At 34.9% G+C, this 72,089-nt stretch overlaps 6 protein-coding genes and 1 long non-coding RNA gene across 10 annotated transcripts; 3 read left to right on the top strand and 4 right to left on the bottom strand.

The window, feature by feature from the left end:
- Positions 1-2,308: 2,308 nt before the first annotated feature.
- Positions 2,309-6,857, top strand: LOC131603608 (probable DEAD-box ATP-dependent RNA helicase 48). Its single transcript, XM_058875994.1, has 10 exons — positions 2,309-3,229; positions 4,109-4,215; positions 4,476-4,531; positions 4,604-4,828; positions 5,024-5,230; positions 5,358-5,444; positions 5,557-5,652; positions 5,731-5,946; positions 6,133-6,315; positions 6,468-6,857. Exons 1-10 carry the CDS (start codon positions 2,412-2,414, stop codon positions 6,696-6,698), a joined length of 2,226 nt encoding a protein of 741 aa, XP_058731977.1. The 5' UTR covers positions 2,309-2,411; the 3' UTR covers positions 6,699-6,857.
- Positions 6,858-12,057: 5,200 nt separating this feature from the next.
- Positions 12,058-15,208, bottom strand: LOC131603606 (uncharacterized). 3 transcript variants are annotated; one of them, XM_058875991.1, is made up of 9 exons: positions 14,900-15,208; positions 14,687-14,814; positions 14,388-14,527; positions 14,204-14,272; positions 13,954-14,092; positions 13,714-13,776; positions 13,576-13,619; positions 13,337-13,437; positions 12,058-13,262 (listed from the first exon to the last, which is right to left on the bottom strand). In XM_058875991.1, exons 1-8 carry the CDS (start codon positions 15,082-15,084, stop codon positions 13,351-13,353), a joined length of 855 nt encoding a protein of 284 aa, XP_058731974.1. In that variant the 5' UTR covers positions 15,085-15,208; the 3' UTR covers positions 12,058-13,262; positions 13,337-13,350. The 3 variants fall into 3 exon arrangements, with proteins under 3 accessions (XP_058731974.1, XP_058731972.1, XP_058731973.1); XM_058875989.1 differs by having other exon boundaries at positions 12,061-13,262; positions 14,687-14,817; positions 14,900-15,199; XM_058875990.1 differs by lacking the exon at positions 12,058-13,262 and having other exon boundaries at positions 13,336-13,437; positions 14,687-14,817; positions 14,900-15,201.
- Positions 15,209-15,545: 337 nt separating this feature from the next.
- On the bottom strand, positions 15,546-18,970 carry LOC131603607 (uncharacterized). The gene is made up of 5 exons (XM_058875993.1): positions 18,844-18,970; positions 18,337-18,635; positions 17,131-17,262; positions 16,917-17,033; positions 15,546-16,177 (listed from the first exon to the last, which is right to left on the bottom strand). Exons 2-5 carry the CDS (start codon positions 18,592-18,594, stop codon positions 15,836-15,838), a joined length of 849 nt encoding a protein of 282 aa, XP_058731976.1. The 5' UTR covers positions 18,595-18,635; positions 18,844-18,970; the 3' UTR covers positions 15,546-15,835.
- Positions 18,971-22,632: 3,662 nt separating this feature from the next.
- On the bottom strand, positions 22,633-24,109 carry LOC131608022 (uncharacterized). The gene is made up of 3 exons (XR_009285471.1): positions 23,999-24,109; positions 23,430-23,512; positions 22,633-23,042 (listed from the first exon to the last, which is right to left on the bottom strand). It is a non-coding gene; the product is annotated as an uncharacterized LOC131608022 (long non-coding RNA).
- Positions 24,110-24,320: 211 nt separating this feature from the next.
- LOC131603604 (uncharacterized) lies at positions 24,321-36,950 on the top strand. 2 transcript variants are annotated; one of them, XM_058875988.1, is made up of 11 exons: positions 24,321-24,458; positions 25,159-25,229; positions 25,322-25,423; positions 25,686-25,940; positions 26,467-26,568; positions 31,057-31,425; positions 32,003-32,098; positions 32,315-32,449; positions 33,881-33,944; positions 34,075-36,125; positions 36,156-36,950. In XM_058875988.1, the coding sequence occupies exons 2-11, from the start codon at positions 25,179-25,181 to the stop codon at positions 36,744-36,746; spliced, it is 3,816 nt and encodes a 1,271-aa protein (XP_058731971.1). In that variant the 5' UTR covers positions 24,321-24,458; positions 25,159-25,178; the 3' UTR covers positions 36,747-36,950. The 2 variants fall into 2 exon arrangements, with proteins under 2 accessions (XP_058731971.1, XP_058731970.1); XM_058875987.1 differs by having other exon boundaries at positions 34,075-36,950.
- Positions 36,951-51,123: 14,173 nt separating this feature from the next.
- Positions 51,124-51,859, top strand: LOC131608021 (thaumatin-like protein). The gene has a single exon (XM_058879965.1). It carries the CDS (start codon positions 51,172-51,174, stop codon positions 51,700-51,702), a length of 531 nt encoding a protein of 176 aa, XP_058735948.1. The 5' UTR covers positions 51,124-51,171; the 3' UTR covers positions 51,703-51,859.
- A 13,059-nt stretch (positions 51,860-64,918) lies between these two features.
- LOC131608020 (uncharacterized) lies at positions 64,919-67,714 on the bottom strand. The gene is made up of 4 exons (XM_058879964.1): positions 67,546-67,714; positions 67,359-67,460; positions 65,298-65,687; positions 64,919-65,104 (listed from the first exon to the last, which is right to left on the bottom strand). The coding sequence occupies exons 1-4, from the start codon at positions 67,699-67,701 to the stop codon at positions 65,048-65,050; spliced, it is 705 nt and encodes a 234-aa protein (XP_058735947.1). The 5' UTR covers positions 67,702-67,714; the 3' UTR covers positions 64,919-65,047.
- Between the last annotated feature and the right edge of the window lie 4,375 nt (positions 67,715-72,089).

Raw genomic sequence — 72,089 nt, 5'->3', positions numbered from 1 at the left:
AAGGAAAAATAAATTTTCAAGCTAACTTCCAACCAAATAACAAAAAAATGGAGAGAAAACAGTTAGTCTTTCTTCATAATACAAACTTGTAGAGAGAAGCAGTTAGTCTTCCTTTCCAAACAAGCGGATTGAAGCGTTTATTCGTCATTCCAAACAGCGGATTGAAGCGGTTAATCTTCTTTCCAAACAACAACTTGAAGCGGTTAGTCCTCAAGATAAACTAATAGTTTTCTATGGATTTATCGCGGACCAAGGTAAGCTTTTGAACCATGTTCTACTCTTGAAACCGAACCGAGGTTTTGACCATGCTAACCACGAACCCACGAAAGATTTTAAACCAGACTTATCTCAAACAAAAGCAGGCTTTTAACCCGGGCGAGCTTTTGAACCATACTGATGTTTTTACCAGGATAACCATAATCCAAGTTAAGATTTTGAACCTGACTGATCATGAACCAAAGAAAGCTTTTAATCAGGTTTAGCTTACAAAGCAAAACGACGACTTATAATCTAAATCCCCAAATCAAAGCTTTAATGAGTTGAGCTTTGAACCCAAACAAACACTCCCTTATGGATAGATTATTCAACCAAGAGAAAATATACTCCTTGGTAAATTTACAGCAATGCCATTTCCATAATACACAAATTTCTCACTAAACAAAAAGACTTTCTCGAAGCCCTACGACTAAAATCATGTGAGAGAAAGTTGAAAATATTTTAGAGAGAGTGATGACTAAGATAGATTGCTTACATTTCTAGATGTGAAATTGTGAAAGGAAGAACCTATATTTATAAGCTAGAGGTTGACACAAAAAAGAAAATTTTCTTGTCCAAAATTAATGTGTCAATCGATTGACAGCTTGCTCTAATCGATTGAAAGCCCCAAAATTAAGCATTTACAATGTTAAAAAAGGAAGGAAAGGATACATAGTTGTTGTCGATCATTAAGACGTTGTCCCAAATGTTTAAGGATGATTTTTGCACTAACCCAATGGATCGGGTATAAGTGTCAATCTATTGAACAATACAAATTTGTCCAACAACTGTTCAGATAGTGCTTGATTCAACTGAAACGTTTCCAAAATGTTTTTAGGAATATTTTCTTGACAAATAGAGACTTAAAAATTATCTGTGTGATTTAGCCGTATAACTTTACGAAAAAGCCTTTGTGTTTTTACAACACACAATTTACTTAGACGCGAAATAGTGAGTTTTCACACATCTTCTCTTTTACACTTTGGATCTTCAAAGTTTGTCATGTAAACCAATCATTTATACACTTGCTTGATTCTTCTTGGCGATGAGACTTGAGATTTATTCATGTTGCATACCATCATCTGAGAAGGTTTGCAATGATCATCAAACCCTAACTTGTCTACTAACATATTTAACTCTTTCAATCAAACACTTCGTTTTATTGCCATCGTCAAAAACATAGTGTCGCTAAATATCAAAGTGAAAATTTTTATTTAATATACCATTATTTTATTGATTTTTCAATTTTTAATAAAAAAAATTATTTTTTTAATAAATAACATTATTATTATTAAGTGAATAATTATTATGCACGGTTAGGTTATGTACAATGGGGGTGTTGAAAAACAAATTCAATAGTTGAATCCTTGCAATGAGGGTGTTGAATAAAGTGTTTAAAGTGAGGTGTATTAATAGGTGTTGAAAGTTTTCAACATGTTGAATGTGGAAAGAGTGGGGTCCACAAAATACTTTATAAAATTTTATTGGTTGTTTTGAATGTTTAAATTTTTTAGTGTGTTGTGAATGGTAGTGAAATAGGATGTTGAATTTTATTAAACAAAATCATTGTAGTGAGTATAAATTGAATGTGTATTGAATTATTAGGTGAAAGAAAGAAAAAATGATGTGTAGTATAAAAAATGAAAAAGAAGAATGTTGAATAATAAAACCATTGTACATAGCCTTAGTGTAAAATATTTTACATGGTCAGTGTATCACAGCTATTCACAAGTAATACTTTATATGTGATTTTAAAAAAAAAATCAAATTTCTTCTAAAATTAAAATGTTATAATTAACTGTCAGTCAGTGTATTTCAATTAAATTTTATTATTATTATTATCAAAAAAAAATTGAATTTATATTTGATAAACGACAAATCAAAACTATCGATATCATATATTAATATCAAATTATTAAAAAACTAAAATATTAAAAAAATTAAAAAGAATTAAAAACTCAAATTTTAAACTAAAAAGACCAAATCAGATAAAAAAAAAACAACATAAATACAATTCAAATTAAATTGCATTATGACACACATTTTTATTTTCTTGTAAGAAGGAAGAAAAGCTTTAACCCATTTCTCTTAACCATAAACCCTAACCAAACCCCTTGCTGCATTGTCTCCTCAAGCAAAACAGAACAGAAGCAGAAATGTGGGGATGGATGATTAGAGAAAGCCGTAAGGCATCATCATCCGCCTCATGGAACCTGAATCTCATCCGTAACATGGGCGGCGGTCCTCGCACCTTCCCCGGCGGCGTAAGCAAATGGAAATGGAAACGCATGCACGAAAAACGAGCCAAAGAGAAACAACGAAACCTCCTCGAACAAGAGAAACAACTCTACCAAGCTCGCATTCGTTCTCACATTCGCTCCACTCTCTCACCCTCATCACCTTCATCCTCTTCCTCCACCACTCACAACCCTATCTCCCCTCATCAGCACATCAAATCCCTCGCCGATCGCTTCATGAAAGACGGTGCCCAAGATCTCTGGAACGACCTCGACGGTCCGATTACCCCAACCCAAGCTCAGACCCAAATTCAACCCCAAACCTCACAGCAAATTGATTTACGCAATCAGAATTTGACTAATTTGACTAAGTATTCCCAAATTAGGGGTTACCGGTCTGTTCCTGAAGTTAGGGTTTTGGCTGATCGGAAGCGGGTTAGCACCGATAAGCCTGAAAAGCGGAGAATTTGGAGGAAGAATGGTTCTTCTACTGAGAGTGAGAGTGAGGTTGAAGATGAATCTAGGAATCAGGGTTACTATTCGAAAATGGGTAGTATTGCTTCATTGGGTAAATATGATGGGAAGAGGGAGAGGAGAGTTATGCCCAAGACTTTTGATGATAAAACTGATTTTTCGGAGCAGGTTGAGTTGATTAAGTATGAGCTTAATAAGAAAAAGTTGAGTCAAAGTGAGGAAAATCAGGGTCAGGAACGGGAAAATGTTCTTACTCAGACTAGGTATTGTTATTCCTTTGCTGCAATTGAAATGTTTTTTTCTTCCTTTATGTGTGTTGATTTTGTGTTTGAGTTACCTAGTATTAGTATTGATGATTGATTAACATTTGATTATACCAAAAGCATATATACACTGGTGTTCTCAGTAAGTAGGAGCGCAGCATCAGAGCATAATTTGAACCGAACCCTGTTGTTTTGTGATTTTCAATTTAAGCACAATTGGTGTCTCATAGTGGTTATTGTGGTGCTGTAGTGGTATTGCGTAGCAGAATTTGAATATGATAGAGACTAGAGTAGTCAATCCCGGATAGCGGCGTGGAGTAGCCTACCTAAAAATGGGATAGCACGATAGTGTATAGCAGGATGGCCACTATTTGATCATTTTTTGGACAAATTACATGAATAATAATTATAAACATATGAAGAGCATAGGGAAGAACTAAGTGTAGAGAGAGGGAAGAACGAAGTGTAGAGAGAGGCGAGGGAGAAACTTGTGGTTTTTCTTTGGCACTACTGAAGTGCGGAAACGTCGGTGAAGGAAGGTTAGGGTTGAGTCTCAACTCAAATTTGATTTAAAAACGTTTTAAATTACACTTAAAGTTAAAACATTTTAAATTTAAGGGGTAATTTTGGTTTTTCAAAGCGGAAAAGGATAGCGGGCAAGTAACCTCTCAAAACTAGGAACCGCTCCTCCCCCGCTATATTGGTCTGCACCGCTAAGGCTCTTCCCATAGCAGCCGGCCTCCGCTCCGCTATAGCGGGATAGCACCACTGTTGACTACTCTGATAGAGACTGAGATGAGTGTGCATGTTTTGCTTGCATATTTTTTTCTGACAATTTGGTTTTGCAATTAGTGATTTGGATGTTTTGTTTTTTCCTAGATTTGAAGAGTGTGCTATATCACCATTGACAATCAAAGCACTTTCTTCATCTGGTTACATTCATATGACCCGGGTTCAAGAGACTAGCCTCCCCATTTGTCTTGAGGGTATGTTTCCTATATCTTTCAACCTTGCTATATAGTTTCTATTTATCATCACACCATCACTATCAAAATTTGATAGTCTTACAATAGATGCATATTGTAAAAGTTGTTGCATTGCGATTCTTTTTCTCAATCAGATTTTTTTCTTGCATCCACTTCAAGTCTTTTATTTGTTACTTTGCTTGTTATTACATTTCTCCCATTCGTTTAATATGTCTATTAGATTCAATTTTGATGATCCTCGTACTTCTGTTACATTGCAGGTGTGGATGTTATGGTCAAGGCTAAAACTGGCACTGGAAAAACTGCAGCTTTTTTGGTACACCATTGTTATTTTAATGACCTGCATCCTATTTAGTTTCTTTCTATCAATGGTGCTAAATGCAAACAGCTTCCTGCTATTGAAACAGTTTTGAAAGCTATGAGTAGCAATACCTCTCATCGTGCACCGCCAATATCTGTTCTTATTCTATGCCCTACTAGAGAACTTGCTAGTCAAATTGCAGCAGAAGCAAAGGTTTTACTGAAATATCACGATGGCATTGGGGTGCAGACTCTAGTTGGAGGTGTGCGATTTAAAGTTGACCAGAAACGCATTGAATCAGATCCATGCCAGGTATTGTTTTATAACTAAACTTTATATGTTTCCTAGCACGTGGTTTCAGACCATGTGCAAGTCTAATTCTTTTTGAGTGTTGGGGTGGGAGAGAAAAAAGGAGATGTCGCTTATTGTGTATGAAAAAATCATCATGCTAGAAACACATACTGAATTACTGATTTATTTTCGTATTTCTTGTGTTAAATTTTTCAGATACTTGTTGCTACACCTGGTAGGTTGCTGGATCATATTGAGAATAAGTCTGGAATATCTGTACGATTGATGGGTTTGCAGATGCTTATACTTGATGAAGCTGATCATTTACTGGACCTTGGATTTCGAAAAGATATAGAAAAAATTGTTGATTGTTTGCCCCGTCAAAGGCAATCCTTACTGTTTTCTGCAACCATCCCAAAGGAGGTTAGGCTAGGTTAGATTTTTTTAATCTAATATTGATAATCAGTTTTTGACTGAAGGTTCTTACAAGCATGACTGTGTTGCTGCAGTATTCCATCAACAATATAATCGACCCTTCTTAAATATGCAGGTCCGCCGAGTATCTCAGCTCGTTTTGAAAAGGGAACACAAATATGTTGATACAGTTGGAATGGGATGTGTGGAGACTCCCGTTCAGGTAAGTTACACTAATTATTGTCAGACTCTAACTGTTATAAAGTAAAATACATATTTGATTGACTTTTAGATCCTTAGGCATTAATGTTTTTTTTTTTTGTTTCGCATCACAGGTAAAGCAATCATATCTAATTGCTCCACATGAATCACACTTTCAGATAGTACATCATATTCTGAAAGAGCATGTCTCGCAAACACCTGATTATAAGGTTAATGCCTTTTCTGTTTCTCTGTTTCAATTGCTTTGTGATTCAATTTATGATTTTAACTGGTAGATTTGCATTCAGGTTATTGTTTTCTGTATTACTGGGATGGTGACATCACTCACTTATAACCTTCTTCGGGAAATGAGACTGAACGTTAGGGAGATACATTCTCGAAAACCTCAGCTGTATCGGACTCGCGTATCAGAAGAGTTTAAGGAATCCAAACAAATGATTCTTGTCTCCTCTGACGTTTCCTCACGAGGAATGAATTATCCTGATGTTACTTTAGTTATTCAGGTATGTATATACTTCAATGTACATGGGATGTGTCTCTTGTTACCTACTTCTGAAATAGGACAGAACTATTTCTTTGTTAAAACTATCGTAGAATGTGTATTTTTGAGAAACTTGTACCGGTAGTCTATAATTCTTTTTTGAACGACTTATATTGCTCCATATCCTAAACTATATTATGGAATCCAGGTGGGAATTCCTACAGACCGTGAACAATATATTCATCGTCTTGGAAGAACAGGACGGGAAGGCAAAGGAGGGGATGGCATATTGTTGATTGCACCATGGGAAGAGTATTTTTTAAATGAGATCAAGGATCTTCCTCTAGAGAAATTACCCTTACCAGATTTAGATCCACAAGCACAGCTTAAGGTATAATTTGTGCTCTTGTTCTAATGTCTGCATTATTTTGATTTTTTCTCATTTCGCCATGTACATAATAGATATTGATCTTCATATGTCATCGTGTCCCGGCTTATATGATTGTAGATAAAGAAAATAATTGACTACATTAATTCTTGCAGATTGAGCAATCAATGGCAAAGATTGATAATGACATCAAAGACGCAGCTTATCATGCGTGGCTTGGTTATTATAACTCCATTAGAGAAATTGGGAGGGAGAAGAGCACAGTAGCTGAGCTGGCAAACCGGTTTTCTGAATCAATTGGTTTACAGAGGCCACCTTCCCTGTTTCGAAAAACTGCACTAAAAATGGGTTTGAAAGACATTCCTGGCATTAGAATTCGTAGATAGCTCTTTGTGTAAATTAAAAAGAAAAGAAACTGAAAAGATTTGTTGCATTTTGTAATGTGAAAGATTGTTTTTCTAAGCAGTGGGCATAGAGTGTTAACTATTGCTAGAGTACTGTTGAAGAGAACTATTGCTTGCTAGTATTACAATGTTTCTTGGAAATAGAGGTTTGTCAACATCAACATGAGAAAATAAAGGAGATGAATGTGAAAGTGTTTACGTTAGCCATATAGTTATGGGGCCATTGTATTAATTGTGTCGCACGAAAGAACCCTTGACTTATATATACAAGCGTGACCATATTGTGCTTGTACTGGGTCCGCCTTGTTAATCACAAAGTCAAATTGGTATCCTATTATGATATAATGCAATAACCTAGCAGTCATCAAGACTACAAGTATTATGAGCCTAAAATATTCTCTCTTCCTCTTTTACATAAAATTTAAGTGAGTTGAGTTACAAAGATTAGTATTAAAATTGGAAGAGGTTTTTCAATAGGCACAAATAGGAGTGTTTACTGACTGTAGAAGTTTAGACGGGCTTATAAAATTCATCCAAATTTCTTAAGTTTAACAAACACTTACAGAGACTATTCATTAAAGAGATTTTAACATCCATACAAAAATTAGAGTAATGTCATTCATACATCCAATTCTTATACCAATACTTTGTGTTACTACTAAATTATTTTTAACATTTTGACGTTTATTAATTAACTAATTTTTTATACTTTATTAACCAACTTTGTCATTGTTCACGGTTCACGTACATGTCATTATTCATAAAAATATTTTTTATTAAAAAAATATTGTTCACTATATAAATACGGTGAACAGTGTTGAGTGTAAGTATTGGTGTAGGATTTGAGTGTACGAATAGCATTACTCAAAAAATTAATGTATTTAGTCTTATTTTTGAATCACATGTGTTATGGGCCCTCCTCCGTAAGGTCCAAAGTGACATGAGAGCCCAATACGAGTCAAACACAAAATGACAGGAGAAAGGAATAGATGGATTCTATTTTCAAGACTACTAAGGTGAATTTATTCGCAACGTTCACTCATTGTCCAGATCCATTTGATGATCGATCGTATTCCACGCTCACACACACATTTAATTGCTGGCCAAATCTTATATTTAAAGAAATGATCACGCCATTTCTCAGGTATTGAATCTTTCTTCCATTTAAACTTTACTTCTTACTCTCTTACTAACTTGAGCGTTAAAATGCTAGCCCTGCAAGTCAACCCTCCCTCCACTACATCAAAACCTTGAACGAATGCAATATTCCACTAGTTCAATCTCTCCGATCATCACTTAGTTCTGAAGCATAATTTTGACGTCGTCTGTGAGAATTGAAAATGTATTTCTACGATATCCACGATTCACCATTTCTCGAGTCAATTGGATCAGATCTATAACTCCTTTGATCAAATTGCCTTATCTTCGGGTCTATTTCATCAAGTTGGGAGTTGAACTCTTTTCACCGGATACATCTAACATTGGTAACGTAAAAGCCATCCGTTCAACAGCAAGGAGCGGCAGTCGGTGAAGCAGCTAAGAATCCTCTTTCTCCCCCTCAAAGGACAAACGATCAAGTCATGATAAATACTCCATTTATTCCTCCACCGTCGAATTTTACCCAGACCACGGTAGATCAAAGAACTTCTCAACTTCCTTCATTCGTCATACTGCTCCACAATTCCATTGAGGCGAACTTTCCTTACAAGCCACTCTCAAACTTTCCTTACAAACCTACAGTACCGCCTTTTTGTAACTGGATATGAAGCGCTCTATAGATTCCAACTCTTACAAGCCAATCTCGACTTATAGGGAGATAATGAACGGCTGAACAACATGTACTAGATGGTTCAACAGCAAAACTCTCAGGCCTTCGCTGACATATTAACTCGGATCGAAGAAAGCCTATATAACTCCATCCCAAAGAACAATGTGCAAGAGGCAGTCTCGCGTAAATCCACCGAGCCAAGAAAGAATCTAGAAGAGGTCCAAAAATCTCTAAGTTATCAACGACACAAACACCATATGCCTTCCCTTCCCCTAGTTCCGAAGGAGGACATGGTAGCCACACTCCTCTCGAGATCTACCTACCTATGAGGAAAAAAATGAATGAAGAAGAAGCCCAAGTTCAATCATGGAAGAAGAACCGTATGTTAGTCTGTATTTTGGACGGCAATATCCCAAGGTCTTTGGAGAAACCTCTAAATCTATAGAACTACAACGGAAATGTATACCAGACGAACAAGTTGAGCATGTAGATAATCGACCAGACTGCTACCATGCAGATGAACACGTAAAGTGCAAGCCCTTTGCGTTGACCATAACTTTGTCCATCCAAGCCTAGTTTAAGTCCTTCTCTTAAGGAAGCATAAATTCTTAGTCTGACCTATGTGAGGCTTTTACCGCCTACTTCACCACCAAGAAAAGACAACCAACCACCATGGTGTCCTCAATGAGGTTACGTAGGATAAAAAGGAAAGTATATCCACTGTTTCACTAAAGTTGCAATAGTTGTTGAAGGCTCTGATGAGAGTCTAAAATGCTAGATCTTTGAGAAGGGTATTAGGCCAGATTGCGTGTTCTGAGAGAATTTAGGGTGTAAGGAGACCCACAGCCTGAAGGACATACTGAAGTAGAGTGTAACCCTACACTAATTTTGATGAGAAGATGCTAGTAGTTGAAGGTGGTCGGGGTGGGGAAATGTAGGATCTAGTCGAGTGACGAAATAATTTATTGGTCGATCCAGGGAGGACAACAAGTGAAGGCCTTACTCAAAATTTGACTCCTATACTTTATTGACCAACCCGCGAGAGAGGATCCTAGCAGAATGTGCTGGTACAAAATTCAAAGAGGTCGGAATTAAAAACTTTTACCTGGTCATAGAATCTGCTCGGACTGGCAAGTCCAAATACTTTCATTTCCACAAGAATCGCGACCATAACATCATCGATTGTATCTAGTGGGAAGATGTAATTGAGGGATTGATCAAGAAGGGACGATTGTATGAATACGCCAAAGACAGTAAGAAGGGTTGGGGGCTGAGAAGAATCTTCCAAAAAGAAATAATCTCCTAAGAAGACTATGGAAGCGGTGGTCGTGGAAAAGGTAAACAGATGGACAATGAGTAGGAAGAAATACAAAAAGGGGAAACACTGATATATCGATTCCATAATGGAGGGCACCCCTCAAAGGAGTTACCCGTCCAAAAGTATGATGAAGAGAAAAATCATCGACCTTATGGATATCGACAAGGACAAGGGAAATATTTCGACCAAGAACCCGAAAAAGGTTGATCCTCTAGTTCTAAGACAATGAGAAAGTCATGTGAATCCCGAATGAAATGTTCCTCTTGGTAAATACTTAAAACATTACTAACTTTTATGTTTCCAAGATAATGATCGACGACGATAACTCATACGACATAATGTATTCAAATCTCTTTGAAAAAAAGGCTTGAAGAAAGAAAAATCGTGGATCTAGGAAGGATCAAACTTCCAGGCTCTTAATGGCACAATAACTCGTCCATGGGATACATAGAGCTAATGACAACTTTAGGGGAAGAAAGAGATAATAGGACTATTGACTCAAAATTCTTGGTTGTCCCCTACATGAGCATCTATAATTGTATTGTAGGACAACCCTTTGTGGCAAAGCTCGACGTAGTAGCCTCCCTAGTTCAACTTAAGCTAAAATACCATAACGTGCATCATGAGCTAGTTATAGTCAGTATCGACTTGTCTAGAGCAAAAAGGATTTACATAGCCTTTCAACAAGATCAACTTGGGGCCATTTATAATCAGAAGGAATATGGGGCCATAACCATGGAAATCAAACTGGCCTCATTAATCAATCAACTTAAGTGTATGGCTATTCAACCCCCTTCAGGAAAACACACAATCAAACCAACAAAAATGGTTGATCCGAGGAAGATCGAAGACAATTTCCGTTGGTGGTTTAGCCACCTATTTATGTTGTATATATATTTCTTGTAAAGAAAAAAAAGATCATGTGATTTATTACAATCGTTTAAATAAGGGAAGAATTTTTTTACTAAATTGTCTTTCTTTTGTGATCATGAAAGGTAGAAACGAGTCTGGGGTACAACTAGAAGAATCGAAGCCCTATCACAAGGACTCGGGGGTGCTGTCACAAACGCTATTAGTGTATGACCAAAGCAACCAAAACCCCATGACATCAATGCACACACACAACGAAAGCAAGCTTAAAAATGGAAAAAAAAATCGGATCGTCCCCTCTTGGTAGCTAGTCACTCCATAAGTCGTGGTGGGTCCGCAATACGTTAACCTAGAATCAAGTTTCCACTTGGAGAATGAGAAGGGGTAATGACCTTTGATCTAGTACGGTCCCAAAAACGTCCAATAAATTTCAAGCAAAAAACTTGGAGGGAACGCTGAGTCCCAGAGAAACGAACTCAAGACCATAAACAACATCATAATTTAGGTATGATTTGAGTAAGGTGATAACCAATAAGAGAGAACTGGAACTCGTGGAATGGAATGGCACCCATTATATTTGACCACAAATCCTTTGATATTCGTCTGGGTGAAATTCACCTCAATGTTTTGATGGACCAATATCAATGATTGCATGAGCAAAAGTATCTCCATGATTGAACATAAAAGCAACCTGCAATATCTCTGAGTTCACCCAAACTCTTGAAATGTACTTGTCGTCCTTCTTGGTTGAAATTGATGTAAACCATGATTAAATATGTTAAGAATTTATGCATATACGACAAAGATGACAAACAAGCTCAAACACTCACAATTCCAAAACCCTTAAAACGGGTAGTACAAGGGCGAAGGCAGGAGGCCCTTGTATTAAAACTCAGGAGCTAAAAGATAAATCAAAAGCATAAAGATGAAACTGATGGACACAATCTCTTGGACGTAAATCCATGTTAGTACCAGAATATTTCAAAAAAATTTAGTTATTATTGTTGAATGCAATTTATTTTGGCTGTTGTTGTTCTTTGACCTCGCACATCAAATTTCTTAGTGTGATTGAACCGTGAACAATTTAGTTTCTTCTAATTAATTATTCTACCAATTTCACAACAATTCTCATATTAGAACTTTTTTTTTCCTGAAATAATTTTCTTATGCTTCAAAACTATTTTAAAATCTTAATATCAAATTTTATTAACTTTTCTCCAACTATACTCATAATTGAATCGAAAACCATGATGCAATAATTCTCCCAACTATACTCATAGGAATATTACTAGTGTTTCTTTAAACAGAAGGAATATTTTGGTCTTAATACAAATCATTTAATATATTTTTAGTCTATGTGTCACAGACACATATAATTATCATTTTTATCATTAACAGATCAATTCCTCTATAAAAGCTCACCCAAATCACAGCAATTATTATCCCATATCTTTATCAACCATCCAGATATGAATCTTTTAAGCCAGGAGAAAAAAATGTTGATATTTCAACACATTCATCATTTATTATACATACGTGTATCTGAAATCAATTATTAATTAATTTGTGAATGATTTATATTATTACTTAAACTATACTCTAAAGTCAACATTCTCATCTTCTTGCAAGGAGTGTTTTAAGTTGGCACTCAACACCTACTTGGATGACAGTATTATTGAAAAACTCGGTTTAATTCGGCAGTATCTTCCTCTCCAAACTATTTGAATCATTTGACTGAAATTCCGAAACTGATTGATCCTCTATGAATTGTCAACTAGTTTAATCAATGATCTGGCTGCAAATCTACCAATGATCAAAATGGGCATTTTCGCCATTTCGTTCAAATTAGTTTAGTTTTGCTTCTATCATTGCTACAGCTTCTCTGACCTCATATTAAAGTGTGACAGACCAACCTGCATAAGGGAACAAACTAAATTTTCAGCCCCTTGTCTTTCCTACTGTCTTATTTGGAATTTTCAGTCTCTCAAAAACAACATGGCGGTTCGATATTCAAGACTCTTCCTTCTTCTGATCTTAATGATCATTATACTGTTGACTAGCCATCTCACAAGTTGCAGTGATGCGAGCGATGGTACAAGATGGACGAGTAAGGGAATCAAGCAAATGAAAAGGAGAAACTCTTTTCGTCGGTTCTCAGGTTCATTGCAGTTCTATACAAAGACACAACAGATACCCGATACAGAAGAGGTTCATCCGATTTATGGAGTTTCTCTACATGATGTTCCAGGGGGTCCAAACCCGCTTCATAACTGATAAACTGTCTAGCAATCAGCTGCTTATCAAGTTATACATGGTTTTGCAGGTTTTGTGTATGAAGATAGTTTAGTTTCCTAGAAAAGGTGTAGAATAGATATAGTTTGAGAGGATTAAGGAAACTATACTTGATAATACAATTGAAATATATGATGTATTAATATATAAATGTTCTTCTAAATTGCCAAATGTAAATTATATAGAAAAGCTTTCCGCAACCGTGTTACAGAATGTTGGTGTCAACACTAGTCATAGTTCATAGCAAAAGAACATGCGAGTGGAAATAGATTGCAGGAAATAACCTTCACCTTTGTTCCTAGAAAAGAAGAGGAAACCAAGTGTTATTTCATGTATGAGAAATATGGTAGAAAGTTATGAGTAAAAACTTACATAAATTATCCTCACTACATAAGCTCGGTTCCCACCGGATCAACAGAGAAATGAAGAGACAGTGATTTCAGAACAATAGGCTGGAACTTCGATAACCATACCTGTTTACCAAATCCAAGTATAGTTTAGTTTATATTCTTGTTGTGCTTGTTCTCAAGATATAGATAGTCACAGTATGGGTAACAAACCGCAACCTAAGCATAAAATATGTTTAAGAAACAAAAAGTTAGATTCTTTACATCTTTGTATTCTTGACTGCGTAAAAATATCTTGAATGCCTCAACTGCAGAAGATGCCATCATGCACAAAAAACTGGTTAACACGGCCAAAGTGAGCAGAAGAAAAACAGGCATAACAGACCATGAGATTGAGATCACCTGATCGAAATCTTATCACTACTCCATGAGTATACTCCTTAGAGCTTTCATTGAAATTCAAACCTGACAATAAAATAATAACGCATATAGAATTAAACAATTAGTAGAAAGGATTTTATTCATACAATCAATAATTTTGTAAAAAAAAAAATGAATCATTGATGAGCTAACAAACCATGCAACAAAATTGAGTTACGTCAAGCAACATTTGATAAAATGTTGGTGGAACTGAAAACATACCTTGCGTAAATTGTACTATCAAGGAAGGAGATTCTAACATCACTGTTATCAGAGACGCCAATGCATGTTCCACCTTGTTATCTAAGGCATCCTCGTTAAATGATAACAAAAGAACAAACTCCACTCCATGGCTAAACTCCTGGCCACAAAATTCATTTGGTTACATAGAGACTAATATGAATTGAGCAATAATGATAGATGAACCCTTCAATTTATAGATCCAGAAGAGGAAAAGTAAATTATCACCAACCTCTCCTTTGCGAAAAATAGAAAGCATGTCATCATCGACTTCAGATTCATAATCCACATTAATTAATCCCTAAACAAAATCAGTTAAGAGCCAAGTTAGAACATCCATACATAGCAAGGTTGACACAAGAGTAATAGAAAAACAAAGGAACAGAGAGAATCGGTGTTTACATGTTGGTGCATACATGGCAGTAAGTCATTACGTGGTCCTTGAGAACCTTGGAGTAAAAGGAATTCTCATAGAACTTTTCAAGGTTTTCCTTCTTCTGAAACCGCATGTACAGAGCATGAGTATACTGGTCAGGATTCTGAGCAGAAACGCGCCCTGCAGGATCAACAAGGTCATCATCATAAAAAAAAAAAAACACTCCTTATCAAAATAAATAAACTATGTCGAATGTTCGACGCTTCATAGCATATAAACCAATGTAGGTGGTTGATATAATTGTAATTATAATAAATATCAAACCACACAACAATTTACCTAATGAAATTGCAATAATACCACCCATTTGATATTGGGTGGTATACAAATAATCAAGCATGTCATTCTCTTCTTCGTCGGACAAAGCCTCTTTTGCTTTGAGGAGACAAATGTGCTCCACAACTTTTCTTCTACACCAAATTAATACACTAATCATATTCCTAATCACAATAAATACAAGGAATTCGAAGCTAATCATAAATTGAGGAACACCTTTTCCTGTGAGAATCAAAGTTAGAGCTCCGGTCCTCGGCACCACAGAATACAGCAATCTGATTCTTTGGTTGGATCTTGAATCCGTTCCATTTGCAAGCTGGAAAAGATAGGGCGGTTGGGGAGAATCGATGAGGGACACAACAAGAATAGGCATAGCTTGAGCATTGCATTGCAAAACCCATTATTCTCAGTGTCTTCAATTTTCACTACTTTTTTTGCTTCCTCGATAAAGTGAAAGATAGTAAGATTCTTTCTTCTTCACATAAACAAGAAAAATGGGTGGACCATGATTGGAATAAACAACACCTTTCGTTTTTTTTAATTTAAATGCCACGCGTGAATCAATGACTTATCTTATACTTGAATCATTGTGTGCCACACATATCAACATTCATCCTCCAAATTTTCTTTCTTTTTTCTCTAAACTAAAGTTTCTTACATGATCATGTTATAGTATGAACCATCGTTTATCAATAATCAAAACAATTTCCTGGCAAAAATTGCATGGCGAAAATTATTCACCATTTTATTTTAGTTTATTATTCTATTCGATGCGATTATTAGTATATGCCTAACAGTGTTTTTTTAGATATGCATTTATTTATCCTGAAAATATGGAGTTAGGCTAAATAAATTAACTTCTGTATGAGTGAGAGAGATACTTTAATAAGACCTGAAAACAAAATACTAAACAAGGCTTTAATATACACAGAATCACAATTTATTTTTAGAATTGTTCTTATAGATCAAACCAGTCCAGTGACTCCAGTCCATAAGCTACAGCCTTGATGTACAAAAATTTGAAACATATATCAAGAGTAGGGCAGAGAGCAATAAGAATCTCCGGAATATTTTTCAACCTGCTGATCTAACTTAGGCTAATAAATTATCTACTTGACCTAATGCAGCACTTGCAGACTTGCAGTGAGTTGATCAGGGATTGTTTAGGTTCCGAAAAAGCTCCGGAAGATGGGCATTGGTCAGCTTGGTTCTTTTGGTGATTTCACTCTTCTTCTTCTTAGGCTTAGGCTTGGAAGAAATGCCTTCAATTTGTGCTGCACTCCTCCTCTTTGCAGTGTTGGTGGCAGGCTTCATTCCATTCTTTTGAAGATCCCTCTCTATATCAATCATATCACGAGGCAACTCAATGCTCCGGAATAGCTGTTTTAGGTCATCATCCACCTTAATGTTTGCTTTGGGGTCATTCGGGTATGCAACGTCTTCCTGCGAATCGAAGTTGGCAAGCAGCCAAATCTGCCCTGCAGCTTTCAAAGCCTATAAACCAATATATTTATAAGGTTCTAATCCATGAGAAGCCAAATATTTACATGATTTTGACTCTTAACTTCATCAAATAATTTCATCCTTATTTCCATATTTCAAGAAAAACATTTATAAAAAAATCATTCTTTCATAAATGAATCAGTATTATCACTTAAACGTTGATGAGAATAATGGTCATTGAAAAATTAAATGACAAAATAAATGCATGGGGAGTGAATGAAGAAGGTAGCAGGAAAAGTTGAACCACATCTCACCCTGCATCTTAATGAGCAAGATTTTATAATGGCTACTTAAAAGATGCATTCATTTCCTAGGTACACTTACCTTAACCTATATAATGGCAATGGTTTAATGTCAACGGTTACAAGAAAGTTGTAAAATGATTTTATAAAACCCAATAATATGCAACGATATTTGTTATGATAATATCATAACAGTTGATCTTCCTCCAAAGGTATAGTATTTCAGTTCATATTTCTCCCAAAATACATTGTGCATATAGGGATTTAGCTCTCTAAAGTGAGAAACTAGTATAGTGAGAAAATCAAAGGTTGATATTGTATCCACTCATGATTTGTTGTTATACATGTGCACATAATATCAACCACTGATTTTTTAACCAACAAATGATATACTCACTTTACTCTTTAAAGTGACTTGCTCCTGAAAAAACAGTGTCAAGAAATGTCCTTCAAAGAAAAGGAAACAGCCCTAACAGAAGTCATTCTACCTGTAAGTCTTCCATCACAACGGGGTAAGCATCCTTGAGGTCAATAACAGCAATGCCCTCTGGATACTTACGTACCAGTTGAAGAAGCTCAGTTTTATCCTTAAGGCCATACTTTGCCTAAAAACAAAATACAACCAACAGATGAAGAAGTTATTTGCTTAAGGGATGATTAAATATAAAATTGTTTAGGTATATATGCACCTGTAAAAGTTACCTTGTAAGAGAATCGTTGCCCGTCATAGTGTACTTTTGGGTTTTTCCTCAGATTGTCAAAAACATCTTTGTTAGCCCTCATGTCAACATAGCATACTTCATTTATTTGCTCTGGAGTATACGCCTTCCGCGTCTGTCAGAGTATGAAAGCACCAAATCAATATGGTTTTGACAAATCAATTCCTAATCATGGACTTTCATTGGTAAGTTATCTTAAGTAGCTCGGCTATTCATAGTAAAACTTCAACTAAAGTTAAAAAGAACCAACATAACATTCATTAAACCCCAAAAATATTTCGAAGATGGCTGAAAGTAAAGTGACTATGCATTGTGTAGATTGTTATGGCTTACTCAATGTTTCCAGAATACAATTTCCAAAATAAGTACCACACTACCACCCCATTCTACCCAAGTGATATGCAAATGAACTTTTGACAAGATTGGGGTTTTAACAAATTGACCTTATATGGCATTTATTTACAAAATCCCGCCAAACTAACTGCTTTATGGCGCCGTAATAGCAGAGTATGACGGAAAAACCTACAATATCATTCAATATTTACCATTGCAACGAGCCCAAAAACTGCCACTGATATCCACCATGGACGATATTGAATAACATTGGTTTGCATTAAATGTGAATTCAACAGAAATGTGAGGCGTCACAATTTTTACAAAAATTACACTTTGAAGCTTCAACAAAACAATGGTGACACCGTGTCTTCATAAAACTCACCGCCCATCCAAACATAAAGTATTGGTGTTCCAACTGACTTTCAGAGCCGTCTAAATTTTTCCAAGGCCCCGAGTAGATCAGCCACAGTTTAAGTGTGGAAAAATAAACAGGTCCCTATGTGACAAATATTTTATGAGACGGCGTTTAGCCACATTTTAAGTATTTCAAGTAATGGGCCATGTGCGGTAGCCCGCCTTGCACATCCTCAAAGACGGCCCGGCTGACTTTAGGTTTCAATTTGCAAATGGTGACTCAAATCGAGCCAAAAACGGCCCAATTAGCCTCAAACTTAACAGCATGGCTTCTTATACATGATATGTAGAATGGGTGTAGGTATTCTAAATTTCAAATAGAATTCACTTTTCTCCCTTCATCGTATGCATCCCAATCACGACACTAGTACCACCACTAACTAACAACACAAAAAAATATTTTTTGAGCAATCGAACTGAATGAAAAAACAAAAACTACCTCAAGCAATAGATCAATAACACGCTTCATCTGCGCACCAACAGGAGCTTTACGTATACTATTAATCTGCTGAAGCCTCTCCGTATCTTTCGAGAACTTGATACCACTTGTCTGATTTCTCCCATTGCTCGCCGCATTTCCAACTACTGCATTACTAGGCTTTCTCCCACCAACCTGACTCGCCGCAATGCTCGAAAGCGTCGATTGACACTTCTCTTGCTGTTTCTTGAACCTATCCAATTGTCCTTGCAAAGACATCTCTTACCAAACCGTTGAAATCACACAAACAACAACTTCACCTGCATAAGAATCATTTTCAATTCAACCATTCAGTGTTCTGAAAACGCGATTACATCGACGAAATCGTAATAGCATTGGGTAAAGGAAAGCGAAACCCTAAGATTTTAGAGAAAGTAAGATGCCGTTAATTTCAAATATTGCAGTGTTGTGAAAACAAGGTGATGGATTATTCAATGGTGGAGTGAGGGAATGGAAGAGAGAACGAACCGTGAGGGAGAAGGATGGAGTATGGCGGAGCTTTGGTTTTGTACTTTGTGTTTTATCGGAAATTCAATCTAGCATGCACTTATGTTATAAGATATAACACTCCCAACTGTCAACTTCAAGTCATTGAGAGAGAGCGAAGTATCGGGAATACTTAACCTAGTTTATTTTGTTTAATTTAATATTTTTCTTTTATAAATTTAACTCAAATATTATTTTTTTTTTTAATAAATTTAACTCTTAATCTATCTTAATATAATATATCTTATCTGTTGCCACCAAAGGCTTGTCAAGTATGTACTAGGTGAGAAGTCTTTCAAAGTTGTGGACGATACGTAACAATCACGTCCGACCACAGCGAAAAGTAGGAAGGTCGTAAAACAGTTACAAAAGTAACGGGAAATAGGTGCATTAAATGTTCTCTCATTATTGAAATGTCTTGTTGCTTTTTCCAGACGTGTGGCTTTAGGCTCGCGGGTTAGGGTATTAACGCTTTCTCCTAGGGCATTCGAGTGCACTTGAGATCGTTTGTATTTTCTAGGTGAAATATATTCATTTATTTGTAACTTATCTTTTATTGATCTAGTTCGTTGATTACGACTTAATGATTCTATCGAATTAACTTACTGCAAGTGCACATTGTATCGCGTAGTTTTAAAAATTATCGAACAACAAAGACTAATTATCAATTATTGTTATCTATTGCTACTGTATATGGCTAAGGCTAATGATTATAAGGATTAAACAGGAATAAAAACGATTAGAATAAATATTAAGGAATTATTCAAGAAATAGATGTCGGAATATGGATTTCGTCACTCTTCAGGGACTCAATAATGATTTGGCATTAGTTTGACGATAAATCGTTTTCAGTAGAAAATAACAAGTTTAAAGACTCATTTCACCCTCTCGTTCTAATTGATTAAAGCCACACTCCTAACCATGAGATTTTGCTCTCGCTCGCCCATTTCAATTAGAAGTGTATTTTGAAAAGTTATTAAATCCTAATTGATACCTGTTAGTTCCATATTTTTGTATTGGCATAATTTTGCTAAAACATAGTTCTTAACTGATGTTGAACAAGATGTTGTAACATCATGTTCTATTGTCATAACATGTTATGTTGTTGTGTTTTGACAGATATTCTGTCAGATGTTGTGACACACCAGAACATCTTGACAGTTTAGTCTAGTTTTTAAACCTTGAAAGATTTGATTGAAAAATATGAAAATCTGGAATATTCAGATAATCGTTACAGGCGCATGCAATCAAGGATGATTGGGACAAAGGCAGACCAATCTCTATTTTTAGAAAAAGAATCTTTGAGATTTCTTTTGGAAAACTAAAATTTTATTTTATTTGTTCCTTATTTTTGAAAATATCTTGCATCTATTTTCAAAAAAGAAAAGATTGGATTCAGTTTGAAGTCCAAGTCCATTATGCAATTATTTATGAAAAATAACTTGGGAAACCTAGTTTGCTAAGCATTCACACAAGGGAAATCGTGGGTGCAATAAGGGTTGTTGTTTTGGGTGTTCTTTTGTGTCACTCATGTATCTTCTGATATATTGAGGATACATACGTTCTCACTCTTGAAGCTTTTAAGCAAAAGAGTTGAGTGTTGTTCTTGATCAAAGCTTTTAAGCAAGATCAAATATTGTTCTTAGTTAGGGTGCTTAACTAAGTATTTTGTTTATTGAAAAGTGTAATCTTTCTATTTGGGTTCCCTTGGTCGGAGGGTGTGTGACTGTTTTATCATTGCGGTGATTGAAAGTGGGATGACAATTTCTCAGGTTTAGATGTTGACTTCTAGGCATAAGTAGCACTGTGTAGTGATTAAGCGATAAGTTGTAAACAAAATCCCTATTAAGCTTTTTCGAATAAACAAACTAATCTCTATCACACATTTCTCCATTTGCTAAAGATCTACTATACAAATTAGTCATAAAACCTCTATTCCAGTTATCTCTAGTACCCTTCACAAAAAAATTATCTCTTTTAGAACCTTTAACAACTAATAAATCAATCAATTTAGGGTGAAGACAATCCCAACTTATTATATCAAATATATCGTAATCAATATTATCACCATTAACTTCCTTAAGATTATCATATCATTATTAAATTATCCCCAATGGACACACTATCTTCATTATCATTTTAAAAGGACACACTATCAAGAATTTCAACATTAATATTATCAATATAATGACTTTCATTAGGAACTTATGATTCTTTGATTAATGACTTTCTACTTGAGATTGAATTAGCTCTTAAATTTTTTGTCTTACACTTATCATTTCCACATTCATACTTTCTATTTTCAGAAGGCATCTTAGGAGACATAGTAAAAAACCTAAAATATCTCATAATTTTGTCCACAGATGATCAACTCCACAATATTTAATAATAATTCATTTGAACATTTAGTTAAAGAACATTAAATAGAAAAACCCAATTTATCAATTTATAATCTACCAAGCATGTAACTTTTTTTTCTTCCTCTCGGAACAATCCTTTTCTATTTTTTTTTTTTTAAATTTTAGTTTTCTTACAAAACATAAAAACAATCAAAGCCATAGGCGGTTTCAAGGCCCGGCTACCCTGGGCAACTGCCCAGGCTCTGGCCCAATTATTTTCTGAAATCTGAAGTAAAAAACAAAAGAAAAGAGGTAAATTATAGGTAAAAGAAAGGGCAAATTATATGTAGAAGAAGATCATTTGGAACGAACAAATAAGGGAGATGAACGAAGTAAGCAAATACAACGGTGTCGGAACTTCAAAACGCGACAACACCGACGCCGCCGAGAATTGTTCTGCAGCAACACCACACGTACGCTGTCGAAACTCCCTTTCTTCTGGTTACAGCTCCGCTCCGCCATCGGTGAGTGAGGCTTGCTCTCCCTATCTCTTTCAGCTTTTTACGTTTAGGTTTCATCTATTTCAACAAGAAATTGCCCCTATCATCTTTGTTCAGCTTATTTTTCTGTGAAATTTGAGCACAAAGTTGTGAAATTTGGTTAGAATGGCATGCACACAAAGTGTTTGATCAATTGACTGTGTGTATTATAACATTTTCAATGAGAAGTTTAATATGATTACATTTTCATTCTCTGTCATATGAATAGCTCAAATTTACCGTGTCTTTAACATAATGTTTAATAAAAACTGATTGAGATTGTCTGTTTTAGGCACAACAATAAGTTTTTTAGAAATTAATTCAGTTAAATTGATCTTTTAGAAATTAAGTCACTAACATATGTATGCTTTTTGATACATATTTGTGTTAATTATATAATGTTGCTATCATTTTCTTATTTCAAGTTTAAATGAAAAATGCATACACTTATTTCCACCATTCAGCAAAGTCCATGGAAAGTATACATATTTGCATGCTTCTTAGTTCAAGTTTAAATGAAAACTACATACACTTATTTCCACCATTCGGCAAAGTCCACAGACAACATACATATTTTTATGCTTCTTATTTCAAGTTCAAAAGAAAATTACATACACTTTTTGTGCTGGATTATCTAATTAATGCTTCGTTTTATCACACAGTTTGGAAGCTTCTTTAAGAATGGATAGTTTAATCTACCAGTCGTGCAGTGTCGTCGGTTGAACATTCCTTTGGTTTCTTCTTCCAAAGGTAACTCATCATCACCATCAACATTTTCTTTTAGAGTTAAAAGATGTAGCAGCGGTTCTTTCTTTACAAATTGTGATACAAATGCAAGAGCTTAATATGTATAATGAATCATTCCTATACAATATGATTATTAGGAACGGTAAGATTATGAATTCACTCAGTAATGTAAATTCATATATTATTCTTTAAAATTTGAATGATAAGATGGTGACAAGTAACAAAAAATATATTACAGTTCATGTGACTAACAGTCTTGTATCTTGTTTCTGTGCAAAAAATCCATCTATGCTGACTCAGAATTTGGAGACATTTGTCAGAAAATTTGGTAATGATGATGGTGATACTCAACTAAGAAATATGGTAATACAGAATTTATGGGTTCATGTTGCTTGTATGAAAAGTTTTTATTAGTGTATTAACTAAAATATAAGAACAATCAATTTTTACTAAAATAATTTGTAGAATCTCTTTTGAAACATTGTGATGAACACACAATGTGAATTTACGGTCTTTAAATTTTTGCCCAGGCTTCATAATTTTTCTGGCTCCGCCACTGATCAAAGCATTCACGTCAAATAGACAATTTTGATTTGAACAAATTAATTTTCCACTTTTTTAATTTATTATAATCAAGCCAAAAAGAAAAAAAAATCATAATAAAATATTATGACATTTAGAGACTATTTAGAAGTTAGTTTTTGAAGAGTTTTAGAAGAAATTTTTTGAAGGTTGTACCTATATCTAAAAATATGTTTGATAATTTAAAAAGATTTAAAAAACAATATATTCTTATATGTTAATATAGTATATTATTTTTTAAACTCTTTAAAAATATAAAACATATTTTTAGATATACATATAACCCTTCAAAAATCTTTCTCTAAAAAACCAACTCCCAAATAATTATAAGAAAAATCATGAAAAATTCAAATATACTTACCAATCAACCACTGCCATACTGCTATCATTTTGTGGTGTCTCCGTTTACTTATAATGGACGGTAGTGCGGCAAAAATAAAAACACTAGACAATGCGAAAAAACAAAAGAAAATAGTAGTTGATACGTTTTCAATAAAAAAAACTTATTTTTAATTTAATAATAATTAATTATTTTTTAATAGAAAAACCATTCATTTATACTACAAAATCATTGAAAATTGAAATGAGACATTTTCATCTTATTTTAATAAAAATCACAAAAACTACGTTTTGTATGCATGTACAAACTTATTGAAAAATTGCAATTCTCAAACATAAATCTTTTCAGAGAATTTATATCGCAACAACAAAAATCCATGGTTTCTAGGTACGATTACTTTTAGATAAGTTCCTTGACTCCAAGATTATAAATTTACCATAAAAACCCTAAATATAATTCCACTCAACTTAAAAAGAACATTCAAACTCCGTTTTACTAGATTTCATTGCTTGTACAACAACTGTGCCAAAAACAATAATACTTTTCCTTAAAAAAACTCAAATAAAAAGTTACTTTAGTAATTTACTCACCAGCACCACACATATATTCTCATTCTCGAAAAGGCAATCATGTAGTACATTGAAACCAACGGTTGCTACATGAAGAGCAAGATGCGTGTTACAACACTTAACCAACCTAACCCACTGCAAAATCTTTAACTCAATCTACATATTTATTAATTATTATTACTATATATTAAATTCATTTCATTAAGGGCAAAAAAGTAATAATCACCATGCAGTGTTTCATTTCAATCTAAACTAAACACGTGGGTTAATACCCCATTCGTGGAATCACAGAGAAAACATTTAGGCGTACTAAATAAATAACTAAATAAATAAATAAATAAAATAAATAAATAAATAAATACTCACAGTATAGTAATAATCAAATCGAAGACTAATCTTCCTACTGCTCACACTTTTCCTTCTCTCTCAAAACCGATCCTGAAATTCATTTCTTCCACCATGAAAACACTGCTGAATTAGGGTAACTACTCGCTCATCGATCACCTAATTTCTAGATTATTTTCTGCTAAACTGTTAATACTTTATGATTTTTTGATTTTTTTTTCTGCTGATTAACACTGTTGTAGCCTTCAATTATTGTTGATGTTGTTTTTTCATTATGGTTTTGATTTGTTTGGGAAAGTAAATGATGAAGTAGATTGATGAGGTTGAATGAGATTTGAGTTTGAATCCATGCATTTGTTTACTGTTTCTCTAGATTCATTTCTGTTTATGATTTATTATTTTATTTAATAATTTATTTTCGTTGTGATCTTTTGTTGCTCGGAGAAGTTTTTTATTGCTTTTGATTTTTTCTGGTTTTATGAAAGAGATTGGATTGATTCATCTTCAATCATGGTGAGGAAATCTAGTTCATAGAGTGTTGAATTTCTTTACTATTTTGACTAAGTTGACCCTAGTTTTTTTAATGTGTTTGTTTGTTTTGTAACCGGGTATGGTAGAGAGAATGTAAATTGGTCATGGAAGTGGAATCTTGTTTGATGTATAGATGTTTTTCTTCATTGTTTGTTTGTTGCATGTAATTTTTGCTTATCGACTTTTGCTTATGAGCACAAGTTAGAATGCATGTTTTGTAAAAGAGGGAGTGGATTATTGGAATAGCGAAACAAAGGAGATGTTTGAGGGTTTGATTGTTTAAACCTTTGTTTTGTATTTGGCAGCATAGCCTGCCTATATCAAAATGGGAAAATCGGGCGAAACCAGTGGTACAAAACGCAATTCTAAACAAGAGGTGAGTATAAATTTTGAAGACTTTTTGTTTTCTTCTTTTACTTGGCTAATGTTTTTCATACTAGTCACTTTATTGATGTACGATAATTTCAGACTGCAGAGGAAGCTAATGAGCGTCCTGAATGGTTGCCTGATGGCTGGAATATTGAAGTCCGAACCCGAAAAAGTGGTCCGGCTGTGGGATCTGCATATAAGGTGGTTAATAGACTGTTTTGTTTGATATGATTGTTGTTGTTGACCATTAGCGACTTCAATTAGACCAACTTCTTTCCGGTTTCCATGACAGTGTTGTTCTGTTTAGTGCCTATTCTCTTCAATAATTAGTTACATATTGATTATTGTTGTAAATGACAAAGTAAAAGTTACTTCTTTGAAATGTTTTGGATGAAAATGTTATGTATATGTAGACATTATAATGTAACTTACCACTCACCATAAAACTGTTGTCTTGTTTCAGTGCTACGTTGATCCATTGAATATACATAAATTCTACTCCAAACCTGAGGTACTGCGACATCTTGAAACTACAAAGGACAGCAACGGCTCTTCCAAGAAGAAGAAAGGCACTGACAAGCATTCTACAAGCAAGGAGGAGGAGAAATGTATTGACAAACATTCTCCAAACAAAAAGAAGCAGAAGCGCACTAACAGTAACCAACATTCTTTAAGTAAAGAGGAAGAGAAATTCACTAGCATACACTCTCCAAACAATGTTTGTATCTCTATTCTTTTTCAGTTAGTTATTAATGAACTTCACCATCAAATTGGCAGATCCTTTCTTGTTCATTATCATATTCTATGACATCTCATAATAAGAAGTTTATAATTGTGTCTGGCACAAAGCCATAATCACTCTAGAATTTTATGGCGGGTGTTTTCATTTACTGGATTTGTTGTGAAGACAGGATCGCGTCATGAAAATAACTTTCAAGTACACACATAATTATGAAAATGTTATAGATTAAAACATATAAAATGAGAGCTCTTAAAAAAATGGCCATCTCAGCTTAAGGCCTCAAGTTTATGTGCCAGTTTCATTGAAATTTTAGCGTGTTTTATGACTTTTCTTTACTTGGGTTGTGCGCTAGTAGTCCGATAATGCATCTGTAGTTTACGGAAAAATATGAGCAGAAAGTTTGTAAATAACATTTGATAAATTTTGAAGAATTTTTGTTTTCTTCTCTTAATTGGCAAATGTCATTCACACTTGTCACTTTGTTGATGTACAACAATTTCAGACTACAGAGAAAGCTAATGAACGTCCTGAATGGTTGCCTGATGGATGGGATATTCAAGTTCAAACCCGAAAAAGTGGTCCGGCCAAGGGATCTACATATAAGGTGGTTAATAGATTATTTTATTCAGTTGTTTGATATAATTGTTGTTGACCATTTGAAACTTTAATTAGACCAACTTTTTTCCAGTTTTCTGTAGTTAGCTGTTTTTATCATTCCTTCCTTAAATACAAGCTTGTTGTCAGTCAGAAAGCAACCATTTCACTAATGTATATCTGACTGATAGAGACCCAAATATGAGGGATAAGGAAGGAAAGGATTATTATGTAATAAAAAAGTATTTGTGAGGTTATATATGGTAAAGAGAGTGAGTTAGGTACCTTATATGGATTTATAGGCCCAAACTGTCTGGAGGCCCACTTGGAGGGGAAAGTTAGTTACGAGAGAGAGAGAGAGAGAGAGAGAGAGAGAGAGAGAGAGAGAGAGAGAGAGAGAGAGAGAGAGAGAGAGAGTGAGTTGTAATATAGGGTGGAGGATAGAATAGTGAGGTATCTTTTGATCATTGTTCAGTTAGAACCTTAGGGTTGGGCAAATGGGGAATTCCTTCTTCATTTGAGGAGCTTTGCTCTGGGATTATAGGGCTTCAATCTCTGTAATAGTTTCTTTTAATCATTAATAATACTTTTGTTTTATCTCTTAATTTTGGGTTCCTATCAATGGTCCGACCTACCGGATTATCGACGGAGAGCCAGTGTTGGAGGGAGACGGAGGAGTCATACGATTTCGTCAATGAAGGGCTGCCAGAATTTGTGGGTGAAGACCCCATGGGGTGGATCGTTACAGCAGAAAGATTCTTTTATGAGCAGGAAATTTATCCCGCCGACAAGGTGCAGTGGGCATTCATGAGAATGGAAGGGGTATCTATGTTGTGGTTCCAGTCATGGTGTTTGGAGAACCTAGATGCAGATTGGGAAACATTTGCCATAGCTTTGGTGAGCAGATTCGGAAAGAGGAACTATGGTGGCGGTGCTATTGAGGAACAACTAACAGAAGAAGGTGAGGTCATCGCACCTGAGAAGAAGAGAAACGGAGTAGATCCAGAGGGAGAGGGTAATGGGTTTGAAGATCAAACTCTCTATTCTGATTTGAAGTGTGCGATAGAGATTTCGGAGAAGCAATCGCATAACCTTCCACTTTCGCCAAAGCCACTGCTGGTCACTTCACCGAGAACTATTTCCCCCGAGCCGGAACCACCAGTCAAGAATTCGTTCCTCCGTTTACCGCTTCCGAGACCGCCAGACACTGGACCACTCACATCAACACGTTCACGGCCGGTCCCACCATCAAAACCGCCAGATGCGTCACCATTGATTGGAGATCCGCAGGCGACTGTCCCTCCTCAACCAGAACCGTCGTGGACCACCTTAGGTGTGGTTGTCGGAGAGCCACATATAGCACATAAGTCGGTTGCAGCTACACCTCCGTCGGACGTTAAGGTTGAGCCTCCAGACTTTGGGCAACCTGTTAAAGGACTTCCACGGCGAGCTATGGTTTTTCCACCGCCACCAAAACCACAGGACACGATGGGGAACAATCGAATCTCAACGGCGTCGTATGATACTAAACAGGGACGTCTCGTTGTTGTTGGGAAGATGCTAGAGAAAATAGGGGCAAAATGGACAATCTCTAATATGGGTGTGATTTTAGACCAAATGGGTCAAGGTCAAATTAATGTTAGTTTATTGGATAAGGCTTCTAGAAGTTGGAGTGGATTTAATGAGGTGGGCCTGTTGTTAATTTTGGGTATAATGGGTCAGACCCAAATCACTAAAGTGAGTGCAGTATGGGTAAACTATGTGGTGGATTTATTAACTCTGCAACCAATTGGCAAAGCCCAAAATGACTATAGTTTGTTGAGGGAAGTTTTTAACACTTGGGCTAGAATATATGATCTACAAGAAGTAGCCCCAAAAGAGAGAGGTAAAGGGACGCAAAGCTTGATTACTATGTGGGTCAAACAGATTCACCACGTGACTATTAAAGGAAATTGCTCTATTACTACTTTTGGGGGAGTCACGTGTGATGTGCGAAGATTGCAACATAAGCAGCGGCGTCATATTTGTTGCTCGACCAGGTTCCCACCGCCACCGGCAAAGCCGCCAGATACGGGGCCACCAACCCTTCCAAACTCTGGGGAGTCCCAGTTAAATTTTCATCAACAAGAGAGGTATGTGGAAGCTTTTGACTACTTAGTAAAAATGCAATATGATGACTCACCTGTGTTACTAAATGAAAATGTGACACATGGATGTGTTGTGAAGATTTGTGTTGATGTTTTTAAATGCTTTAAGAGTATGAGGTTGCTGGTGCCACTGTGTTTAAGATATTTTGTTGATAGAAATGATTTGTGTGCAACTGCTTTGGTTGGGCCGTTTATGCACATCGAGCATGTTTCTTGGACACACTGTTTCTTTGCTCAAATTTTTGCAAAACTAGATGATCTTGCATTTTGGAAGGCACTGATGGAGACCGAGTCTGCTTTTGGAATGATTTTTTGGCATTCATTAATTGTGATTAAGCATTGGGACCCAGGGGAATCCATTCCTATTGAGGTTAGTGTTCATGAATGTTGTGGGATTCATTTCCCCACATTATACAGTCAGCTGAATTTGGTTTTTGATAGAGGAAAGACTTGGATAATTCGAATTGATGCTAGATACCACAAGTTGGACACTACAACAGGACCATCACAAGTAAGCAAGCAAATGTTAATTCTTGAGCTAATAATCCACATCTGTACCTTTCAACAAAAGAACTGCAATTGGAGTATAGAAAATGATATTTGGTCTTCAAGCATGTTGGTGCAGCTGCTGCTCAGTTTCAGCATCCGAGACATGTCAGCTCCTATTTGGTTCCAAATCAAATTTATGTTTCTTATTTACAGGGGGAGTTTTCCTACAGTGGTTGTGATTGATGACATGTTAAATCCTCTACATTGGGAAGAAAATGACTACAAATGTAAAATTGTTTATCTGGCTTGGTTGTTTGGAAGTAGCTTCTCTAGCTTCAAGCAATGGGATCCTGGGGACAAGGATTTAATTCTTAACTACTATTGCACCAAGAGGGTTCTTATGCAAATTGTTGCAAGGGCTGTTTTACTTGTGATCACATTTCTTGGGATGGAAAAGGGCTATGCTACCTCTAACGCTATGATGTTTGCAACTACAACATTAAATTCATCAACAATGGGAAGACTATGGGACACAGAGAAATTCAATGCTTTTAGGACTAGAGTTGATTATCAATACTGCTTGAGAAATCCTCTTTCAATCTATGATTTGCTTAATTTTGTATATGACAGAGGGAAGATTTGGCTCAAAAGCATTTGGGTGCTGCTTATGTTGGTATATGATAGAGGGAAGTTTTGGTCCTCAAGCATTTGGATCCAATTGATGTATGGCCTCAGCGTCTTCAATGGCTTGATTCCTATGTGTTCCTCAAGAGAACTGAAGGGTCTCCTAGCAGCAAGAAGAGTAATTGACACTCCCAACCTTGAGGACAAGGTTGTTTTGAAGGGGGGAGTATTGATAGAGACCCAAATATGAGGGATAAGGAAGGAAAGGATTATTATGTAATAAAAAAGTATTTGTGAGGTTATATATGGTAAAGAGAGTGAGTTAGGTACCTTATATGGATTTATAGGCCCAAACTGTCTGGAGGCCCACTTGGAGGGGAAAGTTAGTTACGAGAGAGAGAGAGAGAGAGAGAGAGAGAGAGAGAGAGAGAGAGAGAGAGAGAGAGAGAGAGAGAGAGAGAGAGAGAGAGAGAGTGAGTTGTAATATAGGGTGGAGGATAGAATAGTGAGGTATCTTTTGATCATTGTTCAGTTAGAACCTTAGGGTTGGGCAAATGGGGAATTCCTTCTTCATTTGAGGAGCTTTGCTCTGGGATTATAGGGCTTCAATCTCTGTAATAGTTTCTTTTAATCATTAATAATACTTTTGTTTTATCTCTTAATTTTGGGTTCCTATCACTGACCTTTTAAATCTACAGTTTTTAAGTTTTTGGCCTTGAATCATGACTAAATTTTGTGTACAGTTGTCTGTAGAAAACTTCTATTATGGAAATCTAAAATTTTATTCATAATAATGTTCCCGACTGTACCTTATAGTAGTGTACTGTTATTAATTGTATTTTGTTCTTCCCATGTGTATGGCTTGGGAGCAGTTGTCCAAAATGGGTGAGCTAGATTTTGGGCCATATCTTTGAGACCCTGCTCACATTAGTTTGCAATGTTTGTATTCAATGATAGAAGCTACACTCCTCAATAGATGTGAACATGTGATATTTACTACTTGGTGATTTTTTTTCTCTTGATTTAATGTTGGACCAACTCTTCATGCTTATTAATTACTACATGATAGTTTTGTGCTGTTTAGTACTTATTGTCTTCAATAATCAGTTACATGCTGGTTATTGTTGAAAAGAGCAAAGTAAAAGTCACTCTTTAAGTTTTTTGGATGAGAATGTTATGTATTTGTGAGCATTATAATGTAACTTACCACTCACAATAAAACTGTTGTCTTGTTTCAGTGCTTCATTGATCCATTGAATACGCATAAATTCTACTCCAAACCCGAGGTACTACGACATCTTGAAACTACAAAGGCCAGCAACTGCTCTTCAAAGAAGAAGAAAGGCACTAGCAAGCATTCTCCAAGCAAGGAGGAGGAGAAATGCACTGACAAACATTCTCCAAACAAGGAGGAGAAATGCATTGACAAGCATTCTCTAAACAAAGAGAAGCAGAAACGCACTAACAATAACCAACATTCTCCAAGTGAAGAGGAAGAGAAATGTATTGACATGCATTCTCCAAGCAAGGAGGAAGAAGAATACATCAACATGGATTCTGGAAGCAAGGACGGAGAGAGATTCACTAGCATGCACTCTCCAAACAATGTTTGTACATTTATCATTTTTCAGTTAGTTATTAATGAACTTCACCATCAACTAGGCAGATCCTTTCTTATCATTGTTCATTATCATATTCTATGACATCTCATAATTAGAAGTTTATAATTGTGTCTGGCACGGAGCCATAATCACCTTGCAATTTAATGACAGGCATTTTGTTTACTGGATTTGTTGTGAAGAAAGGATCACGTCATGAAAATAACTTGCTTAGTACAAACATAATTACAAAAGTGTTATAGGTTAAAACATTAAGGCGACCTCCCATAAAATGCCGTCCTTAAAGAAAATGGCCATCAGCTTAAGGCCTCCCATTTATGTGCTCGTGTCACTGAAATTTTAGCATGTATGGTGATTTTTGTTTACTTTGGTTGTGCGCTATTTGTGCAATTCTAATGCATCTGTATTTTTATGGAAAAAATGAGCAGAAAGTTTGTATATAACATTTGATAGATTTCATATATTGATTGTTGTAAATGATCCTTTAACTATTATTAGAAGTTGCTGGTTGTCTTCATAAGTTTGTTTTCAAGTATGTAATTTTTGTAGTTTTGCTATACTCTAGGTTGCGGGCGAGAAGTCCGCTGAAGAGGATCTACCCCCAGGATGGATTAAAGAAGCAAAGATTAGGAAGAACAGAAATGGCATAAGGAAAGATTGGGTATGAAATTTCTTTTTATTTTTGCTGAAGTTCATGATTTACTGTCCTCTTTCTTCTAAAAAGGAGGTCTTTATTGAGAAATTAAATAAAATGGATATTTACCTAATATAGTGTGAGTTGCAAATGACGTGTGGTTTATAGTATCATCTGTTATAGTTACAATTTTATAAAGTTTTGATGCTTAAACAAATTATGATCGGATTGCACTTCCAACAGTTATATATTGATCCAGCGAGTGGATATGTATTCTATTCCAAGAAGGATGTACTGCGTTATATTGAATCTGGAGATATAAACAAATGTGCTATTAAACCAAGTAGAAGACAAAATCAAGATGAAGACAACTCAACTGTAAGACTTCTTTGTATATCTCTTTATTGCTGCATTTATCAAGTCATATTAGTTATGAATTTATAACTCCAACTGTTGAAAGATTGACAAATTTGCACCAGGGTCTTTTATCGTTCTCCCTCCATTCCCTAATACTTGCGGTTTTTAAAAAAAATTTGCGTTCCTTTTAACTTGTCATTTTGATAGTTTAAGGTTACATTTTGACAATTATACCCTTATCTCTCGTTAATCATCTTTCACATTTTCCATAAAATGATAATTTAATGACACATGGTGGCCGTAAATATAAATTTAAAGGGCACTGAATTATCTTCTCTCTAGTACATGAGCACAACACGGGCACATGAGTAGTTAAGTTATAAAGGGGGAGGAGTCTATGGCTAAACATGAAAAAAAATTGGGAGTGCTACTTTAATCCAAAAGAATTTATAATCACCTATACTATCACTCATGCATAATGATTCCGGAAAAAACAATTCAAGTTAGGATTATATACCAGTATTTATAGTTCGCAATTGGCTGTTGGAAAAAGTTAAGGGGGCAGATTATTTTTATTGAAAAACTCACTTTTTTTTTGGGATTTTAATGAGGATATATGTTAAATTGATGAAGTGGAGAAGTGAAAGAGGAGGGTATATAATAGGAACAATTTTATCAAACAGGCTAATCCTTGGTAACCCAATGTCCAAAAATGACAAGTATTAAGAAACACAGGAAGTAGTTTTTTTGTATCAATTTAGTCCTTTATTTTTTATTTTCACTAGCCATGTTAGTTATTTATGTTGAAAACGTATACACTGTTGGACCAACCTTCATTTCCCATCCACTTTTGGTTCATATTTGTGTACATGACAACAAAGAGACCACAATCTTATATAAAACTAAAAAAGATCATGTTATATTGATGTTACTTTGATGGTTTTGGGGTTGTAGCTATTATTTTCATTCAACTTGGATGTTATTTTGATGGATTGAAATGTAATTTACTTATATGAATGTTCAAGTAAGACTTTTGGTAACAAACATGGAATGTCATGAGATTCAATCCAATTTCGTTGAGGTTTTTAAACAAATAAGGCCAACAACTTACATGAAGAATTGACCAACTTAACATGAAAAAAAAGATAAAAGAACTACAATGATATAAAAAATTAAGATAAAGGACCTCTGATGCAATTTAGTCTGAAAAATCTAGGGATTCTTCAGTTACACCGGACTTGAGACTAAAATTCAAGGATGATATGAATCTTTTTTTATTAAGATATGCCAAACTGAATAATATGCTTTACAGATTTTCATTGGTATTAGTTAACTCAAACACAAGCATGCTATATAATGTGGATCTTCTGATCAATAATGTTCCATGCTTGCATTTTAGAATTACAACTGTGAATAATTTCATTTTTCTTGTTATGCTTCTGTTCAAATTAGCCAACACCTGCTGCCAAAAGACAGAAACCCAAGCAGTCTACACCAAGGCAGAAGATTTCTGCCGGTAAGAAAACTCATAAATGAAATATATTTTAGTGACTGGTTAATTTCTTCGAGCTCAACCAACTTAGGGATGAAGAATATGCCATTTATACTTAATACTCACTTCTATGTATTTCAATTTTTTATTGCAGTCAAAGAACCAGCTGAAAGCTTAGAATTGCCAGATGTTAACAACTTAATGAAAGGGCAAGACGTGAATGTGTCATCTGGAAGGACAGTTGCTCCAGATACCTCAGGTGAATCCTTGAAAGTCGGCCATCGGGGTTCACGGCGACTGGCTGGGGCTGATCCTGTTAAGTTGGCTGACAATGTGATCAATAATCAGACTCCTATAGTTCCAAAAAGAAACTTAAGAAAAAACAGAACCACTCTAGCTGCTGACATGGAAAATAAATCATCTCAGCATCTCAATGGTGTCCCAGAAATTGAGCAACCAAAGGCAATGAATTTGAGAACCACTCTTTCTGAAGATAATAAGCCTGAATCTCGGACCAACTCAAACAAATTTAGTAAGAAGAAAGAGCCCCACATTCCTTGTCGGGCTTCAAAACGATTGGCTGGATCTGAAAGCAAAAGGTCTAAAGAAGTCACAGCTGAATTGCAGCAAGGTGAGGGTGGGCCAGATCATTCACCATTAAATGGAGAGTCACGAAATAAAAGAAGAAAATCTCCTTTAGTCCTACCTGTTGCAGACAATCAACTGGAAACACTTGAAGTGGATGACGAGAAATCAGAACCTCAGCTGTCCTTTGCATTCCACTACTCTTGGTCTGATCCATGCTTGGATTATGCAATCAATACCCTCACGGGTGTGTTACCACCAGTTGATAATTCTGTTGATAATGGACCTGTGTTACCACCAGTTGATAATTCTGTTGATAATGGACCGTGTACAGCCCCTGAAACTGATATTCAAAAACCTACGTTTGACACTGGCACGGGAAGAAGCAAGGACAGTCAAAACAATTCAGTTGATAATGGATCCACTACAGTACATGAAACTGATATTCAAAATCAAAACAATTCAGTTGACAATGGACCCACTACTGTACATGAAACTGATATTCAAAATCAAAACAATTCAGTTGATAATGGACCTAACACTGTACATGAAACTGATATTCAAAAAACATTGATTGACAACGTTACCGGAGGAAGCAAGGATAGTCAAAGCAATAATGTTACAAGAGGCAGGGACAAAAATGCATCAGTGCAGTCAAACAAATCCAAAAGAAAGAAAGAGGTCAAAGTCCCCCCTATGCGGTTGTCAAAGCGACTTGCTGGCATTGAACCCGAGGCCAAACCTTCTGATAAAGCTCTTGAATATTCAAGTAAAAAATCAAGCAAAGAAGAATCCGCTGCAACTGTACTTTTAACTAATGTAGCATCAGACCATCTCCATGCTGGGGAAGAAGCCAAGCTTACTCGTCATGCATCTGACAGTTTGAAAACAGAAATGCTAGAAAAATCATCAAGAAAGAGTGGTAAATCATCTGATGACCAAACTGTTCACAAGGAACAACAATTGGAGAAAGCTGAAGCTGAAAATATTAGTGATGATAGATCAAAGCCAGAGCCCACCTTGCCGTTCAGTGAATCTTGGTCAGACCCATGCCTAGAATTTGCATTCAAGACTCTTACTGGTGCTTTGCCTGATGATTCTGCTGCAGAAATTTTTAAAGTACCGTCTCCTGGTGTTGGTGACGGGGCAAATAATGAGTTGCATGGGAGAGTAACAACCAGCATTAATGGAAAAATTCATGACAATCCAAACCCATCCCCAACCAAGAAAGAGCATAATATGGCTGGCCAGTCTTCAAAGCCACTGCTCGGGCAACCAGAGTTGATGACTAGCTCCACATCTGTCAAAAATATGGATGGAGAGTCTTCAGAGCTTCTGCCTAGGCAACCTGAGTTGAGGACTAGCTCCACATCTGACAAAAATGTGCCTAAGTTTACCAACGGAGAATTTCAGAGTCATGAAGGCAACATAATAAGGAATTTGGAACCTGTGTTGATGACTACCACCGGAGAATCTCATAGTTATGAAAGTGAAATGATAAGGAATTTGTTTGGAGAACCTCCATTTGTTGAAGCTGAAAACACGACCCAACTTCTGGATCATTCTAGAACCAATGCATACTCGCAAATACAAGAAGAGCCATTAAAGAAAAATGACCAGGTTGCTGAGCCATTAAAGAAAAATGACCAGGTGGCTGAGGGTGAATTTGGTACATTGGATCAACCACCGGGTTTTGAAACTGAGCCATTAAAGAAAAATGACCAGGTGGCTGAGGGTGAATTTGGTACATTGGATCAACCACCGGGTTTTGAAACTGAGCCATTAAAGAAAAATGACCAGGTGGCTGAGGGTGAATTTGGTACATTGGATAAACCACCGGGTTTTGAAACTCAAACCTTAAACCATAACAATACTGAATTACAGTTCTGCGAGTCTTTTATGAATACTTGGTCAGACCCATGCCTAGAATTTGCATTTAAGACCCTTACAGGTGTGCTTCCAGTAGAAGAAAATTTAGGAACTCAAGGAGGTAACCAGGAACCTTCCAACTGTCATACTGGAAGAGACGGTATATCAACGTTGCCAGATTTTGGATCTTCCAGTTTTTCACAAAGTGATTTCTCATTTCACTTTGATACAGGAGTTAAGTCCACGCCAGGGCAACCAGGGCAGCAATCATCAGTGAGCTCTTCATTCTCATCTCCGAGCTTGCAAAGTTGTCCCGGAGTTGATCCACAACAACAATATTCCCAGTTCAATAATAATTTTCAGAGAAGATAAACTCTTATTTTTGTTGCTGGTTTCGGGATATAATCTCTGACTGTACTTTAATAGGTTACCAAATCCTTTTGTTGTAAACTATGTTATCCTTTACTGTGTTATCTAACAACTGTAGTATTATGCATGTATATCCAATGTTATTATATGGTTCAAGGTAGTATTATCCTCACATGGAGGTGATGTTATGAAAGAAGCTTCAGGTCATGCTTTCCAGAAATGACTATATCATATCATTTAAATGTTTTATTATGACTACTATTTGCATGGCTCCCAAAAAAACATTATATAATTTAAGTTTTAATATGTTTTAATAGAGTATTTCTTCTAATTATCTGGTGTTTTTTTTGGATGAAATTATCCGGTGTTTTTAGTAACAGAATAATGTGGCCATGGGGTGTTTATGATTTACAAACTGAATTACATTCCGTTTTGAAAAACTACTTTAACATAAAACCAGATAACTGTTAAAAGCAGTATTAATTTGGTGTAGAATCCGATTGCATTTATAATGAAAATTTCTTTATCCATCTCCCTATGGGGGTCACTCCCAGCGAAAACCCCACTTTACCCCTGCTTCGGAAATGCATTTTCGAAGTATTTTTTTTTAAATTCTCAGACTTCGGAAGTGCATCTCTGAAAACACCAAATGGGGGGTGTTTTCGGAGATGCACTTCCGAAAACACCTTTTTTCAGAAGCCACACAGCTTGACATGCAGCTACAGCGTCTGCGTTGTACTCAGCTTCACAGGTTGATAGAGCAACAACAGCTTGCTTCTTGGAACTCCAAGAAATGGGACCTTCCAGAAACATAAACAAATATCCAGAAGTACTCCTTCTATCAACTCTGTCTCCACACCAATCAGAGTCAGAATAACTCAATAATTCTGATTCTTCCTTTCTCCCAGAAGGAAACAATATGCCAAACTTCAGAGTTCCCTTGACATACTTCAAGATTCTGACAGCAGCTTGGTAATGAGACCACTTAGGTTTACTCATGAACCTACTAACCAATCCAACTGCATAGCATATATCAGGCCTGGTATTACACAAATACCTCAGAGAACCCACCAGCTGTTTGAAGATCGTAGCATCAACATCTTCACCTTCAGAGTCAGAGTCCAACTTCTGATTCGTTTCTGACGGTGTAACAGCAGCTTTGCAATTCTCCAGCTTGAATTTCTTCAGAAGTTCTAACTCATACTTCAGTTGATGCAGAATGATATCATCTTCTGAGTACAGAATCTCCATCCCTAGAAAATATGACATTTTCCCAAAGTCTGTAATCTCAAACTCATCCATCAGTACCTTCTTGAACTTCATCAGATCTTCTGGACAACTCCCTGTAAGCAATATGTCATCAACATACAGACACAACATAATCATATTACTTCCAGAATGTTGCACATAAACTCCATATTCCATCTCACACTTCTGAAACCGTTGCTTCTTGAAAAATGAATCAATTTTCAAATTCCAAGCTCTGGGTGCTTGCTTCAATCCATACATAGCTTTATGTAATTTGTACACCATCCCTTCCCGATTCTTTTTCACAAAGCTAGGGGGTTGTGACACGTATACCTCCTCTTGTAATGGACCGTTCAAAAATGCAGACTTTACATCCAGATGCAACAAGGACCAACCTCTGTTTGCAGCTAAAGCAATCACCAGTCTGATTGTTTCATGTCTAGCTACAGGAGCAAACACCTCAAAGTAATCTAGCCCAGGTTTATGAAGAAAACCTCTTGCCACTAGCCTCGCTTTGTGTTTACCAACTGATCCATCTGGCTTCAGCTTTACCTTGAAAACCCATCTGACGTTGATGGTTTCTTCTTCTTTGGAAGTTCTGTCAGCTTCCAAGTCTTGTTTCTTTCTATAGCCTCAAGTTCTTCTTTCATGGCATTCAGGCAGACTTTCTTCTTGAGCGCTTCTTCAATACCTACTGGTTCAGAATCTACTAACATGGCACACTGAATGACCTCTCCTTATGAGTCAACATTTGTGTCTTGCGACATGTCATAATCTGCAAACCTTCTAGGTATAGTTCTGACTCTTTGTGGTCGCTGAGTTACTTCAGAGTCACCACCTTCATAATCATCTCCAGAAGCTTGTCCTCCAGACCCTACGTCTTCAGATTTTTCTCTTCCAGAATCATGACTACCACCAGACTCTGGATCATCATCAGAATTTGGATCAGAATCAGATTCACCATCTGACTCATCTTCAGAAGATTCCTCATCTTCTGACTTTCTTCAAAAGTTATCTCTACATCAGAAGTTGGTTGAGACTCTCTCCAATCCCAAACTTCTGATTCTTTCACAATGACGTCTCTGCTGACTTCAACTCTATTAGTTTTTGGACAATAGAGCTTGTACGCACCTGTACTATGGTACCCCACCAATAACATCACTTTCCTTCTAGCTTCTGGAACGTGTTTGTAACACACAGAACCAAAAACCTTCAGATGACTAACACTCTGCTTCTCCTTAGTCCACTTCTCTAAAGGAACAATTTCCTTCAGCCTCTTTGTTGGACACCTGTTGAGCACATATGCTGCAGTAGCAACAGCTTCTCCCCATAGATTATGAGGAAACTTCTTCTCTTTTAGCATACTTCTCGTCATATCAAGCAAAGTACGGTTTCTACGTTCAGCAAGACCATTGTGTTGAGGAGTATAAGGAGCAGTAACCTCATGCTCAATTCCATTATCATCACAGAATTTCTGGAATTCTGTAGAGTTATACTCACCTCTACCATCCGTTCTGAGAATCTTTATCTTCTGACCACTCTGCTTCTCAGCCTTCACCTTGAACTTCTGGAATTCTGTGAACACCTCAGTCTTAAACTTGATAAGTGTTACCCACGTCATTCTTGTGAACTTATCCACAAAAGACACAAAATACCTATTTCCTCCAAGTGAAGGTTCTGTAAATGGTCCACACACATTAAAGTGCACTACTCCCAGAGCATGCTTTGCTCTTGGAGCAACTTTTGATACAAATGGCAATCTGGATTGTTTGCCTTTCATGCATACCTCACATGACTTCTCAAGCTTCACAATCTTAGGAATGCCACGTACAAGCTTCTTAGAACTTAGATGCCCCAGGCTTCTATAGTTCAAGTGCCCTAACCTCTTGTGCCACAACTTACTATCACCTTCTGAGCCTTCAGCACTCAGACACTCTGTTTCAGCTGTTTCTACATTCACCTTGAATGTTCTGTTGCTTCCCTGTTCAGATTGCATAATCAACTTCTGATTGGAATCATACGACTTCAAGAGGTTGTTCTTCATAACAACTGAGAAACCTTTTTCAATGAGCTGACCCACACTCATCAGATTGCTTTTGATTCCAGGAACATACCAAACGTCTTTGATCAGAACATTCTTCCCATTCTTCACTTTGACTTTGACATTCCCATACCTTCTGCATAAAGATACTTATCATCAGCACATCTGATTTTTGTCCTCCTTTCAGTGTCAAAATCTATCAGCCATTGTTTGTTTCCAGTCAAGTGATTTGAACACCCAGTGTCCATATACCACCACTCTGACGAACATCTTTCGTCAGGCTCTGAAGCCATCAATAGCACAGGTTCATCATCTGAACCTCATCTCGCTATATTTGCTTCTTCTGATCTCCTTCCTTTGTTTGCCAAACAGTCTCTAGCAAAATGGCCAAACTGTTTGCAACAGTAACATTGAACATTCTTCTTATCCTTTCCCTTCTGATATCTCTTTTCATCAGAAGTTGAGGCTTCCTTCTAGAATCTATCACCACGTCTATGCTTCTGGTCCTTCTTGACAAAAGAAGCCTTCAGAGCTTGCTCAACTTCTCTCTCTCAGAAGTTCTCTCAGTCAGACACAACTCTTGTGCTTCTAAACTGCTTTGCAACTCTTCTATTCTCATGGTTTCCAGATCTTTAGAATGTTCAATAGATAGAACAATATAATCAAATTGAGGAGTAAGTGACCTCAATATCTTCTCTATGATTACTTGTTCAGAAAGGGTTTCTCCACAAGCCTTCATCTCATTAGTGATCAAAATCACTCTAGAGATATACTCAGAGACTTTCTCATTGTTCTTCATGTTGAGATTCTCATATTGCTTTCTCAGGGATTGAAGCTTCACCTTCTTCACTGATACGTCACCACCGTAACACCTGACCAGTATATCCCACGCCCCCTTTGACGTCATAGAATCATCAATCTTCTCAAACACATTCACATCCACACACTGATGGATGAAGAACAACGCCTTTTGATCTCTCTTCTTCGTTTCTCTCTACACTTCTCTTTGTTCTTCCGTTGCATTCGCTGCAACTGGAACATATCCTCCGGTGACAAGATCTAGAACATCTTGAGCACCAAATAATACACGCATTTGAATCATCCATCTATTCCAGTTTTCACCATCAAGAACTGGAAGTTTGGTATTCAAGTTGCTTCCACTCATCTTTAAACTTGTGCAGACAAAAACAGATTTCACTCACACTCACACAGTGTTTCCCAACCCACAAACAACCAAGAAAAATGTGATTCAACACAACTTTGTTTCCCTGAAACAAAATCAATCACACAGTCACACAAACTCACGTTCACTTGTATTTCCCTGTGTTTGGAACCGGAGCTCTGATACCAATTGTTGGTGCACAATGAATAAAGATGATGACAAAGAGAATAACGACGCAAAGATTAATGAGAGAATAATATTGTATATTCTGCTTGCGTTGTTAATAAATGATAGCTACTACAAGGCTATTTATACAAAAGAAAATTGCCACCTAAGCCCTAACAGACTAAACTTAGTGAACAAGTTTAAGGTACAAACAGTACAGTACTACAAAATACTAAAGTACCCTTACTACTAAACAGCTAAGCTAATGGGACTCAGAAGGTAACATCATCTAGTCAACACTATCTTCTGAGTAACCATCAGAAGATCAGCCCACATCAGAACTTCTGATGTTCATCTTCTGAATATTGAATTACTCTTCAATATATATATATATATATATATATATATATATATATATATATATATATATATATATATATATATATATATATATATATATAAGTCTTACTTCTACACACTACAATATGAGAGTTGGATGGAATTTACTTTAAATAATCAAGAATTGGCTAAACCAGGATTGTGTTTGTTTTTTTTAGCAGAACTCGTTGGCATTTGTTATTACATTAGGATTATAATGACTACTTACCACCCCAATATTTTTAGAATTTCCAAGTTGCCCATGGACATATTTTCATATTCGTAGTTCATTCAAAATTTTCGATAACAGACTAAAATTCCGATAGTTCATTTTTAAATATTTGGTGTGAATTTTTTATTTATTTTTTTGAAAAATATTTAACATATAGAAAATTTTGATAAATCTGGTATTTGCCTTATTTTTCAATTTTTTTTAAAATTTCGATAGTTCATATTTAATAAAAAACAAACAAAAATTTAACACTACAAAAAATTTCAATAAGTGTTTAGTTTATTGAAAATTTTAAACTTTTTTTGATATTTTTTCAAATTTTTACTGAAAATGAGTGATTTTGTACCAAATTTTTTGATATATCTTCGCAAAATCAGGTAAATGCAATAAAAAATCATAAAAGATTTAGTAAGAACATAAAGATAATAGCAGTAACTATGGGGTATCATGTATAATTGAGGGCGTGGGAGGTTAAATAGTCGATTATAATCCCATAGTCTGTTTTGTTTCATTGGGCCTAGACCCTCTTGTATTAAAAAATATGAAATAAAAAAGAATATTTAAAATTAGGTTTTATTTTATTTTTTTCATTAACTCTCTGGCTCATTAAGGGAATTAGGAATATGAGTTCATATTAAAGCATAGCTCTATTGATCAAGTGTCCAAAACATTTTCAAAAAAAGTTTATTAGAAAGGTAAATATAGTGACCTTCATTTAAATTAAGATTCGCACATAAAATATTCTTTTAATTAATTTTCACACATAGGTACGGCACAAAATGTTGAATTATATAATATATCCTAAGAATTCATAAAGTTAAATAGAGCTTTAATTATGTGACCACAGCTAAGGTTGATATGTAATATAGACATGGTGTGAAAATTATAGTCACTTTTATAGTTTTAGATCATAGGAGTAATACATAAATTTAATTTAGATACCAAGCTAAAACTCTAAATTGTAATTAACTTACATGTATAGGATCCAGCTAGAATGTTGAACAAATCATCCGAACAGTAATAAAATAGAAGAAAATTCAACAGAATTTTATATATGTCATCAAAGTTAAGGTTATTATATAGACATCACGTGTAAACGAAAAAAAGAAAAGAAATTATAGTACTAGAATAATTAATAAAATATACAATTTAAAAAAATATAAATGAGATAAGTCTTATAAAAAAAATTATATTCGTAGATGAAGAGTGTGTTATACACGTGATAATAGTATAATTAATTTATAAATATAGATACGGACTAAAATGTTGAATAAGATATCTGAATGATAACTAAAATTTCGTAATTTTTATTTTTCATCAAAGCTAAGTTGAGATATAGACATGACTTAACTGTATTGAAAGGAGAAATTATTTTTATTAATTTTTCATCAAACAAAAAATGAAGGTATCCCTAGGCTTAGGCTCTTCTCCTAAGGGGTTTTGATTTGGTCCCCTGTATTTTTTGTAATTCTCCTTTCCTTTTGATTTATTGAATTTTCAGTTTATTAAAAAAAAATAGTAGTACTTAAATTAAATTTAGAGATAAAACTAAAACTCAGTATTTTGTAATTAACTTAAGCGTATAGCGAATAGCTAGACTATTGAATAAAGTATATGTAGGAACAATAAATAGAAGAAAAATCAACTGAGCTTTATTTTTGTCATCAAAACTAAGGTTGACATATAGGCATGATGTGTAGATCTGTAAATAGATTACAATAAAGTTAAATTTATGTTTATGATATCCAAGATTCAATTTTTTGATAGTTCGTGGTGGTGCATCGTTGCGCATGGTTAGTTAGCCCCAACATTTTTTAATATGATATTAAGAGTCTCGTTTAAAATTCGATGGATCATCTGCTATCACATACCAATTATTTCCACGCTTCGGATGTCTAATCCTGGGTGTGGAGGAGTGTGTTAAGAGTCCCATAATGCATGACATGAACATGTCCTTATACGTGGGTACAATCATCACCCTATAAGCCAGTTTTGTTGAGTTGAGTTAGGCTCAACCACATTTCTTATTGTTCATTTTGATTGACCGCATTAGGTAAAACAATATGAGTAGTACAAGATATATTTCGGTGAAGATGCATCATGACGGACAAGATGTTCCAGCATGAGGGGCAATATCTGGCCTCAATATATTAGCTAGATTTCGTGAGTAAATTTGAGCTTGATTGTGTTTGTTTTTAAGAAGATTGTTTTTGAAAGAAGTTTGTTAATCCAAATCAGTTTGGAAATAGATTTTATTAAATCCATAAAGGTTGAAGATGACTTATTTGGATATGGTTTAATTATAGAGATTGAGATTTGGTTTAAATAAGAAGATTTGGTTCGATTGGATTTGCATTGAAAGAAAATTTATTTGAATATGGCTTAAAGGAAGATTTGTTTCAGATTTAGTTTAATCAAGATTGTGTTGATATTGGATATCAAAATATATTAATTGAAGATTCATTCCATGAAGAGATTTATTTTGAATTTGCACTTAATGAGAAAATCTTCAATCTTTCTTAATGATGATTTAAAGAGTGATTCAATTTTTGCAAGAGATTTATTCTGGACCCTTTGCGTGAGAAATTTGAATTATATTTTATATCAAGTAAAGATTTTATTTTATTTGTTCAAGATTCATAAAATTTTGTTACATGGACAAATGTCATGTCAAATGTTCCAGCATTCTGTGAGACATCTGTCTTGGTCTGTTACTTGGTGAGCAAGATAAATTAAAGTATATCTTGTCCTTTTAAAAATTTATTTCTTTTTCTGTTATATCAGAGATATAAGTGTGCTAGCTTGAGTTTGGATTTTGAAAAGATCTTATTTTAGCAAGATTGCATGTGGAATGCTTAATTTGTAATAAAGATTTGATTGATCATGTTTGTTTTTGTAGGATGTGATCTGAATCAAATACAACAAGAATAGTCAAGAAATTCAAATTTATTCAAGGTGATCAATCAAGATCGAAAATCATCATTGTTGAAGATTAATCACATGTACTTTTTAAAAGTCCAGCCAAAATGCATGATGGGCTTTTGGAGCTCGATTTTTTTGGCTATATAAAGACTTGATCTCCTTTGTGAAGACTCCAACCTCAAAAGAAAATATCTACTCATTAGGAGAATTATGTTTTAGTTGAGTCTTATTTTTGTAGGTTGTAATACTTTGTTCCTAGATACTAATTATGTAAGCTTGAGAACAAAGTATTTGTGAGTGTTTGATTGTTCCATATTTTCAATCATAGTACACTTGGGAGAGTTCTTGAGAGAGTGAGAGAGGTCACTTATTCAGGGGGAGCCTAAATAAAGCTTCATAGGTAGTGTATTAGAAAAGTGGTCTTGAACTGAGAGAGTTTAAAGTAAGCCAATTTGTCTTTCTAACTATTAAGAGAGGAATAATTCTATAAAGAGTCCTGAATAGAAATACACATGTAGTATTAAGAAGACGGACATTGAACAAAGGTTTTTATTCTAAGACACTTTGTACTAATACAATTGAGAGTGAATTTCCTTTCTTGGGTCGGAAGCCCCATAGACGTAGGTGACGTTGCACCGAACTAGGTTGAAAATCTTTTGTGTTCTTTATTGTCTTATGATTTATTTTCTATTATCTGTCAAATCTGGTATAAGATGTTGAACACATTGTCTTAGACATCGTGTCCAACATCTGTTCTGAGAAGAACAACATTTTATTCCTTAACATGATCATGAAGTTATCAACAAATATGATGAAATGAGAGAAGAAGAGAGCAAAAAGAGAGAATTGACGAGAGTTTGTTACAATGATGATATAGTAGCTTTAGATGCAGCTAACTACTAACTAACTCTTTAACAATATAACTACTATATAGTTCACTTATGATAGCTTATCACACACTTTCACTAACTGCACAACTTAGCATACATGAACATGTTGCATATCTGTCACGAGCCTTCACACACACACACACACACACACACATCATGTCATGCATGTATGTATGTATTTGATAGTTTTAACACCCTCTCTCAAGTTTAGCATGATAGATGTCAATCATGTTTAGCTTGGATATGAAGTCGTTGAATGTATTAGGTGGTAGAGCCTTGGAGAAAAATCTACAAGTTGAGCATGAGACTTGATGGGAAGTAGTTTGAAAATGCCTTGTTGAAGCTTTTCCCTAACACAATGACAATCAATTTCCAAGTGCTTACTCCTCTCATGGAAAACTGGGTTAGCTACAATATGAATTTCACTTTGATTGTCATAATAGAGAACATTTGGCTTGCTACATTGGATCCTTAAATCTTTCATCAAATAGAGTAACCATTGAAGCTCAAATACAACAAATGAAAGAGCTAGATATTCTGTCTCATAGGAACTTCTAGAATTGTTTGTTGTTTCTTTGCTCTCCATGAAACTAAGGGTGAATCAATGAAGAAACAATAACCTAATGTTGATCTCCTAGTATCCAAACACCATGCCCAACCAACATCTGTGAAACTAAGAAGTTGCAGTGTGGAATCTCTTTTGTACATTAAGCCTTTTCCTAGTGAATTTTTGAGGAACTTCACTACTCTGCAAGATGCATCATAGTGAGTTATGGTTGGTGTAGTGAGGAATTGACTCAGTTACTTTGTAAAGAAAGCAATGTTAGGCCTTGTAGTGGCGAGGTAGAGTAGCTTTCCTACTAGTCTTCAGTAACTGAGTATATCTTCATAAGGTACTGATGTATCTTAGTGTATTTTGATGGCTGGATCAAGTGGAGTTTTGACAAGCTTAAAGCTAAGTAAGCCAATATCCTTCAATAAATTCAAGCAATAATTTCTTTGATAAATACTGATGCCATTGGTAAAGCGATCAACTTCTACGCCTAGAAAGTATTTTAGCTTCCCAAGATCTTTAAACTTGAATTCATAATCAAGTGGACTCTTGATTCTTTCAATCTCATCTAAGGAATCTCCTGCCAGAATAACATCATCAAAATAAATCAGTAGTGCAATAAAATGAGATTCTTTGTGAAGTGTGAACAAAGAGTGGTCTGAGCTTGATTATTGATATCTTTGTGTAGTAAGAAATCCTGTTAGCTTTTCATACCGCTTTCTATTGGCTTGTTTCAAGCCATAAAGAGACTTCATCAAGTTGTACACTTGATTTGGACTTGGACATGTGACTCCTTGAGGTATGGACATATACATCTCTTCATGTAAATCTCCATGCAAAAAAGAATTACTTACATCTAATTGGTGTAAATGCCATGAATGAATAAAAGCCAGTGCAAGTAATAACCTTACAATAGTTATCTTAGCTACAAGTGAGAATGTCTCAAAGAAATAAATCCACTTTACTTGATTATACCCTATGGCAACCACTCTATACCTTTTCTATTGTTCCATTTGCCTTATGTTTAACCTTCGAAACCCATTTTCTCCCAATAGGTTTAATGTTGCTTGGAGGATAATATAGATCCATGTTTATTTTTTGTGTCAAGGCTTCTAATTTAGACTTCATAGCTTTGATCCAACATTCTTGCTGGCTAGCTTCTTTATAATTTCCTGGAATCATGGTGGACTTCCACTCGCCTGACTAACGCGAGACACCAATGTTTTACACGTCACCAATCCTTAGGCCGAGCCCCCTGTTTTGTGTGGATGTCGCCTAGGTGACATCACTCTTAGGCGTGGATGCCACAACCTCCCTTGTTTAGGATTCTCACAAATATAACACTCCATAGTCCCTCAAGCGCAAGAGCTTTGTGAAGGTAGAAATATTTTCAAGACTTCTTCCACTTGTGAGGTATGTCCCTTGTCTTGGGGTGAGTCTCTCAGCTAAAAACAACCTTTTTATTAAGAGGCGAGTCCCTTAGCGTGGGCTGAATCCCTCAGCTAAATGCGACTTTTTTTACTAAGGGGCGAGTCCCTCAACTTGGGGTGAATTCATCAACTGAAGGCGACTTCTTTTTATTAAGAGGCGAGTCTATAAGTATAAAGTGCAAATGAGTTAGATTTTCTTTTTTTTTTTTAGTTTTTAAGTGATGGTTCCTATGTTCTTATTTTTTCATAAATATGTTGATGAACTTATAAAGTAAAGTGCAGAATTTAAATGCAAAAAAAAAAAATAAAGAACACAAATATGTATACTAGTTCTCCTTATCAACCAATGATACATATAGTCCACTCACACACCGTGAGAAATTTTCACTATTTTTAGATATTTGTACAAGCATCACACCAAAATTTCTCCTACAATCTTCTAACAACAACAAAGAAGCATGTCACTTCCTTGATTTTACAAAAACACCAACAACTATGGTGGACTTTGAATCACCCCGATTCAAATGACATTTTTCCAATAATCATCAACATTATGATGATTATTACAAAACAAGAAAGCACATCATTTTCTGTTTACAATACTTAGGAAGCACACCACTTTCTATTACAAACGAATGTCACCACACACTTGATGATCAATACAATGAATACAAGTTTGAATAATTTTTTCAACTTGACTTAAAATCCAAGATATAACAATTTTGATCTTCTCTTTCAATTGAATACAAATCGAGTATATATATATATATATATATATATATATATATATATATATATATATATATATATATATATATATATATATATATATATATACCTTTTATTTAAATGGAAGTGGAGAATTCTTGAAGACTCCAATTCATTATGGTTCCGCATTTTGAAGGCTCGTTATGTAGATATTAGACTTCAAGTGATTAAGAACGGAGGGAAAATGCTTAATAGGAACTCTTGTTCGGCGTGGTGGGCGGATATTTATGCGTTGGAGAAAAAGGTCCCGGAGGAGTTTTTTGCGAAATTATGTTTTTTTCATTTGGGAAATGGATTCTCTACATCCTTTTGGCATTCTCATTGGATTGATGGAGGATCTCTTAAGGACCATTTCCCGGCTCTGTTCAAAGGTTCTGTTTTGCAGGATGTATCCGTCGCTAGCATGGGAGGTTGGAACAACGATTATTGGCAATGGAGCAATCTCGGAGTGCAGCTGCCAGCCACCCCGGAAGCTGTTGCGGACGACCAGCAGTTGCAGCAAGTGCTGCTACAGCGCTGCCCAACCGGTAATTCAGCCGATTCGGTCCAATGGCGGCTGTCCTCTAACGGTTGTTTTTCGGTAGCGTCTTGTTACTCGGCCTTATGTGAGAGGTATGTTAATTTTGGACCGCCTAATCGTTATGATTTCTCATTTTCTTCTATTTGGAAAGTCGATGTGCCTCTTAATGTGAGAGCTTTTGGTTAGAGATGTCTCCTCAATAGAATTCCTACAAAGGACTCTCTTTTTCTCAGAGGAATCATTCCCTCCTCATATAGTCTTGATTGCGTTTTTTGTGAAGAAGTTATCGAATCGTCGAATCATTCGCTTTTGTATTGCCGTAAAGTGGTGGATGTTTGGAAGGAAATGGCCGATTGGTTGGGATTGGAATTCCAAGTGATTCATGACTTCAAAGAAACTTTTATATATAACTGCTCAATATGTTTAAGAAACTTTTATATATGATGTATGAAATTTATGAAAAAAAAGTTACACAACACTATTTTTGACTTTAGGCAACGGACTAATAGACAACGATTAAAAAACCGTAACTTAATAGAGAATAGGCAACACTTTTTACGCATTGTCAAGTTTCATGAATTTTATAAATTTTCACTACACGGTTATGGAATGTGGGTGTACTATAACCGTTGCCTATCATGTATATAAGAATTTTTTAGTCATAAATATTTTAAGCCACCTCTATAACCGTCGCCTAAACATAAAGAGCACAGATTTGTGAGATTGGCCACAACTAAGTAATTGTAGCCTATGAACTTCAACCAATAATAAAAACTACAGCCTAAAAGTAATATGAAACATACTAAACTTTCTTTTTGTTATTTTAATAAAATATATATTTTTCTTATTATTTTTTTTGATATATATATATATATATATATATATATATATATATATATATATATATATTCTAATTTTTTCTTATATATAAATATATAGTAATTCATTTCACAAATTAAATTAATAACAAAATAGTTAATTATCAACTAATTATTAAAAAGTAATGAATTTAACTAAATATGATATAAATTATTTATTTAACAAATTTTATAAAACATTAATTTAATTAACTTTAATACTTAGAATTATGAAATATATTACAAAGCTATTATTTTAATTGGAATTTATTATATAAATTTGATTAAATAAATAATTATTTAGTTATAAAATTGAAAAGTCTAAAATATTACGAAATATTATACAAACATTTATTATATATGTTACATATGTTGCGTTATCACACAATAAAAAAGTTAAATTATTAAAATTTAACAAAATATTGAAAGACCAAAGCTTCAACAAATAAGAAAGGATAACACAATACTTAATATATATTTGAATGTATTTTAAATTTTAATGATATTAAGCAAAAATTATATTACGAAAATTAAATCATTTTAATTTTATTACTGTGATCTTAAATTTGATTATATTTTAATATTTGAATATATTTATTATAATCTTAAATTTGATTACTTATAATATAACTATATTAATTATATTATTACAAAAATGATGAATACAGAATAAAATAAACTTATATATTTTTAATACTAATAACTAAACACGTCTCCTTGAAGTGTGTGAACAATTTATCATTATATATATATATATATATATATATATATATATATATATATATATATATATATATATATATATATATATATATATATATATATATATATATATATATAGCATTTAAATGCTTTTATTTCTGTCCCAGATTTTACAATAATATTTTTGAGAAATTCGTTATATTGTAAGATAATGAAATATAAAATATTTTATAAAATTATTTTTGAGTTTCATGACGACTTTATTGAGTGACAATATATAATTTAAAACCAATCTTATATTCAAAACAAAAAGTTAAATTGTGAGAAAAAGAATCAACTAGAGATGCCGTGTGAAACTGTAAATAAAAAGTCATGTATCATTAATGATTAGACTTTTCAATTTAATTGATTTTTTTACATACGGCATTGTAGTTTCATAATAATTATGGTCCTGTTTGTAGCCTATATAAGCTAATCTTAATTCCTAATTTCTATTCACAAAACAACATCACTCAGTGTTCTAGTCTTGTGAGTTAATTGTTTATTTCTCTGCATGAAAAATGTCTCCCATGAAAATATCATTGTTGTCTATGTTCACTCTTTGCTTGTTATCTGCACAGGCAGCAAATTTTGAAATTGTCAACCGATGCTCTTACACTGTCTGGCCAGCTGGCATTCCCAGAGGTGGTGGTAGGCAGTTGAATTCAGGACAGTCATATGTCTTAGACATTCCTGCTGGAACCTCAGGTCGAATTTGGGGCCGAACTGGTTGCAGATTCGATGGCTCAGGCCGTGGTAGTTGTCAAACCGGTGACTGCGCTGGTGCCCTAAGTTGCTCTGTATCTGGTAAACCCCCTACCACACTTGCTGAATTCACTCTTAACGGTGGAAACAATCAGGATTACTTTGATATATCTGTGATTGATGATTTCAACATTCCAATGCAATATGGTCCAACCTCTAATGGATGCAACAAAGTGCGAACTTGTAGAGAAAAGTCTTGCCCAGATGCTTATCAGTATCCCAGTGATGATACTAAAACAGTTTCATGCCCAGGTGGTACCAACTACAGAATTGCCTTCTGCCCTTGAATCCATGATGTTATAGTTGGTTTTCCATAGCAAATAAAAGAAAACCCGAGTAAAATTTAGAATAATAAATATTGCTTAATTTACTCGTGAAATTATATAAAATTTCTTGAGATTGCGATATATGAAATAAATGGTCTTTTGATATTAATAAACTACTAGTATCGTTATTATTATTTTGGCACTATATAGTCTTGTCTACAGAGATGTCAACTTGTCTCTGTTAGTGGAGATCTATGTGGGGATTTTACGTTTGGGAAATATTCGCGGAGATTTTCTGATCCGCGGGGACGGGGATGAGATGTAACACCCCAAATTCTACCCGAAAATATCATGCGAGAAATCAGAGTATTTTAAAAACTATCAACAAGCATTTGGGATATCACATTTACTACATATAAACAACTCATAAACAGATACATAGCACTTTAATCTTAGAGAAGCACAAAACAACTTATAACAACTCTTAGACAAACCAACTTCATTTTAATATGCAGCGGAATCATAACATTCGGCTTTATAAACAAATCATCTTATTTAATCGGAAACAACTCCAAACATTAGTACTTCTCATTATCCAATTTGGAACTCAACAACCAAAACATGAACAACACAGAAACAACAATATAGACAACCCCCCGAGTGCTACGTATCAGAGCGACACACCAACCGGACACGATGAAGCTACAAACTTCCATAGCTATACTTGAGTACCTGCCCATTTCCCATGGTAGGGGAAACATCAGCAGAAGGGGTGATATATCAAACATTATAAAGGAAAGTATGATAATACATATAGCAAAGGTAAAATCATACACAATTCACCACTTCTCAATATAAGCAATTTGCATCACAACAATAATGTTAACTATCAACTATAACAATGTATTCAAGTTTACAAGCATGTAATTCAAGCACATAATAAAATACACTTCATAATCACAACTATCAACAATGGCAAAACATGGTTCATATATTCCACATATATACATATATCATTAATATATATATATATATATATATATATATATATATATATATATATATATATATATATATATATATATATATATATATATATATTCACATTCTCATCATATACATTTCATTTACATATATCACATCTACACACATCAACAATTCATATCAAATGAATTCAACTTCGCAAACTATGCATTCACACATCATAGCATTCACTTCATAAACACAACAATTCAAAATGCTACTCAATATGCGATTCAACTGTGCATATGCATGTGGTACCAATCGGAGCTTCAGCCCCCGTCACCAATTGCCCAATTCAGAGGCACAAGGCATAAGCCTTCGTCACTAGTTTGCCAATCCAGGCCGTCACAGAGTATGCATATGAAATGCGACTCGACAAACAAGACAACACAACATACTCATCACAATCATATATCGTCACGAGGCATAAGCCTATATCACAATCAATTACCAATTATACGAGGTAATTCACGTCACCATAATATTTCATCTTCACTTAGTCACAAAGTCATCCTCACAAATATATACAACATAACGTATTCACAAAATCGTCACAAATATACAATTCACATATCATCAAGATCATTACAATTATCATCATGTTTCGGCACATCGGCATAATTACTCAATTTCACATATTAACGCAGTCATCGCAATTATCATCATAATCCACTAAACTAACCACAATTAGCTAGGATTCATACCATAAGGTTAATCACATAACAATGCACAATAATAATCATATTGGCAATCACAACATTATTCGCAACAAAGGCATCCAAACCGAAATCACAATTTTTGGTCAATTCTCAAAATAATCTCAATATGCCAATATATCAAGTAAATCAAATCGACTTTCAATCATCAACTAAAACAATTAGAAATAATGTTAATTATCAAAACAACATCATTGGCATAACAATATGTTATTCTCAACTTGAATATTCAACCAAAACACAATTACGGTCAATTTCTCAAAATACCGTAATTTACCGATAAATCGAATAATTGGCCCATGTCCAAGTATATTCCAATCACATAGACTTATTGGAATCAATTCAACTAATAATTTAATTATCCAATTAATAATCAAACTATATTAATTTCAATTCAACTATTATATTTATATTCCATTATTTTCCAATTCTACAACAAAACCCATTATTTCACTATCAATGGTTTACCCACAACAAACACAACAATCTAATACACATAGGTTATCAATTGCACACAACTTATCACATTTATATCATCACATTCCAACAAATCATCAAATACCCAAAGTTGCAACATAGAAGAACATGGATATCAAAGTATAGAATCAAACCCACCATAACATACTATCATACAACCCTTTAGCATGAAAGAACCCGACCCTTACCTTGGTAAATATGGACTCTTTCACCATAGCTCTAAGCTTTTCTCCAAAAGAAATCCTTTCTAACATCATTTGGAGACACATCTAAACACCAGTTCGGGAATCAGCTTATCCGACGAACTTAAAACCCTCAAAATCAAAATCGCTCCGTTCAGAACTTACCTCTATGGGACAGGAATGTTGTGTCCAAGTACCGCAACGATCCAACGGTTGGATTGAGAGATACGTCCGTTTTACTAAGGTGACTCTTTGCTGAAACATAGCTGCGAAAATGGGGTTTCTTCTAGTTTTTCTCTTCCACCATTATTTTCTTCCCTTTTGTCTCTTTTCTCTTCTTCCTATCTTTTTCCCCAAATGAAAATAGTAACCTCTAAAACCCTAACCTTCTCTTACTATCTTACTTTTATCAATTGGGCTTAGCCCACCAATCTATCCATTATGTTTCTATCACTTAGGCCTATTTAGTTATATCTCTCTAATAACTCAATTAAGTCAAACAACACAAACACTCATATAATTAAATACTTAAATAATTATTATATCACATAATAACTAAATAAATAAGTTATTATTAAAAACACCAAATAATATAATTACTAATATAATTAATAAAAATATTAATCAAAATCGGGATGTTACAACTCTCCCCCACTTAGAATATTTTCGTCCCCGAAAATACAATCGACACAACCATCTCATTGTCAAAACTACACTTACTCTCTCTAGATTCACACGAACACAAAGGCATTCCACAACTTCGACCATACAAAGCTTCAAAATACAAGCTCTCAAAAGATCCTCAAGCTACTGAATCATCTTCTTCGTTTGACCATCAGCTTGCAGATGTTAAACAGAACTCAAACACAACTTAATAATCAAAGCACTCTGCAAAACTTTCTAAAATCTAGAAGTAAACTTCTTATCTCTATCAGAAACAACACTCGACGGAATACCATGCCAACTCACAATCTTTTCAAAATACAACTTTGCAAGTCTCTCCATCGGATAATCCATGCTTATCGGAATAGAGTGAGCAAAATTCGTCAATCCATCTACAATGACCTAAGTTGGCTCACAATTACTCGTTGTCCTCGACAAACCTAAAACAAAATCCATAGAAATGCTATCCCACTTCCACTCAGGAATGGACAGCGGTTGCATCAAACCAGACGATTTCTGATTTTCAATCTTTGACTTCTGACAAGTCAAACACGAATACACAAATTTTGCAATATCCTTCTTCATACCTCGCCACCAAAATAACTTTCTCAAGTATTGATACATCTTAGTAGCACCAGGATAATTACTCAACCACTTCGATGCCCTTCATCCAAAAATTCTCTTTTTCAAATCCAAAACATCAGGAATACAAATTCAATCACGACATCTCATGATACCGTTCTCATCAATCCGAAAATTATCACCTTATCCCCGATCAATCAATGTCATCTTGTCAACCAATTTCAAATCCAATTTCTGACCTTCTCTAATCTCATCAAGAATAACACAAGTAAGCTTCAACATACCAAACTCAAATCTCGAAATTATTCCAACAATTCCAATTCTTGAATCATCAACATAGACATATGCAATTATTTCCTACTCAATGCATTGGCTACAACGTTCGCTTCTATCGGATGGTAATTCAAACCAAAATCCTAGTCCTTCAAGAATTCCAACCATTTTCTCTGTCTCATATTCAACTCTTTCTGATCAAGCAAATACTTCAAACTCTTGTAGTCACTATACACATCGAATCTCGATCCAAATAAGTAATATCTTCAAAGTTTTAAAACAAAAACAACGGCGGCCAACTCAAAATCTTGCGTCAGATAATTCCTCTCATGAATCTTAAGTTGCCTTGAAGCATAAGCTACAACTTGTCCTTTTTGCTTCAACACAAAGCCTTGCAAAACCTTCCTTCTTCTTAAACAATAAAAACAGATGCACCTCATGGCGACACACTCGAACGAATCAACCTCTCCTCAAACAAATCTTCAAGTTGACTCTTCAACTCTTTCAACATCAGAAGCAGACATCCTATATGGAGCCATCGATACAGGACTAGTTCCAAGAACTAAATTGATCGAAAACTCAACTTTTCTTTCTGGCGGTAAATCACTTATATCTTCAGGAAACACTTATGCAAATGCGCCAACTATCGACAATTCCTCAATCGTTCTTTCCTCATGAACATCCAAAGTTGCAAACAACCTAAACAACATCGCACCATCTTGCACAGACTCATTCACTTCTAATATTATCAAGATGGTAAGACAAGTCTATCCCATTCCAATACGATCCCGACTACTATCAACAAGAGATTAAGGGTGATCAGTTCCTCAATTTGTCAATAGATAGCCGACAACCATAATGGTAGCGTAAACCATCGTTACTCAACTGCAATGGAATCCTTTACGTCACCAAAAGTACTATACTTCAATAACTCCTAAAATCATCTGAACATGCTAACACACACCTTGTGATAACATTAGAACATAATTCCTTTACACCATTATCAACACTTTTTATTCTTGGAATCATACTCGTCCCTTCGCATTTCTAACTCCGACTTGAACGATCAAACAACTTCGACAACTTTTCCAATCTCTTGCCAAGGATCCTTTAACAAGGTTTACCGTAATCCGTCGCTTAATCATTATTCTTACTTCAACATCCTACGCAACGGTTCCTTAAACTGATAACTTCATAGTCCACCAATAATGCTGAATATGGCAACTTCCTAAATTCCATCTTATAACAATTATCCTTATTCCAAGACGTTCCGACTTGTTAAACAACCAAAATCTTAAATCCATGTTACCTTTGAATTCAGAAACCAACAAACTTATACATTGCTTGCTCTGTCTCCTTAAGCAATATATTGCACCAACAACTTGCAACTAAAACATATCCGAGAAGCACAACTTCTCCCCCACTTCGCTCAAACTAACCCTGCAACAAGACGAACAAGTACCAAGAGTGTTTCCCACACATGTCGCGTACTAAGGAATAAAACACTAACATCATTCAACTGTCACACAACTCAACTGACTCGACAACTTGGCCGAACGGACCGACCTGCTCTGATACCACTAATGTAACACCCCAAATTCTATCCGAAAATATCATGCGAGAAATCAGAGTATTTTAAAAACTATCAACAAGAATTTGGGATATCACATTTACTTCATATAAACAACTCATAAACAGATACATAACACTTTAATCTCAGAGAAGCACAAAACAACTTATAACAGCTCTTAGACAAACCAACTTCATTTTAATATGCAGCGGAATCATAACATTCGGCTTTATAAATAAATCATCTTATTTAATCGGAAACAAATTCAAACATCATAGTACTTCTCATTATCCAATTTGTAACTCAACAACTAAAACATGAGCAACATAGAAACAACAATATAGACAACCCCCCGAGTGCTACGTATCAAAGCGACACACCAACCGGACACGATGAAGCTACAAACTTCAATAGCTATACTTGAGTACCTGCCCATTTCACATGGTAGGGGAAACATCAGCAGAAGGGGTGAGATATCAAACATTATAAAGGAAAGTATGATAATACCTAGAGCAAAGGTAAAATCATACACAATTCACCACTTCTCAATATAAGCAATTTGCATCACAACAATAATGTTAACTATCAATTATAACAATGTAATCAAGTTTACAAGTATGTCATTCAAGCATATAATAAAATACACTTCATAATCACAACGTAAATTAATACAACTATCAACAATGGCAAAACATGGTTCATATATTCCACATATATACATATATCATTAATATATATATATATATATATATATATATATATATATATATATATATATATATATATATATATATATATATATATATATATATATATATATATATATATATATATATATATATTCACATTCTCATCATATACATTTCATTTACATATATCACATCTACACACATCAACAATTCATATCAAATGAATTCAACTTCGCAAACTATGCATTCACACATCATAGTATTCACTTCATAAACACAACAATTCAAAATGCGACTCAATATGCGACTCAACTGTGCATATGCATGTGGTACCAATCGGAGCTTCAGCCCCCGTCACCAATTGCCCAATTCAGAGGCACAAGGCATAAGCCTTCGTCACTAGTTTGCCAATCCAGGCCGTCACAGAGTATGCATATGAAATGCGACTCGACAAACAAGACAACACAACATACTCATCACAATCATATATCGTCACGAGGCATAAGCCTATATAACAATCAATTACCAATTATACGAGGTAATTCACGTCACCATAATATTTCATCTTCACTTAGTCACAAAGTCATCCTCACAAATATATACAACATAACATATTCACAAAATTGTCACAAATATACAATTCACATATCATCAAGATCATTACAATTATCATCATGTTTCGGCACATCGGCATAATTACTCAATTTCACATATTAACGCAGTCATCGCAATTATCATCATAATCCACTAAACTAACCACAATTAGCTAGGATTCATACCATAAGGTTAATCACATAACAATGCACAATAATAATCATATTGGCAATCACAACATTATTCGCAACAAAGGCATCCAAACCGAAATCACAATTTTTGGTCAATTCTCAAAATAATCTCAATATGCCAATATATCAAGTAAATCAAATCGACTTTCAATCATCAACTAAAACAATTAGAAATAATGTTAATTATCAAAACAACATCATTGGCATAACAATATGTTATTCTCAACTTGAATATTCAACCAAAACACAATTACGGTCAATTTCTCAAAATACCGTAATTTACCGATAAATCGAGTAATTGGCCCTAGTCCAAGTATATTCCAATCACATAGACTTATTGGAATCAATTCAACTAATAATTTAATTATCCAATTAATAAGCAAACTATATTAATTTCAATTCAACTATTATATTTATATTCCATTATTTTCCAATTCTACAATAAAAACCATTATTTCACTATCAATGGTTTACCCACAACAAACACAATAGTCTAATACACATAGGTTATCAATTGCACACAACTTATCACATTTATATCATCACATTCCAACAAATCATCAAATATCCAAAATTGCAACATAGAAGAACTTGAATATCAAAGTATAGAATCAAACCTACCATAACATACTATCATACAACCCTTTAGCATGAAATAACCCCACCCTTACCTTGGTAAATATGGACTCTTTCACCATAGCTCTAAGCTTTTCTCCAAAAGAAATCCTTTCTAACATCATTTGGAGACACACCTAAAAACCAGTTCGGGAATCAGCTTATCCGACAAACTTAAAACCCTCAAAATCAAAATCGCTCCGGTCAGAACTTACCTCTATGGGTCAGGAACGTTGTGTCCAAGTACCGCAACGATCCAACGGTTGGATTGAGAGATACGCCTGTTTTACTAAGGTGACTCTTTGCTGAAACATAGCTGCGAAAATTGGGTTTCTTCTAGTTTTTCTCTTCCACCATTGTTCTCTTCCCTTTTGTCTCTTTTCTCTTCTTCCTATCTTTTTCCCCAAATGACAATAGTAACCTCTAAAACCCTAACCTTCTCTTACTATCTTACTTTTGTCAATTGGGCTTAATCCACCAATCTGTCCATTTTGTTTCTATCACTTAGGCCCATTTAGTTATATCTCTCTAATAACCCAATTAAGTCAAACAACACAAACACTCACATAATTAAATACTTAAATAATTATTATATCACATAATAACTAAATAAATAAGTTATTATTAAAAACACCAAATAATATAATTACTAATATAATTAATAAAAATATTAATCAAAATCGGGATGTTACATGAGAAATAAAGTCTCCCCGAAGGCACTTCGAGGACGGGGGTGACGTAAATATCCCCCGCCCCGTGGAGTCCCCCACTGCCTAAAATAACATATTGACTTTAATTTATATATAATTTTAAATTATTATGTAAGTTTATTTGTCATTTTATATAATTAATCTTATGCACAAATTTAAAAAATATATATTTATTGTTACTAAAAGGGAGATCTAAATGATTATTTTAATTTTTTTATTTTGAAATTTTGGTGGTCATGACACTCAATATTATAGGTTAAATATTGTTAAAAAGATATATTTATCATAAAGGAATAATTTCTAAATTTCTCGTGGTTAGTTTTTGAAACTTTTACTATTAATTTAGTTAAAAATAATAAATAAAAAAAATTATGTTTATGGATCGCCTTATGAACCATGGAGATCCGTGGAGACCCGCGGGGACGGGGATGGGGGAGAAAATCCCTCCGTAGCGGGGATGAGGAATAGATTTGAGGGAGGAGATTATGATGAGAATGTATCCCCTGCCCGGACCCGTCCATTGGCATCCCTAATTGTCTAGTTGTTTCTGAATGTTAAGTATGAAGAATGACGGTGAAAAGTGTAGTTACTTATTCAACAAGTCAACTCAATACTCTATGATCAATAGACTAGGTTAACAATAACTAACTTGTATTGGTTGTTACAAGTTGTTATGAGTCAGTCTGTGGCAATATATATATATATATATATATATATATATATATATATATATATATATATATATATATAAGGATCAAATTGCACTCGAAGAGTTATACCGCTTAATAACTTCATTTCGAATAAATATTTTTTTAAATCAACTGTTGGATTGAAACTATAATGAGCTCAATACTCTACAACTTCGTAGATCATATCTATATAGTTTGAGATTCAACTATAATGATTTATGAAGTTGTAGTTGGTGAGGTTCGAACTCATGTGCAGTACTTATCCTTCGGTTTTACAGAAATTGAGGGTTAAAGTAAAAACTTTTATGACGCCCATCGTTACATCACATCGAGGTAAAATTCTTTTTTCAACCAAGTTAAAATATGCATTTGTAGTAGTGGACAGGGAAGACTTGAGCGACTTATTAGTGTGGAAATGGTATCTTGGTAGGCCAGCGTGTAACTTCTGTTCTTTCTCGGCCTGACTTGAGAATACTATCGTGCACCTGAGCTAATAGCAATTGGAGTGTCTACGACCTCCCTTTTGTATTCTTGGTTTTTTTTGGATATCGATATTCGTTTGTGTTGGTTCGTGATTGGGGAGCTCTAGCTATGTCTTTTTTTTCTGGTTGTTTCTTATTTATATGTTGGGGAAGATTTGTATTTGTTTTTGTTTTGATGGTGTAGCAACCTGCCCTAAAAATCAAGCTTTAGAGTCGCCACCTATTCTGAAGGGCGAATAGGAAACCCTACGCAGTTCAGAGATCGGGGTAAGTTATTATAATCAGGTCGAGAGAAGGTGTTAGGCACCCTCAACCCTTTCCTAAAGGCTAACATTGTAAAGATAAAGTCTATGGCAATAGTTATGAGGTTTATAGCTAATGAATTGAAATTTTAGGGGGGGGGGACTCACCTTGTTACCAAGTGCCTACGTACCTCCTTATGGAGGATCAGAGTCAACGTAGTTCGGGCACAGGGTTGTACGCCTTTGAATTAGAGTTGATATGGTTTGAAGGCTTTTTGAATGGCCTGTCGTAGTTTTGAATTTGATTTGAAAATCGCAGTTGAATGGATGAAAATCCGTAGTATCGTGGTTTAGTGTGTTTTGAATGTTTATTTGGGCGTACAACCCTGATTCGATATGGCACCGTTAGATGCGGTGACCAATGGATTTGGTCAGTATAGCTAACGGATTAAGGGCATTGTTGATTGCTCAGATCGATAGATTGATCATCGCGGGCAGCAAATTAAAATGTATTTTAATTTGTGTATTTCTTATCTCTCGTCTAAAGCGACTGATAGCTTCAGTCGGGTCAAGGAGAGAATTAATAAAAGTTAATTAAATTATAAGTTAATCAGAACAATTTATTTCTCGTCTAATACGACTAATGGATTTAGTCGGTTCGAGGAGAAATTAAGTCATCAATAAAAACAATTAAACAAATTTTAGAAATTTAATTAATTAGTAAACAAATAAAAAAACAATTAAACATTTTTTAGAAATTTAATTAATTAATTTTATTTGTTTCATAAGGGGGTGTATTTTGTTAAATGGTAGTGGTTAGGGGGGTGTGTGGATAGTAAGGGCCTGGCCCAATTAATTGCAAGGCTCGTTTGATTAGGTGTGGTGAGGGTGCAAAGGATGTGGTGTGCGTTCAAGATCCAGCGCGTTAGGTCCCCTACTAGATTAACGAATGGTTTGCATGCGTTTATGATGAGGGTGCATATTAAGGGAGATACATGGAATCATGTTCCAAGCTCCAAATGTGTGGCCATCAGGAGGCCACGCGTCATCAATCTAACGGCCCTAAGGATTGCGTTAACCGGCCTCACCCTTCTCCCTCTCCCATTTTCTCAAATCCTTTCTCTCTCTTCGTGTTACTCTCTCTCTCAACTCCATCACACCCTCACCATAACCTGTAAACGGACCCAGAAAACCACCGCCCACCACCGGCCGGAAATCGCCTCCGCCGGTGGCGCCACCCCCAAATCACCCCAAACCACCCCATATGCCCAGGTCCCGGTTGAATCTCAACCATGAAATTCATCTATTCAAATATCATAAACCCAGAATGCTCAACAACGATGAACCTCTTCATCTTCCCCAATCATCTTCATCCCTAAACCCAGAACAACAACATACACATGAACCTTAGCCCCAAACACATGAACCCTAATCACCTATTCAAACCCAGATTTCACAAACCACACACAAGCATGCAATCATTCAAGCCCTAAGCTAAGTTCAAGCGTGGTTACCTTTTGTCTTGTATTCTGGAACGTGTAAGCTCCCCCCTCGCTCTAATCTCCTTCTCTCTGTGTGTGATTTTAAGGTGCGATGAAGAAGGTCCAAGCTCGAATAAGTCCGCGGCGGCGCAAAAGCAATCTTAGGGTTCTTCCTCAGCAAAAAAATTCAACCCCCCTTCTAATTTTCTTTTTCTGATTTATAGTCTAGGTTAGATTTCAGTTTAGGAAATTAGAGATTAAATTTATGTTTGATTGGATTTACGTTTTTGTTCGTTTTTTCAGATTTGATCTCAATTGTAATCTCTGATTCGATTAAATAAAAACTCTTATTTGTATAAGTTAAGATTTGATTTGATTCTATGTGTTATTGTTTGATTGCGTTTTGATTGAAGATGCTGGGCCTGGGCGAAATTTGATAAGATTTAGGGTTTGTTTGTTGAAGGAGGGCGGCGGTTAGGGTTGGAAATCGCCTGCAGCGGCACCATGAGAAGAACGAAGATGAATAGGAACCGGGTCGATTCTGACCCGGTCTGTTGACCCATCCTTGGACCCACCCTTTGATCCATGGCCCAACTTCTCTTTTGTTTGTTGTTTTTTTTTCTTTTTTTTTGGCCCAAGAAGCGATCGGAAGCGACAACAACAACAACACACAACAACCAAAAAAACCAATTAACCTTTTTTAATTATTTTTATTACTTGACCAACCTCTTAATAACTAATAATCTTAATTTAAAATAATATTATATCAAATACTAATAAAGATTAAAATAATTAAATCAATTCTAATATCATCAATAATAATATTTAAAGAAAATAAAAGAGATAATAGAATAGTTAAATGAAATAAATGGGCCTAAAATCAATTGGATCTCAAATTCCTGCTATCCACACCTCATTTTATTTTAAACAAATTTACAAGGGAATTTTATAAGAGAGCGAGTTTAATAATAGGTATATTAAATCCTATGGCTCTTAATTTTTAACCCCCTTAATAAATTAAAAAGTGAATTATAACGGGTAAATTTTGGGGTATGACAGGTGGATGACATTTTTTTCTTCTGTTTGTAATTTCCTCTTACTTCTTTCAGTGTTTGTATACCTTTTGCGCTTGTTCCAGCATCAAGTTGTACTATTGGCCTTTTTTTAAAGGAATATATATATATATATATATATATATATATATATATATATATATATATATATATATATATATATATATAGAAGAGGAGAGACACTAATAGCCAAAGTACAAGTGCATTCGAAACCGGTACAAGAAGTTCCCATCTTGGGAAAAGCGGACAACAAAGCTCAAACACTACAAGAAAGCAACACTTTAGCGTCGGCCTCAAACCGTCGCTAACATCTTTAAAACCGACGTTAATAGCTGTTAGCGTCGGCTTAGTGTGGGGGTCGGGACCGTCGCTAAACACCCCGAAGCTAACAGTAGCGTAAGGCCGTCGCTACCGTAGCGTCGGCCTGAAGCAACGCTAAGCAGTCACTACTCGTTGTCCATAGCTTATACCAAAACTGTAGCGTCGGCCCACACCATCGCTAATATATGCTACGTGGCACCATATGGTTGGTGTTTCCTTTTACCAACATTACATGTTGTCTATAGCGTCGGCTCCGTGGCGTCGCAACATGATGCCACGTGTTTCAATATGATTGGATAGTTGCCAATTTGAGGTTTTACGTTTTAATAGTAGCGTCGGCTGAAGCCGACGCTTTTTTTGTTTTTTTGTTTTCCTACCCAGCTTTTGCAAAAATTTGTTTTTTTTGTCTAATCAGTTTTGATTGCACCTATAAATTATAAAATATGATACAATAATATAATTTAATCGTTTTGAAATAAAAGTAATAAATTGTAATCTAAAATCCATATAACATAAAATAGGTGTACCAAAACAAACAGCCTATTCAACATCAGAACAATACATCCTGTTCATAATTAGGTGTACCAAAACAAACAGCCTATTCAACATCAGAACAATACATCCTGTTCATAATTAGGTGTACCAAAACAAACAGCCTATTCAACATTACTTATAACACAATCTTATACTCATACGAGTTTACTTATACATGGCAAGGTGTACCAAAATAAGTTTACTTATAAGTCAAACTAGACATAAGAAAACCATAACACAATCTAGACATAAATAAACTCTATTGATCCTGATCATGACCATCAACAGCAACATCTTCCTCATCCTCCTCTTCCTCCTGCAACATTAAAAAAAAACAGTGTAAAATTAATAGAGTGAGAAGAAAATCTAACAGTATTAATATTCCCATACTTGAATTTTAACAAAATAAACTTTATTATATAGAGTCAGAACTTGACATTAATTCAACAAAATGAAGGAGTACAATATTCAATAAAGTGTTGCAAGAATCAAAGGAATAGTAAAAGTACCGAATAATCATAATGAGAATGTTCACTCGAAGTAGAAGGTCGACCTGCCTGACGAGACTGGAACATATCAAACATTTTCCTAAGATCTTCAAATTGTTTTGCCAATTCATCTGTCCGCGCATTAGCTCGTGCAGCTTCTTCACATGCTGCAGCAGCTTCAGCTCTAGCAGCCTCAATGGCTTGGTTATCTGCCTCTCTATTGGGGTTTGTAATTGACACCTGTGTCAAGAAGCTCACTCCATATCTTACGTTGCGCGCCAATTGTGCAGATCCATAACACCGCCCCCGTGTTTTACCTCCTGCAACTTCTTTCCACATTTGTATTCTTGTTGATCCATCGACATCAGCACCACTTTGTGTGGCTTGTGTAACACTACTCGCGTATGTTTCCTGTACAACATAAGATGAATGTGTCAAAGATAATGTGCCATAATTATAACACTTTAACTAAAAATACGAATGATGTTATGAGAAATTTTTTACAAATGATGTTTCCTGTACAGATGATGTGTCAGATAATTGTGCAGCTCTATGAGAATTAATGGCAGTTTGATTTGCAGCTATAAATGTACCTCTGTTTATAACCAAAAGGAACTCTATTATCTTGGATCAAAATGATTTTTCAGTTTTCCAAATGGAAACCAAACATACTCCTAGTTCATAATTATTTCTAAGAAAGTAAGGGTTATTGCTCAGTAACAACAGAGGTTGGTTTTACCACAAAGAGTATCAAATGGAGAGTTGAGGTGTTGGTTTAAAAGGACAACAATTACTGCATGATGAATACGAAACAGTGTTAAATATTTTGGAATTCAAATCATGTCTTGAATACGAAACAGTGTTAAATATTTTGGAATTCAAATCATGTTTACAATCTATTTATAATCTATTGTAGTTCTCCTTAACTCGGAAGATTTCATTCGGTTTGGAACTAAAAATGAAATGCTAGGCGGTACAGAATTGTGTCTCATTACGCAATGTAAAGTTAACCATTCAAGTTTTAAGTCAGCAAGAGAAATGAGAAGTAATGTGAAAATAAATTTAAATATTTGAAATTGTGCAATATAGCCGTCGTATTGAATCGGACGGTGATTAATACTTTGAGGAGCAGAATTGTCTATTTCTAGCTAAGTGAAACTCTACTTGTTTGTTCTGTGCCTATTTCTATACTTTGAGCAAAATTGCGCAACGAATCAAGATTTTAGCCTCACACCTAAAATTATTTCCACTCTGCCTCACTCTAATTTTTTGTAGACTTTTATTAGACAGACCTATATGAGAAGGGTTGCCACCACAACTGTTATATGCCAGTTGACAGTGTATATGCACACTACACTTTAAGATGTGAACACTTTAAAATGATTGAATGTATAAGCAACTATAACTTATAACTCATTTTGAGACTTGAAGCTATTCTTGGTTGCTATAACTTATAAGCTTCCTAGTTGTTTTTTCTGAATCTAATATACAAAACCAACAACTATATACAAAACCACTTTCTCTTCAATTCAATTTCAATTTCAATTTTCTTTCTCTAATTTCCATTTTTCCCATATCTAATTTCTCTCCAATTTCTATCAGTCGCCCAAAGCAAGTGAAAGACGTTGCTCACCAAGAAGAAGTAGTCCGAGTACTCATCAACACTCTCGAAAATGTGCTTAGGATCATCTAATTATGCTGCTTACTTGTTTGACAGTGTGACAGTGTACTCACCAAGTGAAAGACGTTGACAATATTTGTTTGACAGTGTGGCTGGGTGTTATTCTCTGCCTACTTGAAACAAATTTTAGAGTTGTTGTTGATGTTTTTCTAAAAATGCAGATTATGGCATTGCATCTATTATTACTTCCATTGGATGACTTAATAAACAAAATGCAGATTATTTAATTTTTGTTGACTTAATATAATAATAGTTTTTCATAATGTATTTTCTTCCTAGTCACAAATTCAGCAACTTCAAAATGAAAATGAAACTAACATGTCTCATGCAACTTCATAATGTATTTTCTTCCTAGTCACAAATTTAGAAACTTCAAAACGAAAATGAAACGAACAACTTACATGTGTTTTCGCTGCACGCTCGTCAACCCACTCCCCATTCTTCTTTTTGTGGGTGGCAATGAAGAGCTCATCCGGATGTGCGGGTCGCTTGAGTTTTTTAGCCTATAATTAAAGATAATATATATGGTCACAATGTATATTGAATATTATTATATTAAAGCATTTCAATAACAAATACAATACATACCAATTCAAGTGCAACATCATGGTGAGCTATACGACCAGACGTATGGACTGCCCCACCTCTGCTTGATGATCGATTAATCTTATTTTGTTTGGAGACATCCTTGAACTCTTTTGTCTCCCACTTTGCAAGAAGAAACTCCCATGTATCTACACCCATCCAAGGCGGCTTGCGCGCCTGCTCTTTAGCCTTTTGCAATATATCACGCAGTCGTGCAGCACACCTTTGATGAAACAAGCCTTCCATTTTAGCATCATCGCAACGGTCCCAGCTTACAAGCGACTGACAAAATATACAAATAATAAATGAAACTCAACAATATACATTATAATCAAAATACTAAAAAAGAAATTACATGTCTTACTTTAAACATGTTGAACCATTCCTTTCTCTCGGCTTGTTTTTCATCGCGTTTAAGCTCACTATAATTAAAAAAAGTACCCTTGTAAAGCTTTACTATAACTTTTTTGCACATTTCGGCAACAAGGTTGCCTGGACTTAACCTATGAGGCAAAGGAAAAATGTTTGTTAATTAAAACACATATGTAACACGCAAAGCAATCCATTCACGTCAATTTTAGACATTTCTTCACCTCACAAAGCACCAACAGCAGCAATGTAAATGTTCTGAAAAGAGGCTATATTAAACTGACAGTAAGCATTATGAAAAAAGGCTATATTAATTATTAGTTTTAACAGCCACCTTCTAAATAAGAAAGGTGTTTTTCTCTTCAAACTAATAATAGAAAGGTGTTTAAATTAGACTCTTTCTAGGTTTTAAATTAGACTCTTTCTAAGTATTGTGTCTAATAAGCCAAACTGCCCTATCAACAACAAGCTAGATGAAAATCTGAAGGTTCTTCTTCGATTTTCTTTGCATAATATAATCAAAAAAGCAACTGATGATCAGAAATATCAATCAAAGGATTTAATTAACCAACGCAAACCAGTTCATTCTAATATACAGTACCAAACATCTATTACAATAGAGCATTGAAGAAATAGATGACAGCGAGATTCCTCTAGACTAAAACAAAGTCAACTCATATGTTGTTTGCAGTCTTTTAAGGATGAGTCTCCATGCTAAGACTTGAATATTACTTTGAACGTTCGATTTCCAAATACAATTCAGATTGGGCAAGAAACCACATAGAATATTGTTCAAAATAGTAAACTTCTGCTTTGCCAGTTCCAAAAGTTGAAAGCTGCCAACAAGACTCCATTACAACACACACCAAAATCTAGTTAATCTAATTTTCACCAAAATTCATCCTTTTAAGGACGTAAAACAAATACTCCCAAGAAACGGAATTGAACACTATCTCGAAGTCTAATTTAAACACCTTTCTATTATTAGTTTGAAGAGAAAAACACCTTTCTTATTTTGCCTAGTTTTAACAGCCAAGAAACGGAATTGAACACTTTCTAGGTTTTTTATGGCTTCTAAATACACTAAGATTGAGATGAAAAATTAGGCACTGATACAAAAACAAAATCAAAATTCTAAACGTTAAATCAAAGTAATTAAACAGAACTCATAATCATAGTTATTGTAACATTTAAGAAACTGTAGGTTAAATGCATATTCAGATTCTATTAAATCAAAATTCTAAACATTGAATCAAAGTAATTAATCAGAACTCATAATCATAGTTATACTCTCTACCAATTCAAAAACATTCAGATTCTATTATGTCAATGTACAAAATAGAACAGAAAGTGTGCTTACGCATTAGTATCTTCCACAATATAGATCTTCGGTCGCTGCCCATCATCTTGTTCTTGTTGTTCCTCGTTAGAAAGTGCTTGGTCACCCTCTTCTTGAACATCCTCTTCCGAGGTGTGATGGGGAGGACTTTGCAAAACATGATGAGTATATCCTGGGGTAGGAATGAATCTGAATTCCTCGGAAGTCGGGATTGATGGTTGAGGCTGATTAATAGGTGGCGGTGTTGGGTTTGTCTGAGCTAGTGGTGGTGTTGGGTTTGTATGAGTCGTTGATGCAGGTTGTGAAGGTGGAGGTGTTGGATTTTTCCTAGTCTTTGATGGAGGGTGCAAAAATGGTGGTGTTGGATTTGTATGAATCAGTGGTAGAGGCTGAGTAGGTGGTGGTGTTGGTTTTGTCTGAATCGGTGGTGGAGGCTGAGTAGGTGGTGGTGTGTTGGTTTTGTCTGAATCGATGGTGAAGGCTGAGTAGGAAGTGGTGTTTTAGTTGTCTGAATCGGTGGTGGATGTTTTTTCTGAGTATGTGGTGGCGGTGGGTTCTTTGAACCAGGTTTCCCATGCACCATGCGAGAATTCTTTATAGCAATACTCCCAGGTGGAATTTGTCCTTGACGACATAACCTGTCAACAAAACTTTTTTACACAATTGACATTATCAATAACATTAGCAAAAATGCATCAAAAAATATTAAATTGCAAAGAAACGAACTAGTTAAGGTTAAGCCATCTTACTTATTCGTGCTTGATGGTGCTTTTCTCTTTCCGTTTTGTCCAGTCATTTGAATAGAAGCTAACAATAAAGCTGCCAACAATAAAAAATTTAGCCTAAAACATTTTCACATATCACATCAATAGTATACACTTAGTACATCAGATCATTATTATAATTTATATGACCCAGAAATAGAGTGACTACAATTTAATATGAAAACACAAATCCTAAATTAAGAGATATCTAGTATGAAACAAGTAAAAGGAATCTAGCATATATAAAAGTTTATCAATCAGAAGTGATGAACACAGTGCAACACTGAAGAATGGTGGAAGTGATGAACAAAAGCATCAAATATAAAATAAGTTATAAAATACTAGTAACATAGATTACAAGTCAACATAGATATTCAAATTGATAAAATCATAAGATAAAGTACTAGTAACATAAAATACAAGTCAATATAGAAACACAAGATAAAATGTTCTCTCAATCTTGAATCATTGGTTCAGTTGTCATTGTTATCTCGACGTCGCCATCAATTAACCCCCCATCAGCTAAACCATGTATTTGTTCAACTTCGGTAATAGGCACAACCGGTAACATTTCATCAGATTGATAAGTGTCATACCCTAATTTTTGACCCCCCTGAGAGGACATATCTTCAGGATTTTTCATCAGGTCAAGACAAGTACCCAGAGCAGTCATTTCTCCATCTGGTACCTAATCGAGGATGCTCAAAGACAAGAAAGCTTAGGCAAAGGATCAATCAATACAAAGACTAGTCTCTAATACAATCATGGGGCTCAAAAACTTCACTTTTCTCATCTATGATTGATTAGACATCCAGTCATATGAGTACAGGTTTACTCAGGTCACCAAACTAGGGTTTTGAGCCTATCAAGGACTGAAATCAGGGATCACATTTGGGAAACCCTAAAAAACCTCAGAGGGTCATTCAAAGACATCAATCATCTTCAAATAACTCATATTACAAGGTCTACTGGACATCACACTTCAATTCAAAGTCTACAGTCATTACTTTCACATGGTCGACAAATTAGGGTTTTGACCTAATTCACCAAGATAGTTGACTTCTGATCAGGGCATGAATCCAAAACTCAAGACATGATTCAAGGATCTCTACTACCTCCATATAATCCATTTATATCATCCATTTGGGGAGAATATCTTATTTCTACACAAAAGCCCAAAAATTCACTTTGTCAGGAAAAAGTCAACTGTGAAGGATCATCATTGACTTTTAAGGTTTTTGGTCAAAAAATGACTTTCAAAGATCAATATCATCAATATATGGATGTCAAAGTCATTTGGCCAAAGAAATTCAAAGAAATTCATCAAGGAGCGAAAAGTCGGGAATTAGGGTTTTTGAAGGCATGGTGAGATCTCAAAATTTCACCTACACAACTCAAAAAACTTCCAACATGAAAGTTGTAGATCTTGCCAAATAAAACAACATCTTACAAGGGAACTTTTTTCAAAAGATCAACCATTTATGAAGTTTTGGAAATTTTGAAGTTTAGGTCATAAACACTTAGAAATTTTTCTAAGTGTTTTAACCTAGTTTTCTTCCAACTTTGGCCTCATTCTTCACAAATTTCCCAAAGGATTCTGAAGAAGACATAAACTAATGATTTAAAGTAGATGTTTAGGGCTTTCCAAATTGTGTTCAACCTTCTCAAAATTCAATTTGAGCTAAGAGTTATGCTTGTTCAAAGTTGGCCTCATGAAGTAAAATTATAGGTCATGCATCATTTTGGAACTTTGAAATTTTGTGCACATGACCTCAAATGCAGATGCTACATGACCCATAATACATCTGCAAACATGCCATGCATTCATTTTCACCATGCCATAAGAATTGAAGAAGATTCTAAAAACAAGAACATGTGATTATGTAATGATTACATTTGTGAATTTATGGCAAATTGATGAATCACCCAAGGAATATTCTCACCAACCAATTAGAGCTCATTTCTGGCTCAGAATTGTCCCCTAAGATTAAACAAAATCGAGGGCTAGGGGGATTGATCAAATGGAATCAAAATTCTCATCATTGCATAAGAGATATTTGCAAACTTCCTTCATG

This window comes from Vicia villosa, linkage group LG5 (genome assembly GCF_029867415.1).
Source record: "Vicia villosa cultivar HV-30 ecotype Madison, WI linkage group LG5, Vvil1.0, whole genome shotgun sequence".
Taxonomy (NCBI): Eukaryota; Viridiplantae; Streptophyta; class Magnoliopsida; order Fabales; family Fabaceae; genus Vicia; species Vicia villosa.
The sequence above is the reverse complement of the archived record's forward strand: the minus strand, read 5'-3'. Positions and strand labels throughout refer to the sequence as shown.

Bases quoted from the DNA above. Each gene is read 5' to 3' on its own strand.
- LOC131603608 (XM_058875994.1), top strand. From the start codon at position 2,412: ATGTGGGGATGGATGATTAGAGAAAGCCGTAAGGCATCATCATCCGCC. The intron at 4,829-5,023 runs GTATTGTTTTAT...TAAATTTTTCAG, and splicing joins TTGAATCAGATCCATGCCAG to ATACTTGTTGCTACACCTGG. The intron at 6,316-6,467 runs GTATAATTTGTG...TAATTCTTGCAG, and splicing joins ATCCACAAGCACAGCTTAAG to ATTGAGCAATCAATGGCAAA.
- LOC131603606 (XM_058875990.1), bottom strand. From the start codon at position 15,084: ATGGGTTTTGCAATGCAATGCTCAAGCTATGCCTATTCTTGTTGTGTC. The intron at 14,818-14,899 runs GTGTTCCTCAAT...AATTTGGTGTAG, and splicing joins TTTGATTCTCACAGGAAAAG to AAGAAAAGTTGTGGAGCACA. The intron at 13,777-13,953 runs GTATGTTTTCAG...TTTTATTGTCAG, and splicing joins GATAGTACAATTTACGCAAG to GTTTGAATTTCAATGAAAGC.
- LOC131603607 (XM_058875993.1), bottom strand. From the start codon at position 18,594: ATGTCTTTGCAAGGACAATTGGATAGGTTCAAGAAACAGCAAGAGAAG. The intron at 17,263-18,336 runs GTAGTTTTTGTT...ATACTCTGACAG, and splicing joins TTATTGATCTATTGCTTGAG to ACGCGGAAGGCGTATACTCC. The intron at 17,034-17,130 runs GTAACTTTTACA...TTTTGTTTTTAG, and splicing joins GGCAACGATTCTCTTACAAG to GCAAAGTATGGCCTTAAGGA.
- LOC131603604 (XM_058875987.1), top strand. From the start codon at position 25,179: ATGGGAAAATCGGGCGAAACCAGTGGTACAAAACGCAATTCTAAACAA. The intron at 25,941-26,466 runs GTTTGTATCTCT...CAACAATTTCAG, and splicing joins GCATACACTCTCCAAACAAT to ACTACAGAGAAAGCTAATGA. The intron at 33,945-34,074 runs GTAAGAAAACTC...TTTTTATTGCAG, and splicing joins AAGGCAGAAGATTTCTGCCG to TCAAAGAACCAGCTGAAAGC.
- LOC131608021 (XM_058879965.1), top strand. From the start codon at position 51,172: ATGTCTCCCATGAAAATATCATTGTTGTCTATGTTCACTCTTTGCTTG.
- LOC131608020 (XM_058879964.1), bottom strand. From the start codon at position 67,701: ATGGGTGTAGATACATGGGAGTTTCTTCTTGCAAAGTGGGAGACAAAA. The intron at 67,461-67,545 runs GTATGTATTGTA...CTTTAATTATAG, and splicing joins ATGATGTTGCACTTGAATTG to GCTAAAAAACTCAAGCGACC. The intron at 65,105-65,297 runs GTACTTTTACTA...TTAATGTTGCAG, and splicing joins ATTCTCATTATGATTATTCG to GAGGAAGAGGAGGATGAGGA.